The sequence below is a fragment of the Sarcophilus harrisii genome, chromosome 3 (genome assembly GCF_902635505.1).
Source record: "Sarcophilus harrisii chromosome 3, mSarHar1.11, whole genome shotgun sequence".
In the NCBI taxonomy this organism is placed as follows: Eukaryota; Metazoa; Chordata; class Mammalia; order Dasyuromorphia; family Dasyuridae; genus Sarcophilus; species Sarcophilus harrisii.
In genome coordinates this window covers 62,825,061-62,887,360 of record NC_045428.1, presented here as the reverse complement: position 1 = coordinate 62,887,360, position 62,300 = coordinate 62,825,061, and the positions used below count along the sequence as shown (strand labels likewise).

At 45.4% G+C, this 62,300-nt stretch overlaps 3 protein-coding genes across 10 annotated transcripts; 1 reads left to right on the top strand and 2 right to left on the bottom strand.

Annotated features, from left to right (window-relative positions):
* Positions 1-5,494: 5,494 nt before the first annotated feature.
* DNAJB2 (DnaJ heat shock protein family (Hsp40) member B2) lies at positions 5,495-15,954 on the top strand. Of its 7 annotated transcripts, XM_031958003.1 has the most exons (11): positions 8,356-8,472; positions 8,866-8,963; positions 10,007-10,116; positions 10,573-10,626; positions 10,808-10,921; positions 11,183-11,260; positions 11,559-11,658; positions 11,920-11,990; positions 12,262-13,029; positions 13,904-13,952; positions 14,282-15,954. In XM_031958003.1, exons 2-10 carry the CDS (start codon positions 8,899-8,901, stop codon positions 13,918-13,920), a joined length of 1,377 nt encoding a protein of 458 aa, XP_031813863.1. In that variant the 5' UTR covers positions 8,356-8,472; positions 8,866-8,898; the 3' UTR covers positions 13,921-13,952; positions 14,282-15,954. The 7 variants fall into 7 exon arrangements, 6 of the variants coding, with proteins under 6 accessions (XP_031813859.1, XP_031813860.1, XP_023356400.2 ...); XR_004232783.1 differs by having other exon boundaries at positions 8,354-8,472; positions 12,262-13,952; XM_031958004.1 differs by lacking the exon at positions 13,904-13,952 and having other exon boundaries at positions 8,357-8,472.
* Positions 15,955-16,373: 419 nt separating this feature from the next.
* On the bottom strand, positions 16,374-33,888 carry PTPRN (protein tyrosine phosphatase receptor type N). 2 transcript variants are annotated; one of them, XM_031957998.1, is made up of 24 exons: positions 33,584-33,619; positions 32,316-32,838; positions 32,009-32,059; positions 31,684-31,797; positions 30,400-30,496; positions 29,371-29,632; positions 28,895-29,273; positions 28,412-28,543; positions 28,067-28,101; positions 27,429-27,694; positions 27,062-27,148; positions 26,657-26,736; positions 26,442-26,506; positions 24,928-25,146; positions 24,151-24,351; positions 23,920-24,067; positions 23,672-23,745; positions 23,147-23,224; positions 22,892-23,011; positions 21,512-21,678; positions 18,345-18,398; positions 17,824-17,888; positions 17,497-17,570; positions 16,374-17,162 (listed from the first exon to the last, which is right to left on the bottom strand). In XM_031957998.1, the coding sequence occupies exons 2-24, from the start codon at positions 32,350-32,352 to the stop codon at positions 17,091-17,093; spliced, it is 2,877 nt and encodes a 958-aa protein (XP_031813858.1). In that variant the 5' UTR covers positions 32,353-32,838; positions 33,584-33,619; the 3' UTR covers positions 16,374-17,090. The 2 variants fall into 2 exon arrangements, with proteins under 2 accessions (XP_031813858.1, XP_031813857.1); XM_031957997.1 differs by lacking the exon at positions 32,316-32,838 and having other exon boundaries at positions 33,584-33,888.
* A 4,105-nt stretch (positions 33,889-37,993) lies between these two features.
* On the bottom strand, positions 37,994-48,886 carry DNPEP (aspartyl aminopeptidase). Its single transcript, XM_031957996.1, has 15 exons — positions 48,749-48,886; positions 48,166-48,250; positions 47,998-48,086; positions 47,802-47,915; positions 47,283-47,408; positions 46,941-47,071; positions 45,934-46,009; positions 45,692-45,799; positions 45,473-45,550; positions 44,844-44,927; positions 39,648-39,808; positions 39,448-39,487; positions 38,949-39,050; positions 38,430-38,597; positions 37,994-38,142 (listed from the first exon to the last, which is right to left on the bottom strand). The coding sequence occupies exons 1-15, from the start codon at positions 48,752-48,754 to the stop codon at positions 38,092-38,094; spliced, it is 1,419 nt and encodes a 472-aa protein (XP_031813856.1). The 5' UTR covers positions 48,755-48,886; the 3' UTR covers positions 37,994-38,091.
* Positions 48,887-62,300: the final 13,414 nt, after the last annotated feature.

Genomic DNA, 62,300 nt, shown 5'->3' with positions numbered 1-62,300 from the left:
TATCCACTGTGCCAACTAGCCACCACTCCAGCAGAAATTTCTTAACAATTAGAATGGAACAATGGGAATACATAAATGTATGTATATATTCCTGTATTTTGTTAGTGTAGCCAATCAGAATATTTCTTTTGATTTTGTTGCTTTTCTATATAAAATAAGTCATTTTATAAAATCTAATTGTGTTTATACTGAAATATCTCTCTTTTTGGATCTCCATTGCATTGCAAGTAAGAAAAATATCTGTTGACTAGTGACTGCGTGTTGAAGTTTTTCTTTCAGCTGTCACAATATACTCTTTGATTGAAGCTTGGCTTTTTCAATAATTATTCTAAGGAACCATCTGAGCCTAATTTCCCAAGTGTCCTTGTGGCCTTAATTGTGGAGATAATTTTCCTTGGAGCCTGCCTTTATTGTACCAGTTTCCTTTTGTGTCTGAATCTCTGTATTTTTATTTTTGAAGCTACTGTTTTCTTTTGTGAAAATCCTTAGGTTCATGTTCAAAGAATGCCTTCTACCCTCACTCCCTTATGGCAGATGACAGCCATTTCCTGTTCAGTGATCATTCTCATCTAGTTCAGCTTACCCATTTGTCCTGAGTTCTCTTTAGTGACTCATTGCTTCCTTACAACATCAAAATTATTTTATATGTATATGAAATAGTCACAACAGGCTATTTTTACCATTACTCTTCAAAGAGCAGTGAAAGGAAGGTGGAAAATGATTCAGAATACTCTGCTCACTTCCAGAAGGAACAATGGGAATCAAATCACTAGAAAATGAATCAGGGCCTTCATTTCCTCTCTTTCTCCTAAGTCCTTTCTTTGTCATTTTGTTGTCTCTCTTTCTCTTAGAGATATTTTACACTCAATTCCCCTTGTCCCAAGGTAGGGAGGACCCCATCTTTCTTGATACTTTTTTTCCTGGATCTACCTGATACTTTTGTGTTCAGACTGTGACTCGGTCATTCTAGAGGAAGGGAAGGGTGTGTGTCTCTTCCTATTCAAGGCATTACAATTTTAGGCAACTAGGGACACCCTGATCTGGCTGTCCTGGAATAAGATCCTGGGCTTTCAGCTTTAATTAAAAAGAGCTTCCCTGGCACCTGAGGTGAGTTTGAAGTTGGGACCATATTGAAGCAGGCAACAAAAGATGAAACTGAGAAAAGGGGAAAGGAAGCACAGAAGTAGGGAAGGGAGAGAGAAAAATGGTTGTTTGATTGAGGGGGGCCTAGCAATTGGGAGGAAAGTCACCTAAGATCTCCTTATACTTTTAAGAGGTTTGGGAATATTCTAAGATTCAAAAATTTTACAGCAGTACTGAGTATTGACTTTTTATGTTGGAAAAGAGTTTGTCTTTCTTCTAAAAATGCTTTCTAATTACCCAGATGTAATTTAGTCTACTATCTTCCCCTTGTTCAATTATGAGCCCGATTCATCCTGTACTCAAAGTGCCTTTCTTTGATATATGTCCTCTCTTACTGGGCTGGCTATCCAATTGTATGTTCCAATTTACAGAGTAGTAAGGCAGCATGGCTATACCACTAGGTAGATACAAAAAAAAAAAAAAATTGTATTAGAAGGTGATACAACATTAAAAATATTCAAAAAGTTTCCTCAAGAGGGCAGCTATCAAAAGAATTGGGAAGGTAAGGGGAATCACATATGCTTTTATTACCTAAAAAAAAAAAAAAAAGAAAAAAAAAGAAAAACAAAATGAAGAAAGGACAATAACTATTAAATCCTAGTCTATTTTTTAATACAATTTATGTGTAACTGGAAAAAATACTATTTTAAAAAGAAATATAGATTGAATAGTGATTTTTAATGTACTGAAAGATTAATATGTTAGAAGTGTTATGTGTGAATCAAAAAGCAAATGTGATGTTGGGCTATTTTAAGACACGTAGCTTCCAGGAATAAGGAGGAGATAAATTCTTAACCATGGATTTCAATGGCTCCATTTACTTGGATGGGGAAAAATTACATCTTAATTTCTTTAATTTTTAACTAAAGTTTAGCTTTTCCTTTAATTACAAATGTAGGACAGAAATGTTATTTGAGAAGGGGTATGCAGGTTTCACCAGATGACCAAAGAGGTCCATGAAACAAAATAAGTTTAATGACCCTTGACTCATACTCTGTCTCAACTAACCATATCTGGATATGTTGTTCCATCACGGATACCAGAGCTTACAGAGGACATTGTAAGCAGGATAGCATCTAGAGGGAGACAACCAAGACAAGGGAATGCCTTGAACCCTTGTTATATGATGGATGTTTGAAAGAACTAGGAATGTTTAATCTGAAGAAGAAAAGACTTGGGAGGACATAATAGCAATCTTCTTCGAGCTTCAGTTTTTTCATCTATAAAATAAGGGTAATATAATCTACATCACAGATTTTTTGCATACATTAAATTAAATAAGATATTATATAGGATATAAAACACCTTGAAAACTCTAAAAATTTATGTAACATCAGTTATATAAAGAATATTTGGCTGTCCCATGTAAGAAGAATTAAATTTATTTTGTTTGGACCATAGAAGGCATAATTGGAAGTTATGAGTAGAAGTTGCAAAGAGGCAATTTAATGTCAGAGGGGAAAAACAACAAAACAACTCTACAATTACAGCTGTGCAAAAGTGGAATAAATTGCTCCAGGATGTGGTTGAGTCTACATTATTAAATGTCTTCAAGTATAGGCTGCATGATCACTTACCTACTATATTATTGTATTGGATGTTCATGCATGGTATGGGTCAGAGTCAATGACAGCTGAGATCCCATTCAATTTTAAAATCCTGTAGTTCTGTGATTTTCTCATTTCTTTTCTTTGGTAAAACTTGGTTATGATAATTACAAAACATTCAGTTTCATTGTATATATATATATTTTTTTAACTTACATTGTTGTCACCTTTGTGCATATTGTCTTCCTGGTTCTGCTTGTTTTACTGTGCATTGGTTCATGTAAGTCTTCCCTTATTTTTCTTAATTCTTTGCTTATTGTTTTGTATTACTCAAGCAGCTAGATGGTGCAATGATTAGAGTGTGGAACCTGAAATCAGGAAGATCTGAGTTCAAATTATGCTCCAGACACTTATTAGGAGTATAACTCTGAGCAATTCACTTAACCCAGTTAGCCTCAGTTTCCTCATCTGTAAAATGAGCTGGAGGAAAAAAAAGACAAACCCCTGCTAATATCTTTGCCAAGAAAACCCCAATTGGGGTCACAAAGAGTTGGAACTCTTTGTTCCAACAACATGGAACAACAAAATTTCTCAATTAATGGATTCACTTGGTTTCCAGTTCTTTATGTAACAAGGGCCATCTTATGGATAGCATGCATTCACAGGTTTTGTTTCCCTTGCAGCTTCTGTCTCAACACTAAAGAATTTGTGCTTTGAAATGAAGAAGCAGTTTTTTTACTGGTTCCTTCATCCCCTGATGGGAGTAAGGGGAGTGGAGTTTATTTTTAAACTATTAGCCACTGTTCCAGAATGAATCATTCATTCAGAAGATTGTAAAGGAAGACTACTTTTAGTTTTTTTTTTCCTGACTCTAGAAAGTTAATATGGAATTGTCTTTGTTATTCTCTGTGAAGGTAGGAGAAGGCCTCCTCTTAACCCTCAGCACTGATGTTTTCACATGAGTGAACTTGAATCTGAACTTCAGGCCCCTGGCTACCTCTTCTATCTAGTGTTTTTTTCTTGAGCACATGTACCTGACATGGATGTTTGTGACCTGCAGCCCTCATGTGAAACTGAGTAGCAGCAAAAGGAGCTTTCTGCAGCAATACTTCTTTTTTGGAGGGTTAAGTGACATGCTCAGGGTCACACAAATAAACAGCACTCTTCTTGAAGAAGATGATCACTGGTAGGAAGAGGAATAAAGCCATAGTCTCACTTGTCAGGAAATGTAGGCTCAGAAATTGATTCTTAGAACCTAATTTCTGCTCATTCTCCATTGCCTGAACAACTCTCAAGCTTCACATCTTCTGGTAAGCCAGATGAGGGATTGGGGTCATCTAATTCATGGTAATCTTCTATGTGAATGGTATAATTTCAGAAAAATTCCCGCTCTCAGTTCTAACCAAGAGACTCAGAATCTCATGGCTTTTTGAATTCACAAGGAAACCTTTGAAACTGAAAACATTCAGGATCGCTGTTTAATCATCTATATTCAAAGAGAGACACACAAAGTTGAAGGGGCAGCTAGGACCTCAAACTCACTTAGAAAAATATATACCTTGGCTTTCTAGCATTTGAGCATTCAAAAAATAGGTGGGGGATCAGAAAGAGAAGTACCCCTCACAAGAAGTCAAAGAGAGAGCCTCCCAGAGTCCTTACATACTCAGTAGATGGAAGAGAGATCAATAGCATTGAGGTGACTCTATTTTGCTCAATGATTTCCCCTCCTTCTGCCATCACAGGGACCAACAAGATATTGCTGAATCATTCCAAAACACAAAGTCCTTCAGTGCCAAGCCAGAGCACAAGTGGGCTGCCAGAAGCAGCCGGGGAAACTCAGCTCAGCTTCATATATGCTCTGTGACTCATGCTCATGGATCATGTCAGAGCATGTGAGAGTGGGTCAGACTTCGTAATGACCTATATCATATTGTTTATTATCTAGATAGTTTATTTTGACATCTATTGATTATTTGTATAGTATTCCTATTTAACCATTCATGAGAATTTCCTGTTTCCCAAATTAGATCTTACAAGGTCTCGATAGAGATACTGTACCAAACCTCATTTTATATCAATATTTAGCCAGTAATCTGCATATAGTGGGTGTTTGATAAATATTTGTTAATGTGGTCAATGATGGTGGTAGTGAATGAGAGGAAGAGAGACAATTGATTTTAGATTATTTACCATAGCCTTCGCTATGCAGAAACAGTGAGGAGTCACTGAAAGGCTTTTTTAGGGAGGTGGAGTGGAGTTTAGATAGGAGAGTAACATGGTTAGATCTGTGCATAACCATGGTTTTATTTGCAGTCTCTGAAAAAAGCATTAGAGTGGTGACAGGCAGAAGGCTTTTCAAATAGACTGAGAAGTGATGAGGGCCCAGACTAGAATGGTAGCAGTGGAGGGTGGAGAGAGAAGAATGCATGTGAAAAATCTTGTGTTGATAGAATTGATAGGGCTTGGCAACTGATTGGCTGTGGCTTGGGAGGATGAAGGGAAAGTGTATGATGAAGCCAAAATTTTGGCCCTGAGATGAGAAAGATGCTTCTGCATGCCACAATAGAAAGGGAGAAGGTGAGAGGCTTAAGAAATTGTTTGGTCTGGGATCTGTTGAGCTGGAGGTGACAGTATGATATGAGGGCAGATATGTACTTCAAGCAGCTGGAGGTTTTAGGATTAGCATGTTCAGAGAAGTGCTTAGGGCTGGGCTGGATGCATAGATTTTTAGAGTCATGTGCACAGAGGTGACAATTGAATCCATGGAAACAGGATGAGATCACCAAGAAAAAGAGTGGAGCAAGAGCAAATCTAGTACAGAGCTTTGGGGGACACCCACACTTAAGGGGAAGGAAGAAGATGGTAAACCAATAAAGGAAATTGAAAGGAGCAGAGAAAGGAGGTAGGAGAAAAATTGAGAGAGAAGAAGCCCAAGGAGTATAGAAAGTTCAGGAGGAGAGGGTGGGTAAGATTAAATGTTCCAGAAAAGTGGAGGAGCCGAGACAGCCAAAATCTAACCATTCTTTCTCAATTACTTTTTTTAAAGCTATAGCTTTATGTGCTTATCTCCTTACCTTGACAGTTGGAGTGTAAACTTCAATTTAATAAGTGCCTACAGAGTGCTAAGTGCTGTGCCAAACATGGGGATAAAAAGCCAAAATAAAAATCATTCCTGCCCTCAAAGAGCTTACATTCTATTGGAGAGATACATTTAAGTCCAAACAAGATTATCTGAGGAGAGTGAGCACAAATTATTCAGCTGTAGGTGTAGCTTGAGTTGAGTCTTGAAGAAAGGCAAAGATTGAAAGAACTGGGAAATACAGGTGAATTATTCAGAGAGATAGGTTCTGCTTGTAAAAGGACAGAATGAAATTCTGAGTTTGAGGAAAACCACATCGGCTGGTTTAACTGAAACATTGAGCTCATGAAAAGGAGGAATTGGAAATGAGTTGGAAAGGTTGGCTGGAGTCAGACTATGAAGGGCCTTCCCTACTAAGCATAAGTGCTTATAATTTATTCTAGAGGCACTAGGGAGCCACGGAAGATTCTCACAAGGGAATGGCCTGGTCAATCCCACATTTTGGAAAGATAATTTTGGCAGATGTGTGGAGGATAGATTGTTGAGATCAGGGATCCGAATCAGGGAATATAAGTAGGAGGTTATTTATAACAGTATGGCATGCTTTACCAGTATTATTTCTATTTTCCTCACTTCAACTCTGGAAGGGTATGTGCTGTTACATCCCCATTTTATAGATGAGGAAACTAAGACAGAAGTTAAGTGCTCAGGATCACGCAGCTAGTGAATGTCTTGGTGTGGATTTGAACTTGGATTTCTTGATTTCAAGATCAATGCTCTATTCATGGTGTAGTCTAGCTTTCTCTGCACTATTGCACTAATCTAGCCAAAAGACCAGACTAAGGTGATGGCGAATATAAAGAAGGAAAGAGATATTTAAAAAATGGGGTGGGGGAGTTTGGAACTGCTGACCTTCCCAGCTCATTGAGCATAGAGAGATTAGGATAGGAAAGAGTATGATACAGGTGACTGAAAGGGATAGATGTCCTAAGCAAAGGCAAGGGAGGCTGTTGGGGATGGGGATAGATAATGAGTTCCATTTAGGTTATGTTGACTTTGAGATGACTGTAGGATATCTACGGGGAGATGTCCAATAGATAATTTATGATGCCTAACTAGAGTCCAGGGAGAGATTACTGCTGGATATATAGGTCTGAAAGTCATTTGCCTAGAGATGCTAATTGAACCCAAGGGATCTGATGACATCAGTAAAAGAAAGTGAAGAGAGTGGAAAAGAGATCAAACCTTCAGAGACATTTAAGCTTAGGGGACAGGACCTTGAGGATCCAGACCATATCTAACATTCTTCTGTGTTCCTCAGTTTCCAGTGTAGTGTAGGCACAGGGCAGATGCAGAAATATTTGACTGAGGACATCTATAGATGAAAGTAAGCAGAGGGTGAAATCAAATTCTCTGCACTTGCATTCAAAAGTGAAACCTGGTGATTCTGAGTTGGGAGTATAAATTTGAGGGGAAAACAAGGAATTTAGTAAAGGTCTCTTCTAATCTCCCTTGGGAAGCTCTCCTCCCTGTATCTGCTATTGCCAGGATAAATTAAGCTACTTGAGAGGAGGTTATTTAGCTGTTGTTTTAAATCTGGGTATTCCCCACACTCAGCACAGTGCTTGGCACTCCATAAATGCTTCTAAAATCCATTTGAATGTTTTGTATGTTTGAAAATGTATAACTTATATCAAATTATTTACTGTCTTAGAGAGAGGGAAGGTGAAGGAAGGAGGGAGAGGGAAAATTTGGAATTCAAATTAAAAAATGAATGTTAGAAATTATCTTTACATGCAACTAGGGGAAAATAAAATATTTTTTAAATATCAGTTTGAATTGAAGGAACTGCTATAGTGGAAAGAAACCAATGGACCATGGCTGATGCAGAAATTTGTTTTGTTTGACTGTACATCTTTGTAATGGATTTTATTTTTCTTGCCTTCTCAATGAGTGGGGGAGGGCGGGAGAGGGAGATAATTTGGAACTGCAAATAAGATAAAATCTAGAGGTGGGGGAAGGGACTGCTGGCTTTGGAAACAGGAGATCTGGGTCAAAATTTCATTTTTTCTGAGCTGTGAGACTTAGCAATGGTAAATTTTTAATTAATGTTTATTGCCCGAATCGGCATCTGGATTCAAATCCCAGCTTTGCAGGTTGCAAGTCACTGAGGGTCCTCTCCTCATGTTTCCGGAGGTTGAATTAGATGGCCTGCGGGGTCCTTTTTCCAGCTCTAGAGCTCGGGTGCCTAGGTTTTATGTTTGTGGGGGTCCTCGGGTTGTACGCCCACCGACATGTGAGCGGCAGGCGTCTGGGGAGGGCTCTTGCTCCATGGCACGCAATGAATACCAGAGGGAGATTGGCACCTTGTTTGTGCCAGCCTGTTTGCCTGGCTGGGCTTCTGTTTTAGAGAGTGCGTCATCCCTGGAGCGTGTCTGTCTCTGCCTAGGCCTGTCGGTCCCGTTGCCGGTGTCGTCATGGTACGAGCCCAAAATAGCTTTGGGCTCCGCCTCCACCTCGGAGAGGCCGCGGCCGCCCGCCCTTCTTCCCTCGGACCCCACCTCCCTTCTCCGAGCCGGGCCCGGAGCCAGCGGTTCTCAGTCTAGTATATTCCCTGACTCGGGCGCATGCTCGGGCCGCTTCACTCAACAAACGCCGAGCTACGCAGTTCGGGAGCCAGAGCCGGGAGCGAAGGCAGCCAGTGTTAGCAGTTCCCCAGACAGGGGGCGGGGGGCGGGGCTCCGCCGGACTGGAGGGCTGGCCTGGGCGGGGGGCTGGAGCGGCTTGGGCTGGGGAGGAGAGACCGTTCTGTGTTTCCAAGGGGAGGGGGCTGCTGGGAGTGAGCGCACGGAGCTGTTGTAGGGCTAGCCGGGCCTGAGCCGGGTTTGTTACATGGGCAGCAGCCAGGGCGGGCTCGTATCGGGGCTGGCTATTAAAGCTCCTTGGAGAGGAAGGCTGGTGTGAATGCCTTGCCCTGAAATCCAGCGGGGGAGGCTGGAGCTGCCCGCCTGCTTAGGAGTTTTCCCTGGAGGAGGATGTTCCTCTCCATCACTTGGGGAAGTTCTAGTCTCTTACTGACAAATTCCTCTTCTGCAGCCTCATTAGGGACAGATAGACAGACGGGCTGCTATGGCATCCTACTACGAGATCCTGGGTGTGCCTTCAAATGCGTCTCCTGATGACATCAAGAAGGCGTAAGTGCCCCCATCCCTGGGCAACTGTGAAGCTTCTCCTATTCCCAGGAAACTTCCTCCTGGCAAGCCAGCACCAGTGGGTGTGCCTACTAGCAGCAAGGAGAGAACAAAGCCTATGAAAGACTTTTACAAGTCCCATGGGTTGAGGAAGCAACGTTAGGAAGCTAGAGCAAAATGAAGATGTTGTCATATAGTGAAAAAAGTACTGGATTTGGAGGCAGAGGTCCTGGCTTTGAATTTAAACTCTATTAATTACTAATAGCGGTATGATCTTAGACAAGTGAGTTCAATCTTTCTGACCTTCTCCCTCATCTGGAAAGTGAGGGGATGGACAAGATGATCTAAATGTCTTCCCATTTGAAGACTCTGATCCTATGAAAATGCTTGTACAGCTTGCACTGCAGGTTCCCTTCCTGAACCCAGTCCCATTAGGTTTTAGTTTTCTCCCTTTGTTGGAGATGTCCCTGGGCAGCCTGCTTTCCGACTTAGGGACCCTGATTATCATGGATTGGCGTAAAACTAGAGCTGAGGTTGAAGGGGCAACACTTAGGGGAAATGGAGAAAACTCTTGTCTCTGTCCCCTCAGTGGCCATTGCAGGTTTGCATAAGGATTCCTGGTACTTCTGGGGAGATTCCTTGGAGGGATCAGAGCTGGGACTGCTCTTCCCTTGATCCTTTTTAATTTAATATAATCAAAGTTGTCCATTTTACCTTTCATAATGTTCTCTAGTTCTTCTTTGGTCATAAATTCCTCCCTTCTCCAAAGATCTGATAGATAAACTATCCCTTGCACTCTAATTTGCTTATGTTTTCACTCTTTACCCTCAAATCATGTACCCATTTTGATCTTATTTTAGTATGGGGTGGGAGATGTAGGTCTGTGTCAAGTTTCTGACATTATTTTCTAATTTCCCAACGATTTTTGTGAAAGTGAGTTCTTATGGGAGGCAATCTTGGGCAAATACTAGAGAGAAGGAGGGGATGGGAAGAGAGACTTGAGTCTCAGGGGGCCCCTCTCACACTGCCCTCCACTCCCCTTGTAGTTATAGAAAGAAGGCGCTCCAGTGGCATCCAGACAAGAATCCTGACAACAAGGAATTTGCAGAGCAGAAGTTTAAGGAAGTGGCAGAAGCCTATGAAGTGCTGTCTGATGGTGAGGGGCCTGAAGCCTGGTTCACTTCAGAGTAAATTTTCATCTATTCCCGTAACCATTACCCCTTCCAATATAGACCTTCCCCCCTCCCCCTTTCCTGTTTTCTTTCAACTTGCAGTTCTTCCTAGGATAATGTATGTTCTGCTTCCCCTCTGAAGAGAACTTCTGGAATTTTCTTTTAATTTTGATTTTTATCCACTTATTCATTTTTGCATTTATCTCTCCTACCCACTAAGGGGACCTTCAGGGATTTTCTTTTGGCTTTAATCTTTATTCATTTATTCATTTTTGCAGTTATCTCTCTTACCCACTGATTCTCTATCCGAGGCAACCCCGGAAGGGACAACCTCAACCAGCTGGCCCCAGGACTGTGGCAGCCAGGGGAGGGGATGGAAAGACGTGGCTGTGTTGTTGGCCCAGCCAGTGGGAAGAGCTGACATTCACATTTCTTTTTAGAGCATAAACGGAACCTCTATGACCGCTATGGCAAAGATGGACTGTCTGGGGCTGGTAGGTAGAGTTGGGATAGAGGAAGATGCATATATGACATGGTGAATTTCCGGTGGGCTGGGGAGGGGATATAGTGCTTACCTTGGGAACAAGTATATATACATCCTCCATACAACACTCTACCTGGAGCAGAGGGCCATATATTTGTCTTGTCCTGTCCTATCCCCATTCCCACCCCCAGCAGGTTCAGAATCTCCATGGGCTGGATCTGGTGGATTCACCTTCACTTTTCGAAACCCTGAAGAAGTCTTCAGGGAATTTTTTGGGGGCCAAGATCCATTTGCTGACTTTTTTGGTGAGTAGGTGATGGGATATCCCTCTTCCATTCTGGTGAGGTTTAAAACTAGAAGTGGGAGTGAGAAATCTTGAGTCCTTGAGGCAAAAACAATTTTCAGGCATGAGCTCCAAAGCAGTACTATAGGGAAAGAGGAGCATAGCTTTGAAATGTCTGGGGCAAGAATCCTCAGAAAAGAAAGGAAAGGGAGGAGTGACCTTGGTAAGTCTCTTTCCTTCCTTCTGTCCAATCGATGCTGATGGAGTTGTTTGCTGTTTGCAGATGACCTAGGCCCTGGTCAGGGCATGCTGCATGCCAGAGCCTTTTTTGGTTTTGGGTCCCCCTTCTCTGCCCACCCAGGTAAATATCGCTATTTTCTTACATTCCAGTCCCTAAATTCCATGATCCTTCAACTCTTAATCTTTGATCCATCCTTTGCTTGCTTTCCAATATTTGCTCAATTGATCTGTACTGCCCCAGCCTACTACTCCACTCTAGTTCCTGAAGCCTTCTCTCAGTCAGGAGGTCTCAGGAGGCATCCTTATTTGGTACAATGCAATACAATACAAATTGGCTCCTAAACCCAGTCTTGTCTTTGCTGATTCCTCCAACCATTGGGTGAGTCTATTTTTCTCCTCCTTTCCCCTCATCTCTATAGCCTTTGCTTCAGCCTTTTCCTTCAGTCCTGGGGCCCATTCCCTACGTTCTGTGACCACCTCTACAGCCTTTGTTGATGGCCATCGAGTTACAACTCGAAGGTAGGTATGATGTGGACAAAGTATATGGACATGGATTGAGAGATTCTATATTCAGCTTTTCATTTTGAACCTGCCATATATAGTCCTTGTGTGACTTGGGGATCGTTTCATCTTAATGAAAGGGTTGGACCAGAGGATCTTTGAAGTCCCTTCTGGGGCCTGATTCTAAGTCTGGGGAGAGGGAGATGTGGGCAGAGGACTTTGGATTTTGTTGGTGAGCAGGATACAAGCCAGCGAAACTAACTCTGTCATCTGTTACAGAATCAGGGAGAATGGAGAGGAACGGGTGGAGGTTGAGGAGGATGGGCAGCTGAAATCAATCCTTGTCAATGGTAAGAGGTAGCATGATCATCAGCTCCTAGACAGGAATTCCTAGTTTCCATCCCTCTTTCTGGGCTCCTGGGTGGGAGAAATTGTCCTTTGGCTTATTCATAGGGCAGGAGTTAAAGGGGTGGGCATGGGAAGGATTCTAAAAAGGTACCATCTACTTGTGGGAGTTCTCTGGTGATAGGGCACAGAGGGGGAAAAGCATAAATGGACACGTGGGAAAATAGGTGAGGATCTATGGCAAGCACCGGCCAGATCTTTGATTATCTCCCACAGGAATCCCTGATGACCTGGCTCTGGGGCTGGAACTGAGTCGCCGAGAGCAGCTGCAGTTGACCAGACAATTTCCTGGGCCTCTGCTCAAGCCATTCCATGCCGCGACCCTCTCAGACAGTGAGCCTTCCGATGAAGATGAGGACATGCAGCTGGCCATGGCCTATAGCCTATCTGAGAAGGAGGCAGCGGAGAAGAAGAAGGAGGCAGCAGTAGAGAAGAAGAAGGAGGCAGCAGTGGAGAAGAAGAAGGAGGCAGCAGTGGAGAAGAAGGAGGCAGCAGCCTCGGAGAAGAAGGAGGCAGCAGCCTCGGAGAAGAAGGAGGCGGTAGCCATGGAGAAGAAGGAGGCGGCAGCCATGGAGAAGAAGGAGGCAGCATCATTGGAGAAGAAGGAGGCAGCAGTGGAGAGGAAGAAGGAGGCTCCACCTGTAGCTGCACGGGTGGGCATTCAGCATCAGCACCCGAATCCTGGGAACCGGACCCAGATACCTACAGCTCCAGCTGAGAAGAAGGCCACGGGTGGGCGGTTGGCCGGCCAACAACAGAAGAGTCCGGACAACCGGGCGGCCCATGGAGCTGGGACCCGGGCCTCGATACCTTCAGCTGCAACTGAGAAGAAGGCCACAGGAGGCTGGCGGGCCGGCCAGTGGCAGAAAAATCCGGAGCCCCGGGCCCAGGAGGAGAAAAAGTCTCCAGGTGGCCGGCGGGGCCGTCCACAGCAGAAGAGCCCTGAGACCCGGTCTCATGAGTCCACTGAGAAAAAGTCTCCAGGTGGGCAGCGGGACCACCAGTGGTGGGGACACCCTGAGACCTGGGCCCAGCATCCAGGGGTGGGGGTGGCTCAAGAAGGGGCCCAGAGAGTGGCCAGCGAGTCCAGCCTGGCTTCTGAGGATAAGGCATCTCGCTGTACCATCCTCTGAAGACCAGGACCCACTCACCTTAAGCCTGCTTCCTGGGAGGGTCTCCTCTTCAGCCGGAGCTTGGTCCATAGCCCTAACACTGTCCAAGCTTCACCTCAGCTCCATGACCCCTTGGGCGATGCTTCTTAACCATTAGCCCCAACTTGGGCTTGAGTCTGCTATGGCCATGGGGTTTGCTACTGCTGCTGCTACAAGATGTGGTTCTTTGGCTTACATCCAGCCCAGAGCAGTCAGGCTTGGTCAGGTGGGACCTGGGCCTAGTGACTGGACAGGGAAAGGTTCATCAGGAAGGACGTTACCCTTGAGCAGGGGTCAGTGGGTGCCTTGGGGAACAGAAGCTGAGGGCAGTGGAATGGGATGGTTTTATAGAGATGGAATTCTGTCCCTGGGACTCATTCCATCATATGATGGGGTCTGTAGGGAAGGGCTCTGCCTGGAGTTACTCTGGATCCTGTCTTGGGTGGTCTGGGAGAGTTTATCCTGGAGTGGTGGTGAGGGGTGACACGGGTATCAACCTTTGTTCCTCTTACACCGTTTTAGAGCGTCTGCCTTTGCCACATGGGTGAGGGGCAGTGATGAGATCTGACTATCTCTGTTGCTTCCCTCCTACAATTCCTCGAAGCTGTCCCTGCTGCTTTTCCTTCCTCAGCCACCTCTCTCTTTCCCCCCCTTTCCTGCTGGCTGGCTGGCTAAGATACCCTTCCCTTTCCCTCTTCCCCAACAAGGCTTTGGTGCTAAATGAGGAAGAAGCTGGAAGGGCCGAGGGTCTCCAGGGTAGGTAGGCTAAGATGGCTAAGGAGTTCCTTCAGTAGCCCCGACACTTTGACCCAGCCCCCCCCCTCCCACTTTCCTTCTTTTTTGAGCTGTTCCTATCCCTTGTTGGGCTTTTGGACTGGTTGGAAAATGGGGTACCCAGGAGAGAGGGGGATGGTACGGGGTAAGGGATGACCCCCAAGACTTGGCCCATATGGGGACTGTGAATTCCCTCCCCTCATCCGAACCCCAAGGTTCTAGGGGAGCCCCCGCTTGACTGCTGTGCTCTGCCCCGGGCTGCTTGGTGCTGACCCTTCTTTCCTGTCACCTCTGCCCTGCTCTCTCCCCAGATGTATTCTGAACTGGATGTCCAGGACCCAGAGCCGCCACAAAACTCCTTCAGGATGTCACCCTTCCCTGGGTGCAGGGTGGGGGGATTCCCCTCCATTCCTCTCCCCCATCCATGCTGAGCTCTGAGCCGTGGCCTGGATGGTGTGCTTCAGGGGCAGGTGGGCGGTGGGTTAGTAGTAGTACACTTCCCAAGAGGCCGTGTTCGGGAGCCCTTGGAAACTACATGTCCCACAATGCTATGTACCCCTTCATAGATTGCCTGGGTGAAACTGTAAGTGGTGTGGGAGCAATGCATCTTAGGACATGCAGTTTCCACCAGTACCAGCCACAGGCGGCCTCTCTCCCGTCCTGTGACCACTCAGAGGGATCCTATCCGGCGTCGTGGAGGTGGAGAGGGTGTGGGGGCCGGGGAGGAGGGGGAGAGCCGGGGGGCTGAGCTGCTCCAGCTCTGTCTCCCCTTCGGACTCCACTGGTTGGGGGGAGGAGGAGTGGGGTCCCTCTGCCGTGGGGTGGGGGAGCAGTAACGGGAGGGGGGGGGGGGCTCCAGTCGTCTGTGCTGCGAAGGGGCCCGGAGAACAAAGCGGCTCGCACCCCAGCGCGCTGCCCGGAGGCGGCAGGACCGGCTGACGGAGGAGGCACCGGCGGCGGCGGCGGTTGGGGAGGGCCCGGGTGGGGCAGCGGGGTATTTGCTGGGCGCGGTGCGGAGTTAGGAATGGGGCGCGGAATGGGAAACCGGAGCTGGCTCCAAGAGGCCGCGAGTGTGAGATGTGTAGGGACAACTGGATGGGGCCGGCAGGAGGGGCCGAAGGGCACGGGGCCGCTTGCGCGGACTCCCCCGGCCTCCGACCCTCTTCCCTCCGCGAGGACGCAGCTGGCCGCCCTCTTCTCCCTAGAGGACCCCCGAGCAGGGGAGGAGGTAGGGGTGCAGAAAGCACGAGCGCTCCATCCTGTCGGCTTGGGAGGGCCCGCTGGGCCAGTAGGTGTTTAGCGCATTCATGAGTGAAACAGAGGAAATCAATAAACTGATGAGATTTGGAGACCCTTTTGGCTGTCCTCGGAGCCTCCTTTCATTGACCAGCCCGGGTGAAGACGGAAGGGGGAGGTTCAAAGTAGATCCTCCCCTGTTCGGTCTGATGAACAAATTGTGGAATCTCCATGAAAACTGGGTTCTGGTACCTCCTGGGTACCGCCCGCATCTGTGACTTGGGTCTGGAAAATCTACACTGGCTGATAATACCAGCTCACTGAACACGGAGTGAGGAAGCATGGTGTGATGAATAGGCTACAGGACTTCTGACATCAGGTTCAAATCTTGGGCTCAAATTCCCCTTCACTAGATGTGTGACACTGGACAGGGCATCTAACCTGAGTTAGGATTTCTCCATCTGTAAAATGGGGATAATAGCATTTAACTGGGTGGAAATCTAATGAGATTTGTAATGTGAGCCATTGCAGATGTAGGGAGATGGATTGTTAGGGGATTCCCTCCAGGAACCCTAAGTGCTTTCTAGTCGGTGCTTCCTTCAGCACCATCTGCTTAGGCAGAGGAAGGGTGAGTTGCAATGTTTGCTCCTGTCTGAAGCTGCTCAAAACCAGCACCTGCATGCATAGCTGCAGGACTACAAGTGAAGCAACAAGTGAATCTGTCCAGTAAGCTGTGGCTTGCTATGTGTGTTATAGAGGAAAACTGGCAGCTTCTGGTTTTAAACCCAGCTCTGGTGCTGTCTGGAACCCTGGGAAAATTTCCCCTTTCTGTGCCTCAGTTTCTGTATAAAATGAAAACATCCCAAGCTTCAAGGTCTCTTCCTGCTAAGAAGTATATGGAACTTTGATTTAGGGTGGGGGTTCATGGATGGAGGACTTCCTGTGATGAAGAGATGGGGGGATATTTGGAACCACAAGACACTTAGGTGGTCCAGAAGGTAGAGGGGAGATTGATCCACTGGCACCCCAAGAAAGAACTATTAATTTCTCTTCACAAGAGGAAGATACACCTGGCAGCTAACCAAGACCCAGAACTGGGAGAAACAGACAAGACACTAGAGGTGGGGCCTTGGAAGGCAGGCAGATAGAGATAAGCAGGAGTCAAAATTGCAGTTGCACAGACAAAACATGGACTTTATTCACATTGATACAAAATTAGATCTTTCTAGAAAGGTTGATGAACACAGGAGGGAAAAGGAGTTGAGAGACAGTCATTTGGTGGGGTAGTGGGTTGAGGAGATGGGGGAGAAATGGTCCAGAAAGGGCAGGATGCCAGATGTCTGGATTTCCTCCTCCCCAGGGGGAGTTTGGGCTTGAGATAAGGTTTTTATAAGGTGGGAAATGAGGGTAGGGCTGGGAGAATGGTTAGATAGGAGGAGTGGAGTTCAAAGCTGGAAGCTCCCCTGACCCCCAATATTTTTACTCATACTGAAGGTGTACAATAAGAGGCAATCCCTCCTGGCCCTGGGGTCCTTGGGGAGACAGGAACTGGAAGGCCAGGTGGAAGAAGAAAGGAAGAAGCTTGTAGGTATAAATTTATGCTCTCCCTTCCCCCCCACCTTCTCTTATCTTGCAGACAACTGCCCGTTAGTGGAACCTGGGGTTCCTGAAGGTGAAAATCCCCGAGATCGGGGTGTGTAGGAGAAGGGTCTGACTCCCACTCCATTTTGTGGAGAGGGCTCAGATTCAGCTCTGGGAAGCGGAGCAGGAGATACAGAGCAGGGGATGCCGGCATAGGACAGAGATGTTTGTACAGACCATTAAAGAGCACAGAGATTGAACCATGCCCACAGGAGGGGCAGGAAGCAGAAACAGTAGGTTTGTTTACTGAGGCAGAGCCTTCAGGATGGCATTTACTTCCTCTGCTACTGCTGTCAGTGCAAATTCAAACTGGTCCTGGTGAGAGGGACAGAGAATTGTGTTAAATGGATCAGGATCAGGAGAGAGAAAGGGAGGGAGATAGAGAGGGAGAGAGAATTGTGTTAGAGAAGTAGGATCAGGAGATAGAAACCCCAGAAAACCAGGAAGAACGGCTTGCATGATTTGGGGAATAGCTGGAATGAAAGGATAGAAACATGCAGGAGAAAGGCAGGGCAAATTGCTTCATGAATGTCTGCTATACCAGCTGTTACTGGGGCCAAGTGGGCATGTGGTTAAAAAAAGATCCAAGGAGAGAGGAGGGGAAGTTGAGAGATGGGACGAGCCTAGGGACGAAGGGGAGGAGAGCTACCTTGGTGCGGACAAGTCCGGGCCGTTGATCTCGAACATGCTCCAGGGTAGCAGCAATATCAATTTCCTTCACTCCTGGTAGAGGGGGAGACATAGGGAATTAGGAGAGATGGGAGGAGATGCCAGAAGAGGAAGGGTCTCTGGCAATGACAGGCCTTCCAAGAGGGAGACTGGGAAAGAATATCCGGGTATGGCAACTTGTCCCTCCCCAATCTCTTGAGGCAGCCGTAGAACTGAATTTTGCAGAAAGGAAAGTCAGGGAGGCTTGGGGCTCAGATGAGCAACTGAAGACAAGCCAGAGGTAAGGGAAAGGGCAGGGAATCCTCACCTTTTGCCATCCGGTTCAGCACCATGTCAATGAGGATGTAAGTACCAGTCCTCCCTGCTCCATCACTGAAATAAAATGTTTGGGAGATTGAGTTGGGAGGGCTCAGGTCCAGTTTGAAAGGGAAAGGGATACACAAAATCAGATTGGGTTTGGAAATGTGTGTTCATGACAGAGATTTGAGGATTGAGGAGACCAAAGTTTGAAGGAAAGAACAAAAAAAAAAAATGAAGTATGGAAATTAGGGATTAAATTGTGGGGGTTTCCTCTAAGGCTGGAGAGATTCTGGGAACACCGACATTCATAATTCTATTTTTAGAGAAAGATTTCTCTCATTTTCTATTATCTCTATTGTTCACTTTTCCCACCCCAATGTGAAGGGACAAGGGCAGGTCAATGGGGTAGAGATGGGGGCTATAACAAGGAGCAGCCCTGGGAATATAACCTGAACACCCACTCCCACTCTTGTCCTGATTGTACTTAATCACACACACACACACACACACACACACACAGCTCATTACCTGCAGTGCACAATGATAGGGCAGGATCGTCCACGGTAGCACTTGTTCACCTTCCTACAACAAAATTAGATGTGAGCAGCGGCACAAGACTTCAATTCAACAACATTTATTAAGCGCTGACTATACATGGGACACTATGACCAGGCTTGGGAGAGCAAAAGGGGAAAATATGGTTCCCTGCCCTCAAAGAGCTTACATTCTGCTGAGGGGGAACAACACGTACACACAGGTAAGCAGAATGTGAGGTAATGAGTGGTGAGAGGGGCAAAGGAGAGATTTCCCATTAAGAATGCTAGACATATTTAAAAAAACAACAGAGTGCTTATATCTGGTGGTGAGTTCTGGTAAATCAGGGAGGGTTTCACAAGGAAGGAGCACCCAACCTGAACCTTGAAGGAAGACAGGGAATCTCAAAGATGGAGAAGAGGAGGAAATACATTCTAGGCTTGGGGGGGGTGGCTCGAATAAATGTATAGAAGTGGGGGATAAAAGGTATAATTTGGGGATTAACTAAGTAATCCGGTTTGGCCAAAACATGGGCTGTATGAAGAAGAAGAATAGCTGAAGACATGGGTTGAAACCAGATTGTGAACAAAATGCCAAACAAAGACATAGATCATTTGGGAAGGGAGACATAGTTTATTTGCTGTCATTAGGGACTAACATGGTACCATCCTGGGAGGGGCTGGCCCTGCCATGAACAGAGAAGGGTAAGGTGCCTCTTTGCCCTTAAGCTCTTCCCATTGCTACCCTGTTTAGTCATGTTTGGGGGTGTGGTTTCAACTGTCTAGTGACCTGATAAGCCCTCTGTGGAATCACTGGGGTAGTTTGAAAGGGAACAGCCCAAAACAGCTTGGGAGCAGGGCAAGAACTAGTTACAACTGATATTGGAGAAAGCTGTACTTATCTTTGGCAATTAAAAGTGGGAGGATGGAGTGTAAGCCTCTAGAATCCCTATATTGGGAGGATTACTTCCATGTCCCCCAGGGAATCTTCCCTCTACCTTATTCCTGGTCACAAGGGACGTCTTGCTACAGAGAATAGTCCTCAGTCTCGTGGGATCACTTGGTGCTTCCTTCCCCCCATCAGCTCCTTCTTATAATTCTATAGACTATTTTCACTTTTACCCAAGCTTTAGTTATTCTTTGAATTAGCTAAGAAGGACAGACCGTGGGATGGACACTTGTTAGAACCCAATGGGGGATGAGTATAATGGGAAGACATTAGAGTCCAGCACGCTGTGTTGCTATGTATAAAGTGTCCTCTTGTAAACAGATCCTGAATTTAGTAACACTTGGATTTTTAAATTTTGGACTTAAAAAGAATATAAAATTTTAAATAATTCTATTCCTATGGGACTGCATAGTTGAATCATGTGTCCATAAATCATTTGGTCCATTTAGAACCCAGATTCTTTTCTGACACTCTAATCATAGCTCATTCTTCCTTTATCTCTCAGTGATTTGTCTCTTATCACTCATTATCTCTGCCCCCCACCCCTCATACTGGAAATGCTAAACTCAAATCCTGATCTTTTTTTCAGGTTAGGGAGGAAAGATCTACAAGATCTACTAGCTTAGTTTCTGAACCTCGTCCCAGCTCCCCGGGGAAAATGGATGGAGCTTGGAGCCAGGTTTGAGCAGGTGACACCTGGGGGACCAGCCTCCTTCTGAGAATGGTTATCCACCTGATTGGGGGGAGAGTAAGTAGGGTCATATAGCTTTTCCAGGACAAAAGTCAGATAGTACGGGGATGACACTGAACGCACGCCTTGCCAAATGTTCAGAATTTGAATCCAAGTCTCCCATATTAACCTCAGCTTCCCTTATCTCTTCCTTCATTCCCTTTTTTCAGGGTGGGTGCAATATGGGATACAGATCAGTGTGTGCATGGTGTGTGTGTGTGTGTGTGTGTGTGTGTGTGTGTGTGTGTGTAGAAAAGTACAAATAAGAACCTTAGCATTCTACCTATCTATCCAAAGGGAAGGGTCCCACGGGGGTGGGGGTGGGTGGGGAGGGGGTTAGAAACCATTGCCAAAGGCAGCTCCATAGATTTTATGGTTTTGTGGCCAAACAGGATTCCTTCCCAGCAAATATCCCCAAAGCAAATCCACCAAAGCCCCGAGAAACGATAACAATGTCTTTCCTCCCTCTCTTCCCTGCCCTCTGTCAGGGTCCCCCAGGGCCTTGTCCTCTCGGGCGGCCTGCTGGGGGGGGGGGGCTTTCCTGGGGCCCCATCCATCCTGTCCGTGCGGCAGCCACACCTGCCAATGATCACTTTTGTGACTATGCAACTGAAGCCATAATACTAGCTGCAGATCACAAAAATGACACTGGCAGCTGTGAGGGAGAGAGACAGAGAGAAGGACAGAGACAGAGAGAGAGACTGAGGGACAGAGAGAAAAGGAAGAGCAACTGAGGAGACAGAACAAGCAGGGATAAGGGGGAGATGGAAATGGTAGAGAATCAAAAGAATCAGGACGGACCCAGAAAGAAGATGGACATAGAAAAGACAGTCCTGGATTGAAGGATGCGGAGAGGGGAGAGCAGCTCAGGGTGAGAGGTCAGAGTGAGCCCTCAAGGCAGGGGAAAGAGCTATGGGATTTGCAATCAGGGGTCCTGGGTTCAAATCCCAGCTCAAACATTTTACTCTCTGTGTCACCCTGAGCCAATCACTCCTCTGGACCTTAGTTTCTTCATCTGAAAAATGGGAAGGGGTGGACTAGATGGCCTTAGGTTCCCTTTCAACTGTGAAGCTCTGATTTTGTGACTCAGTTTTGCTGGGTCCACAGATTTTGCTCTTCACTCTCCACCCCCCATTATTGGGCTGAAAGGAGATGAGCCTAGGTAGTATGAGCTACTGCATGGAGGAAAGGGGTAAGCTGAGAGATAATGGGGAACTGCACCCCGAACCTCATGGTGAGCTCTCCCCCAATTCTCCTCAGCTTTTACCGTGTCCAAGTAGCCGTTTCCAAGGGTCTGGGACACAAAGGAGTTTCTGCCCTAAACCTGGTCCCCCTGACCAGGAACACATGTGCTACTGTTTATCCTGAATTACAAAAGCTCTCTTCTCCTTGCTTCCCTCAAGCCCGACCAAAGCTGTTTCTCCCTCAGTCCCATCCCTATCCTCCAGATGCTTTATCCCACATCCCAGAACTTGGTGCTCACCTGCGGAAGTCCAGCAGGGGCCGAGTCGAGGTTGGAGTGCCCTCAGCTGGCCAGCTGAGGAAATGGAACTGGGTGAGGGTCCGAGTCTCTTGGGATTGCACATTTTTCAGGTAGAAGCTTCGCACCAGGAAATCCTCACACCAGATGTGCTCTGAAACCAGGTTCACCTGCATGGAGAAGGGGGCTAAGTCTCCAGGTGATCCCCTTTGTTAATGGGGAGAGTTCCTCCCTGTCCCCTGCATATATTTTGGGCTTTCCAACCTTTGACTCCTCACCCCCCCATTTGAAGACCCATCACCTTACCTTTCCCCTTCCACCTACTGGAATCTTTCAAGCTCAGCCTCCTTCTTGAAGTCTTTCTTAATCACCCTAGTTAACTGGAACCTCTCCCCCTCTTCTGAACTCCTCTAAGGCAGTTGCTGTCTTGAACTATCCATCTGGCTTCATGATAGCATTTGCTGCTAGAACACCTTTGTTTTACCTTGAATCTATCTTGCACAAACATGGCTTTCTGTATATTTTTCCTCTCCTAGAATGTGAGATCCATCGGGGCTGGAACCATTTCTTTTTTTTTTTCCCCTGAGGCAATTGGGGTTAAGTGACTTGCCCAAGGTCACACAGCTAGGAAGTGTTAAGTATCTGAGGCCACATTTGAACTCAGGTTGCTGCCTTTCTTTGTATCCTTTAAGCCTGGCTTATAATACTCAATTAATAAAATGGTCATTGACTTGACTAAAATGGACCTTAGAGATTAATCATCCAACCCTCTCATTTTACATGTGAAGAAGCTAAGATCTCAAAAGGGAAAACTAGCAAGAGTCAGGATCAGGATAAGAATATAGGTCTCTGACTTCATCTAGTGCTGACTCCAAACCACTGTGTAGTTTTTGGAAAGTCCCCTAAAATAACTCTGCTCTTTTATTTATAAAATGGGAATAACATCTGTATTCCTTAGCTCTCAGATTGGCCATGAGGATCAAAGTGCTGTTATAACCATAAATCCTTCTCTAAACCATCACTGCTGCCTTGTATTGCTGGTTAATTTTTCATGTGTCCGTGCCTTTGGTCGCCCAAGCTAAACAATAAATTGCTGGAGGGCATGAATTATATCTTAAACTTCTTTTATCTCCATAGGGTATCCAGCACAGTGCTGAGCAAAGGGCATATGCTTAAGAAATACTGATTGAGAGACAAGTCAAGGACTGCTGGTGGGAGGCATTAGATCTCTTAATCCCAGACTCCTTCTCTTCTTTCTTTAAAGGGAGGAAAGTTTGTGCCAGGTTCTGTCTCTTCCTTTTCTGCATGAATGTTCTCCTCCCTCTCTGTTTCCTTCCTTTCACCCTCCCTTTCCTCCCATGGTCTCTTGGGGTCCTGCCCAACCTCATAGACATGATAGAGGGAGGAGCCCTCATCCGGCCAGTAGCGGTCACATTGCTTGACTCCATCCTCCACCAAGGGGGCCAGCATCACGATGACCGTGCAGCCATTTTCCCACACCATCTGAGGGAGGAAAGATCTCAGTGTCAGAAGGGTCAGGGGTTTGGGATGGGAGGACATTGGTTCTATTATATCCCCAGGTGGTGTCCCCTGGGATAGCTCTCCTCACTCGCCCCCCCCTTTCCTCTGGGAGCTCACCTGCCAGAAGTCCGAAATAGTGTGGGAGAGCGGGCCCTGAGTAGCGATGTAGGCTGGCATCCGAGGATCGTGCTCAATCTGGGTCCATCATGTTGGGGTGGAGGAGAATCGCAGTTAGAACTGGGAAACACTGCCAGGGGCAGGAGGAGTGGGGGTGGGTTTGAACCTTAGTTTAGATGCTAAAGGATATTGTAGGAGAGCAGAAAAAAGTTAAATTTGGACAAACCTAGGTGTCTGTTGTGATGTTGGGTCTCCGCTTTGTTCATCCTTAACATGGAGATGATAGGATTTACAATACTTTCTTTCACTGGGATATGGTGAGGAAAGCATTTTGCAGACTAAAACCTTCTATAAATGTCACTTATTAGAATAATAATAGGTACTGCTTTTTAGGGGCTGAGACCAGGGTGGATACCAAGACAATTCAGGCAGAAATGATGACCAAGGGAAAGGTAAGAAAGTTCGGTTAGGGGGGATGGGAGTTGGGTTTGGGTTTTTGCTGGTGATGGGGAAGTCAGTACTCACAATGGGGCTGGCGTTGATATAATCGCTCCGAGAAGGACTGCTTTCCACCTTCAGTTTGATTCGAGCATGGTCGTCTGCACAGAACCCCAACCACACCCCATACCCCATCTTTGGGTTATCAGGGCACTAGCAACTCCCTTGCCAGCCAGCCCCTCTACCTAGAAAGGATTCCCCACCGGGGATACCCAGGCTGCTCACTCAAGCCAACCATTCCTTGGCCCAATAACCTGGAACAAAAAGGGACTTACAGGGCACAAAGTCAGGGTTTCTGTTCTTCTTGAGGTTAGCGTCATCCTGGGCCAGGCTACAGGCATTGGGCTCTGCCTGGTAGGCACACAGGGCTTGCCACTCCTTGGCCAGGCGGTCCCGGTTTCGCAGGTGGTCCTCCATGTAGGCCTGGAAAGCAGAAGGATAGCTGGGGACCTTCCTTCCCCTAAGTACCCCTGCCCAGCCCACTGATCCTCAGCTGCCACCCTCACCAGGATCATGTGTCCCGTGGAGATGTCCATGTTGGCTTGGGCGGGCTCCTCGCACCACGACGGGGTGCTGCTGTGGGAGCTGGGGCTGGCTTGGGCAGCATCGCTGAACTGAGAGGAGATGCTGCTCACCCTCGAAGGCTCCGGAGGTCCCTCGGACCGGCTGAACAGAGACTTGCTGGCCATGTGCTGGCGGCACAGCTCCTGGGGACCCGAGGAAGTAAGACTACGTTCATGAGCCATCAGGTGGGACCCAGAGCTACCTGAGTTTTACATATTGGGACCTTTTGTTCAATGTTTTATTTATTTGATCATTCAAGAAATAATTACGACCCTATCCCTAACCTCCAGAATATAGAGACTGGTGAGATGCTGGAGGAGATACCAGATTAGATGAGGAGGTATTTTATCTGTTCTCCCAGAATCTACTGGGTTTGGTTGATTTAAAAATGAATACAGTTCCGGTGGGAAGGACTCTTTTTTCTAAGTTTCTTCTTACAGCTGAAGGTCTATTTGAATGGGATTTGTGACTCATAAGCCTTGGAGTAGAAAGAAATCTTAGAGATTATTCAATACAGCCTCTTCCCCAGGCAGGTGCTCACTTCCTCGTATCCCAGAGGGCTGCTCCCCATCCAGCCTCTGCTAGCACATATTCACAGGCACAGAATTCACTACTTTAATTCGGCTGCATCCTCATTGCCTTGTTCATCCACCCAATCAGGCCCAAGTCTTTTCCTGGCCTGTTCTAAACTGTAAGCAGCCCCCCCGGGTCCCCCAGACCTGGTACTCCAAGGTGGTGTCTGCATGGGCTCCCTCGGGCCCCAGGGCTGCCAAGCGTTCCTTTTCCCGAAGTCGCCCATGCTGCCGCAGACAGACGGCCAAGGCCGCAGCCACGAGCAGCCCTGCCACACCTGCCAGGGCCACCAGGGTCAGCAGCACCGAGCGAAGCGGAGGGGTCCCTCGGGCCGGCCGGGGCAGCACAGCAGCTGCTTCTTCACGCTGTTGACAGTATTTTGTAGGGAAATGAGTTTACTGAGTTTAAGGGAGATGGAAATGAAACCATATCACTTTCCCCATCCTCATTCACTTTTCATTTTGGTCAGAAAAGGTAAAGAACCTCTAATCTAACTTGATACTTTCATTTTAAATAGACATAAATAAGTGTCAAAGCCTGCATTCAGTCTCAGGGACTACCATGGCACGTTTTCATCACTAATATGGTCAACTCAAGTCATGTTAATGTATAAAAACACATCTATTATTCTTCCAAGATTATCTACATTTTAAAAGAGGGGAAAAGATGATGTTTAATTCAAAGAAACAAAACGGTAGAATTTCAGGCATGGTAGTAACTTACTTCTAGGGGGACCATGTGTTCTGGATATTTTCATTTTAGTCCAAGTAGTTACAAAAGAACTGTGAAAACAAAACCCTATCTAAATCTGACCTAAGTTTCCCCTCTCCCCATTTTTATCCAAACCTTTTCTCATTATTTTGCATAATTTCACATGTGGTTTCTTAATTGTGGATGGGGATAAGGAAGAAAACAACTCAAACATTTTGAAAACAAATGTAAAATTTGTTGTTTTGAATGTAACTGAGGAAAAAATAAAATAAATAAAATTTTTCTCATAGAAACTCAAAAGACACTCTCATTTGGCAAATCCAGCAGTACCCCCTGCTGGTGGTAAAGAGAACAGCGTGAAAAGGGGATCTTTGGTTCTGGACACTTGGGGCCATCACCATCTCAAGGGAACCAAAGAATATCAGAACTGGCAGTGAAGTCCAGACTCCTCACTTACACATGCAGTGCCCAAGTGCTAGAGAATGCTAAGCAGCCTGCCAAAGTCACACGCCCCTTATCTTCAAAAGACTCATCTGGGGCTCATCTTCTGTGAAACATTCCTTAATTCCTCCTAATAATGCTTTCCCTTCTTCAAATTACCTTGAATTTATTACTAGCACAATATGTGAGAGTATAAATATATGTGTGTATATACATGTGTGTATAATATATATGTGTGTGTGTGTGCGTGTATAAAATTAGTGTACACATTCTATTCTGTTTGTCTAGACAGAATGTAAGCTGGAGAGCAGAGATCTTATTCTTCTTTGCATACAAATGTTTGTTTATTTACTGCCTGATGGACACCGGACCCTCCTGAAGTCCCTTCCCAGGTATCAAGCCTTTGATCTGCAAGTTGTAGCTCAGTTTTCCCGGGGACCACTAACACCTCTTTCCACATCCCCAAACACAACAGCCTCAGGTTTAATAGAAAGATTTCCTGGCGTACCTGGCCCACCCCTGTCTGTAGGATTTGGAACCCTGTCTCTGCTTCCAGCTCTGACTTCACCAGTCCTACAAGAAGGAGACATTTTAGGCTTTTTCAGCTTGTAAGAACCCTCACACTGCCCCCGTTACGCCATACCGCAGGTAAGCCGAGTTAATCAAGATGATGGTGAACAGACCTGAGGCAGAGGTCAAGATGGGACTGGGGGTGACATTTACCAGCTTGCTGCATCACATCAGCCAAAGACACGTTCTGCTCATTGTTCCGGATTCGAAAGGTGAGGGCTGATCCCACCACGCTGAAAGGCAGGAGTCAAGTTATGGTGTCGATCTGCAAGACTCAATCGCTGATGGTAAAACTGTATTTGGTAGGACTGAGGAAAGGATAAGTTAGGGGAAACAGTGAAGATCTGGGGTCAATTCTGGATCAGACAATGGGCACACGCCCCTAAGAAGTGTGCCCTCAAGTCCAGACATGGCTCCATCTCCAAGAGGACACGGTGCCATTCTGGCTGCTGCTGCTCCCCGACCTCTCCAGTCCCCAACATCTCCAGGGAGAGGAAGTGGACTCTGGCCTCTCACCCTACTCTCCGTCCATTCCCTCACCCCAAAGTTCGGTACCACCTGATATTGATGAAGTTCTCAGAAGACATGTGGATGTGTTCTGCCAGGGTCTCCAACAGTTTGACTCCAGCAGTCAGTCCCAGGGGCCTGAGGTGAGAGCGGGCAGAGGAAGAGGAAGGAAGAACTTCTCAGCTACATCGTCCTGGGAGAGACATGCACTGCACAGCATGGAGGGCCCGGGAAGCAGCCTCCTTACCTCCCTCTCCCACCGTATTATCATTAATCAGTTCCCCTCTTCTTTCAGATTGGATATTCCCTTTTCTAACCAGGAGGGTTTGTTGCCCATATTTTATGCAAGGCAGTTAGCCTACTATCCCCCTTCCTCTTGCCCTCTCGCCTGCCTCTGGATTCTCCTCAAGAACCTTACTTCTGGTCAGTCACTATGTAGCCATACTCCTCTGCAGAGTGAGCTGGGGGCTGATCTCCCCCAGACAGTCCTTTCGGACTCAATGGACTTTTCTTCTCCATCAGGACAGGCATGCCAAGGGAAGGGGGCGGCTCTGAGGGACCTGCCACGTCGGCCCCCTGGACACGAACTGGGATGCCGCCACCAGCAGGGAGTTCAGACAAGGAGGCCGTGGCAGAGGGGGATTCTCCACTGTCTCCCGTGTGCTGCATGTCTCCTTCCATTATCTGTCCGAAATAGGAAAAGAGAGATCTGAAGGTAGAAACATTGCAAACCAAAACCTGACCCCTTGTGTCTGGGGCTCTAGGGCACAGAGAGTGCTGTCACATGGGTGCCTCCAATGATGAGGCTGGGGTGGCGGGGTGTGACAAAGCCATGTGAAGTGATGGAGAGACCCTGGACTAGTAGCTGGAAGTTATTGGCGCTGCCTCTGATGAGTGATGTGACTGTCTCTCTAAGTGCACTTTCCCCATCTGTACATAAGGGATGTTGGATTAGAGGCAATTGCTCCAATTCTTTCCCAGTTATAACATTCCATGGGTCTATGAGAAGGAGGGGTTGATGCTGGGATAAATTCAGCAGTTTGGATCCTATCTTACTTTCTTGGTCACAGCATCAGAATTTCCAGCTTCACCTGTGGGAAGGATAGAAAAGACTCATCAAGCAGGATGAAGAGAACCCAGCACAAAGAGGGAACTTCTGATCAAGGTGGCTGTCCCGTTGCCATTTCTGACATTAATTAGGATCCATTAGCCCTCCAGATTGTTGTATGAGCTCCTCCCTTTCATCCTCCTTCTTCCTTTTCATCCTTTCCATGAGAAAAGCTTTCCTTCTCTTTGCCTTATTTCTAATTCCTGGTCACACATAGTATCCGTGGAACACTGATCACCTCCCCCAAATCCAAGGCTCCTGGAGGCCTTGGATCTCTCCTGCTGGACACTCACCCTGGTTCTTCCCCGCACCCTTGGGCAGCAGCTGCATTAGAGCGTAGAGGCTGGTGAGTTGCTCCCGACTCAGTTGCTTTAACTCTACCCCATAGTTAGCCAGCACTGCTGCCAGTCTCTGCAGAACCACATCTGCCAAGGAGTCAGAGAGAGAGGGCTTGGAGCTAGGGATGGGAGGGGAGGGGAGGAAGCGATGTGGTGCCCGGGGTACAAGCGATGCAGAAGAGGGAATGAGGAGGACCTATCGACTGCATATCTACTGAGGAAATCAGCCCACTCCTCAGTCCGTCTGCCAGTGTTTTGAGAAAACTACTCATGTAAAAGGGATAAAGGCATTCTGGATTTCATCTAAGGAGCCATAGCCTGGATGGGCTGAACTCCCCATAAGAACAGGACAAGTGGCTGAAAGAAGAGAGATGAATGGAGAAAAAAGGAAGCTGGAGAGGGAGGATGGAATGGTAGGTAGGCAGAAGACTCAGTTACCTGGTTGGGGGCCTGGTGATAGAGACGCTAAAGCAGGAGGCTCTGGTTCTTGCTCCCCAGTGCCCCCTATCCCTTCCTCCCCATAGGTCTGTGGAGAGTCTCCTCCCTGGCTGTTGCCTGCCTGTTCTTGTAGCCTTTGACCCTTGAGCCTGCCTGAAGCGGGGGGCTCCTGGGCCAGGTAGAGGAGTCCAGGGTCTTGGAACAGCTGAGTAGATACAGGCCCTGGAGGGTTCCTGTAGGAAAGGCTGGGGTGGGCACCAAACGCATTCTTAGAAGCAGCTCTGCTGAAGAGGGCTGGGGCCTCGGCCTTTGGCTGAGGGACTACTGTGACCAGCCCCGGGGGGTTCTCCAGGGCTCGGGAACTTTCCTGGGAGGCAAACTGTATGGGAAAGCAGAGTTTGTGGTCAGAAGAAAGTTGGGGGTGGGGTGGGAGTAGGGGCGGCTGCAGCCAAGGAACGGGTGCTCTTAGGTCTCACCTGGTGGAATAGGTAGGGCTGGAGCAGCGTGGGCTCATAGCTCAGGGCAGGGAGTGGGGGCTGCGGGGGCAGCAGCAGATGCTCCAGGAGTGGAGGCAGCAGGTCAGCTGGGAGGGAAGGCAGCAGAGCCCCAGCCCCACCCCCACCCCCGCCCAGCAGAGGCCTCGGAAGTCGATGTTGGGTTGCAGGGCTGGAGCCCGTGGGGGGGCCGGCGGGAAGCAGCTCCCCAGGGAGAGCCAGTCTCCTGGATGCCAGGCCGGATCTGGGGAGGAAAGCAATGTGTGTGGTGGGGAAGGGCAGACAGGTAGCAGGGGGAAGAGCCGTGGAACACCAGGTCCTATAATCAACTGAAGGATGATTTTGGGCCTTGAGTGGGTGTGACTTCTACATCAGGGGCAGCTGAAGCGTGGAGCAAGGCTGAGACAACTCCCCCCCGAACTGGTCTTCCAGGCCCCCCAAAAGCAGTTGCTAGGAACAACGTGAGGAGTGGGGAAGGGAGGGCACATCTCTGTCCTTTCCAATCATGGCAGCAGGGCTGTATGCTGGGTTCCAGAGCTCTAGGTCACTCAGATGCCCATCATCCCCCGTGGCTTGTCTACAATATACGTTTCAGTGTTCTTTGTCCCCTTTGTTTTTGCCTCTCACTTCCTCAGGAGACAAACAAGGAGAGCTGAGCACCAGGGGAACTGCCATCCATATGGTTCGTCCCTTCACGGTCCAGGAATGTCATATATGCATGTGAAATGAGGGATGAGCAGAAGGGCAGTTAATTACTTTGTTACCGATAGTCAATTCCTGGAGTGGAGGCAGGCTGGCTGGGACTGGCAAAATCATGCTACCACCTTGACTCAGCCCTACAATGCCGGTCTGCCATTCCTCGGTCCTTTCCTTCTCTCCTGTACCTTTTCAGTTCTTCTAATCTCTCCTTTTTCAGCACAAAACCCTTTCAGCTGCACTACAAAATCCATCGGCCTGTGCTGGGGGTGGTGGTGAGTGCTCTCCTTTGTCCCGCGCGTCCCCGGGCCCTACCTGTCCTTGGAACCAGGGTCTGGTGGTCGGAGCCGGGGGATCCGCTCCATCTCCTGGGATATCACATACTGAGTGAGGTCATCCTGCCAGGATAGTCCTTAGAGGAGAAACCCAAAGAGGATGGTACTTTGGGACAGGCTAGTTCATCCACAAAATCAGAACGAGCAAAAAATGATTCCCAATATGTATGTTGAAGGGAATGAGAATGAGCCAGGCAGGACAGGTATATTTTTGTGTATCTTTGAGTACCTCTTTCTAAATAATCTTTCTGTTGTTGTTGTTGTTGTTTTTTCAAATAGTTTATATAACATTGGAGTTAATTGTTCTTTAAATGTTTGGTAGAATTCACATGTAAATCCATCTGGTCCTGGGGATTTTTTCTTAGGGAGTTGGTTAATAGCTTGTTCCATTTCTTTTTCTAAGATGGGACTGTTTAGGATATTTACTTCTTCCTCTGTTAATCTGGGCAAGCTATATTTTTGAAGGTATTCTTCCATTTCATTTAAGTTGTCGAATTTATTGCCATAAAGTTGGGCAAAGTAATTCCTAATTATTGCTCTAATTTCCTCTTTGTTAGTGGCGAGTTCTCCCTTCTGTTGTTTTTTTAATTGAAATGAAATCTCCCTGTCTCATCCAGCTTGCTGTCTCTCATAGGCCCCCATTCCTGGGGACCCACCATATTGGTGCCAGATTTAGTAGCTCTACTGCAGTTCAGGATTTCTGGGTTCAAGAGATCCACTAGCCTCAGCCAACCCTTTCAGCAGGGATTACAGTACCACAATGCTGGGTTTCTCTGAAACTATCTTTGATGATTCTGAGGCAGCTCGTCCTTCCTAGGTAAGTAAGGGCACTTTAGTTTTAGCTCCTAGAGAAGGCAGCACACAAGGAATCATATATGTTCCATCTCTCTCCTTTCTTCCCCCAGTGTGGTCTGCCCTAACCTCACAATTCATGTTTTCTAAAGTTTTTCCAGTAACACAGTTCTTAGGTTCCTGGTCCTGATGCTTAGGCAGAATGAAAATGGGACTGGCCAAGAGCAGTCTAAATGGGACTGGTCTAAATGATCCTTTTGGAATCTTCTAATATTCATTAAAAGGCAATCTACCCAAATGATGACGTGGCTTCACTAAATAAATAAGAAAATGGATGATTGTAGATGTAAGGGTAGCTGTAGGACAGTAAAGAGACACCTTTTTCTATGGGAAAGCTTCAATTCTCATTTCTTCCACTTTTAGCTGGCAGATCCCTGCCCTTCTCCCCCCAACCTATTTATACCTCACTTACCTTGAGACATAAGCTGCCGAAGCACACTTTGCAGCCGTTGGAGGATGGGTGAGGTGACCTGCAGCAGGGGCCGGACTCTCCCCGCACCCGTCTGGCACTGTCCAAACAAACCATCTAGGGGTACAGGAGTGATGCTTTTAGGCCGCCAGGCACCCCATTTCACATATTCCATAGCCCTAGGACCCCCTCCCCCTTATCTCCTGAGGGACCGTGAAAACTATGCTCCCTGAAGACCAGGTGAGATACATTTCCTCCTCCCACCCCTCCCCTCCTTCCCATCCACAGTTCTCACTGCCACGTGGCTGACTTTCCTTTCTCCACTCACCCTGGATACAGACCTCCTGGTGAGAGCAGAGCCTACGGTCAAACAGGCAGCCTGTGGATGGACAGATGAGTCCATCAATTTGCCAGCCAAGCAAATTAAATAGTCATAGAGATGGGAAAAGGAGAGGGGGTTGGGAGAGGTCACTTGGAGCCGTCCTAGCGAGGGTCGTGCATATGCTAAGAGAAATGGTGCAGGAGGAGGTCTGGAATCCTTGGGAAAGAAAGTGTTAGGACCCGAACCCAAACTTGGCAACATGATTCCCGAAAGCCTCAGTTTCCCCATATGTGCCATGGAACTGTTTACACACACTCAGTATTCCACAGCTGCTCCCAGGGGCACAACATTCGGAGACCTATCGTGACCGGGGGCTAGTGGAACAGGATGGCCAGCCCCGCTACTTTGTAGGGTCCTTCAGGATGTAAGGCCTCGGGCCGTGAGACTTGGAAATGGGGAGGGCCTCCCCCTTAGTGAACAATGGGGGTGGGGATGGGGAAGGGGCGGAGACCACCACCCTCCTCCGGGGAAAGGGCCATGAGGGCAGGAGGGGCTTCTGAGGGTGGGAAGCGGGGACTGTGGGACTGAGGGGAGAGCGCAGCCTCCTCCGGGCGGCTCCGACTCCCCAGGCCGGCCTGCACAGGCCGCCACTGTCCAGGGTGCTGACGCTCAGGGCCGGGTGGGGCCGAGGATTTGGAATCGGGCGGCTCCGGGCGGGGATGGGAGGTGGGGAGGGGAATGGGCGAGGCATCCGCGAGGCCTGTCACCATCCCCGCTGTCAGAACCCGCACGGCCGCCGGATGCTCTCGCCTCGGCCCTCAAAGACAAGGACCGGCCTGGAAAGGGGGGGTGTCAGACTAGGAGTCAGCCTGCTCACTCCCCTTTCCCACGCGCCCCCCCACCCCCACCCCCGCCCCCAGTTCGTGAGTCAGCGACTGACTCTGTCTCCGGCCGCTCAGCCGTGAGTCAGCGCCGAGCCGGGGGGTGAGGGGAAGGGGGGGTTGGAGGGAAGAGAGACCCCCCTCTCCCCGCTGTCTCCTTTCCCCCCCCATCGCCCCTAGTTTCCCTTTACAACAGGACTGACCCGGCCTCCTTAGGAAATCTCCATCTTTCTTCCCACCCAACCTTCTCTTTCAGAGCCCCTGAACCCCGCCACCGGCTTCCTAGGCTGCTGCAGCCCGGGATGCCTAAACTCCTCTCTGGAACCTTTTTGCCATCCCCAAGAGACTCCCCTTCTCTTCTCCCCACTTTCCCGTCCCGCCTTCTCCCAGGACTCGCTTTGGCCCTTGTATTTACCTCGATCTTAAACCCTTCAAATCTGAAGCCCACCCCACCCCCCTTCTCTGAAGCGAAGGCCCCATCACCCCCAGCCCACTTCCCCAAGGTCCCGCCTCCGTATCTCGGGCCCCACCCCCAAGACTACGCCCCCTTGCTCCCTCCCCCTGATTCCTTCTCCCCCTTTCCCCCCCAGTTCCTTTCCGAATCCTGGTCCCCTTCCCTCCGGACTCGCGTACCCCTACATCCCCAATCCCGGGATTCGCCCCCTTCCCATTTCCCCCCACCCTTAGGCTTCCTCCTGACCGTGGGCGCTGGTGGCGCGGCTGCCCCCAAAGCGAGAGGTCAGTAGCAAGAGGCAGAGAAGCGGTCTGAACCCCCCGAACCCCGGGAGCCGCCGCATCCTCCTCCGCCGGGCGCGCGCAGGCTCCCCCGGCAGAACCGCAGCGACACTGGCGGGAGCCGGACGCAAGGGGGCTCGGGCGGGGCCACGGCATACCCCACCCCCTTCAGAGGTGGGTTTCACACGCCCCTCACTGGGCTGCTCGTCCAATCCTGGCCGGGCCTAGCGCCGACTCTCCCACCTCCCCATCCCTTATTTTCTCAGGCTGGCTTTTGCGTCATAAATGTCGTCATGCCCCGGGCCTCAAGGGGGTCTGCATCATGAAGACCCCTCCTTTGAATGTCCACCCCTTTGTACAAGCCACACCCCCGATTGCCATCTGTTCCACCTCTGCATCAGACTCTACCCCTAACTAGCAAAGGGGGGGGGACCCAAGGGGCGAGGGGCAACAGAATTAGGGTGAATTAGCTTTTGCATCATTCCCATTTCCTTTCCAGCCTAGTCTCCATAAAGATCTCCCTTTAACTCCTTGGAGTGTGGAAGGGAAAAGAAGGCAATTTCTTTAGCCTATCCTATAGGGCCCTCGGGGTAGAATCTGGGAGTCCTGACGGTGAAAGTGTCATAGTGAGAAATAAGGGGCGCCGAACAGTAAAAGCTCCAGAGTGTCCAAGGAGTGGGCCAAAGTGCCCCTCTACATAGACCCTAATTGAGGAGACTTCATGCACTTTGACCTGTCCACAATGAACGCCTGGACAAGGCAGCTCCACCGATCTGAAATTGTGCTCCTAACAACTCTATCTAGTCACTTGTATTGGAAATGAGCTCAGCCCTCCTCCATGCCAGATTCTTTCAGTCCAGCTGCTATCAATAAACTTGTAAAAATCAGTAGTACAGAAGCAGCTGACAGGGCAACAGATGAGTCTCTAGTGGTGTGACTTTAAGCAAATCACAACCTCAGTTTTCTCTGTTGTAAAATGGGGATGATAATAGCACCCACTTTGAAGCGTTGTAGTGAGACCCAAATGAGGTAATATTTGTAAATACACTTAGCACTGGGCCTGGCTACTATACACTATATAAATATATGAATGCATATTTCTGTACTATAACATATACTATATAAATGCATATTCTTACAGAGGAAGTTGATGCCCACAAAGTTTTAACTTTCCTAAATTGTCGGTTCTCTCAATTGTTGGTGAACTAATAACACTAATAGCTGACAAGTTATTTCTGAAGTATCTTAAGGTTTGCAAAGTGTTTTGATCCTCATAAGCTTGTGGCATTATCTCCATTTCCCAGGTGAGGAAACAGGCTCACGCTGGACTCGCCGCTTAGTCACACTGCTACAGTGTCAGAGATAAGGTGTAAATAAACTCAAATCCAGGACTTTTTCCACCAAACCAGATTGAACTAATCTGTCTTTGCTATCCAGGCTGAACAGGTAATTCTGGAGTCCATCATGTCAAGGGAATGATGGGAAGTGGTATAGAGTAAATCTTTTTAAAGGAACACTTCCTCTTTAAGGGAAAGTTGGGAATTGTGAAGAGAAAGATTACTGGCAAGGAGTGTAACCCAGGGATTGTCCCAATCATACACTTAATTCTGGAGATGAAAAATTAGAAGCGTTCAAGGGCAAAGGAACAGCAGCTCCAATTTAACCACAGCTTATCTAAAATCGAACCCATCATGTGTCTCCTCTCACTTTCTAATCTTTCTCCTTTTTCTTTCTTAATTTCTTATACTCAATGTCTTTGAAATTCTTCTAGTCACCCAGCTTCAAAACTGTCACCTTGGATTCCTCTCTCCCTCAACAACTACTTGGCAATTCAATCCATTTCTTTCTTTGCAATATTTTGCCTCTCCTCCCCCCTTTCTCCTATTCCTATCAACTCAGAGAAGCAAAGATTATAGAAGTTGGAGTCAGCAGAAACCTTTGCCCAGATAGTCCTGCCTTTGACATTTACTAGGTAGGCAAATAAATCTCTCTGACTCATCTTTAAAATGGAGATAAAATTGTACCACCTCCCTAAGGCAATTAGCAAACCTTATGGCTTTCCATAAATGTTAAGGTACCCTCAACTGGACCATGAGTCTCCATATCAAATCTCTCACTTCCAAGCCATTCTTCATACAACCACCAGACTTGTTTTCCTAAACTAAAGCTCTGATCCCATCCTACACACATCTTCTTAGCTTTAAAACCTCAAATGGCTACCCATTGCCCACCAATTCAATAAACATTTATTCTTAATACTTACAGTGTGCACAGTGCTGGAGTTTAGATGGGCTTGCAAGCTGTATTCCTACATTTCTCTATATTCTAGACTACTTGTCATTGCCTAAGAACATTTTTGGTTCGTTTGGCTTTAAGACTATCTATTTAATCCCCCAAACCCTCCTTATCCCTGTCCATAGAATTTCCCAGTTGAAAAGGACTTCAGCAGTCAGATGTGTACCTAAAAAGGAATCCCTGATACAATATACCAGACAAATGATCAGCCAGTCTTTGCCTGAAGACCTCCAGGAAAGGTGAACTCATTACCTTTCAGAGGCAGCCTATTTCATAGGGGGATAGATTCGATTGTTAGGACACTTTTTGGGGGATATCAAATCTAAATTGCCCTCTTTGATATTTCCACTTATTACCCCAAATTCTGCCTTCTGGGGTCAAACAAACCAAGCTTAACCTTAACAGATCACCTTCAAATATTGTACTTGAAGATAGCTATGAATTTCCACCAGTATTTTTTTCTTCATGCCAAATAGTCCTAGCTCCTTCCACTCACCCTTGGTGGCCCCAAGGTTCTTCCCCTCCCGGATGCCGTCTAGTCTATGGTGCCCCAAAATGAACACAATATTCCAAATGTGGTCCAACTAGAGTGCTGTGTACTGGCACAGTCATCTCCTTATGTCCGGAAGCTGTGCCTCTCCATGCAAATCAAGGCAGTATTAGCTTTCTTGGCAACAACCCATCCTTGTTGATTCATGGTGAGCTTGCAGTCCACTAACCCTCCCAGATCTTTTTCAGACAAAATGCTAAGTATGCTTCCCCTACTTTGTACTGGTAAAATTCATTGGAAAAAAAGGTGAAATATTACATTGTGTATTAGTGTTTGAAATATCTTGGCAGGATCATTGGGAAGACTTAGTCCACAAATCAAAGGTAGATTTCTGGATTCCAAGGACAGCCTTCAACCCATTGCAACTTGTACTGATTCCTTCTCAATTTCGTCTTGGCAGATTCAGCTCCATGTTCCAGCCTGTTGGACTCAGTCATCCAGATCTTTCTTAGCTTTGTTCCCTTCACAGTACTTTCTTTCAATAAAAGGAGACATGATGACAGAGAGGAGAGAATGATACTAGAAAGGGTGGAGGTTTGAGCTGAGGTAGAGCTAAGAGTTAACCCTTTTCTAATTAGCACTAAATGTAATGGAGCATGATGACTGGTAGTGTCCTGTGTTTAGCTGTGCCATCGATGGCAGGATCCCACACACGGGATCGAGTCAGAACACCCAGGGGGAGTGGGGGGGGCGACTAGACTTCTGAGAACTCCATCCTTGATTCATTACATTGCAACGGACAAGCCAATTAGTTGTTCTTCTGTGTCTCTACCTGCTAAGTGGGAACACTAATAACTGTGGCCTTATCCACCTCACAGAATTGTCATAAAGATACAAGAACCAATCTGATCAGGTGCTTTGCAAGCTATCACAAGTGCTATGTAAATGTTGACATTTCAATTATGTGACTCTGGAGAAAGATGCTTTCTCACTTTTTCCCCTTCCTGCTTTTATAATGGAGCATGAAGATCCTGGCTAATAAACCACAGGATGCTCAGAAAATTCTCACTGATAATGAATTAGAATTTGTTAGTTAATTAGAATTAGAAAAGAGTTGTTAATGCATTGATAATGTTGAAGTTATAGGAATAGCTGAGACTCCAAGGAGACTGCTCTGAGACTGCTCCAGCATGAACTCATTTCTTCTCTTAGCACTCCATGGACCAGCTCCTTCGCTGGAGAAGGGCACTAATGCTGGGAGAATACAGCAAGGTCCCTGCAGCCTCAGCTCCTTGTATGGAAGGAGAAAGGGAAGGGAAGGTTCTGCCTGGATGAGGTCTGGTGTGAAAGCAGCTTCTTTGCCCCACTACCACCAAGATGTGGAGTGGGCACTAACCCCACCTGCAGCCAGTCCCACCTCCTCATTCTTCCTGCCAGCTTATTTCTGAGGTAAAGACAAGGGATCAAAATCTTTTTTCCATCAACTCACCTTCCTTTCAGGTTCCACTAGAACCCAGGGACTTAATACCTTCCCTCCCTCCCCCCCCCACCCAGTGTTCCCCTCTCTCAAAAAACTCAGAAGGGCAAGAATGAGTGAAAAATTCATTTTAATATTTCAATTCTGAGTCAGGTGAGAACTGACATTCTGGGCTCAATGGACGAGGAAGGGAAGAAAAGCTCGAGACGTCTCATTCCACGGCAAAATTTTGGCTCACCACAGGAAACAGCTCGAAGAAGCCCTGGATGGGGCAAAGCAGGGTGGAGTAGCTAGGTATTAGGGTTGGTATGACAACTCTCCCTGGAAATCCTCCCTCTTAGTGTTCCATTTTCTTTCCCTTAATTCTGGGGCTTGGCCTGGGCCCCTCAGCCTTGGAAGGCTGAGCTGGTCTGCTGAATGCTTTCGTGGCATTACCATGGTGACCAGTCTTGTCACTTAGAGGGATGACGTTGCCCCAGCAACCAATCCCAGAGATTGGAGACACTGCTGCCAGGTGAAGCGGATAAGGGAGGGCAGACGCAGGATTACCTTAAAGAGGGTAAGGGTCTGCAGCACACTGGAGGTGCATGCCATCTCCCGGATGGAGTGCATGGCCAGCTGGGGGCTGCCCAAGTCGAGCACCCGCAGCCCCAAACGAGCAGCCAGGATGGGCCCAATGGTTGTGCCACAAGGGGAATCATTCCGAACCATGAACTCCTGCAGAGATAGGAAGGGGAGTCCTAGGTGAGGATGCTCACAGCCAGGCTGAGATGCAAGGTCCATCAGGACTTAAGACTTCTGAGTCATGGCCACATGTGAAGAACCGGGAGGGACTAAATCTCTGGTCTCTGGGGGAGTCCTGGCTTTTCCATCGTCATAATCTCCGGGGCAAAGGGGCTGGAGAACGCCTGATGCTTCTGTTTAATAAAGGCGGCAACCTCAACACTGGGACACCGAGCACTGGGGGTCCCGGCTTTCCATGCAGAGTTCTCTCCTGGGATGTTACCCTCCGAGGCAGCCATCAGTGGGGCTTCCCCCCAAACTACAGGCCTGGGCCTAAACGCTCACCTGAAGGGGCACCCCCACTCGGCCAGCCACCTCGCGGATCAGCGCCTCGGAAACGGCGTTGGAAGCATAGCGTTGCTTGTTGTTCACCTTAATCACAGGTCCCTGGGAGGAGAAAAGAGGGGAAAGGGGCTCCAATGCATCAGTCTTAATCAGCATTGGTTAAGTGCTCCTGGAGGGAAAGCTGGGGTTTATGGGGATGTTGAAGGAAGAAGGTGGGTATTGGGTGGGAGATATGGGCCTGAGGTGGAGAGGAAAGGGAAAGACCCAGGCTGAAAATAAGCAGGATCCAATGGGAAGGGAAAGAGGGATATAGGGAAGGGAAAATAGAGGGGAAAGAGCTAGAAGGAAAAAAGGCAGGGCCTGAAAGTAGGGGTTAAGAGTTTTGAAAGGAGAAATGGGGACAGGTGATGGGGGGAGAGAGATGAGGTACAGCAGGGAGAGGCGAAGGACAGGAGCTGGGACAGAGGAGACACGGGGCCTGAGAGGGAGGAGTGATTACCTTGTGGAAAAGGGGCCGGTGGGCTTCCTCATGCTTATCCCTAGAGGAGAAAGATGAAATAGCTCTATAATCAGCTTAAGTTTGGGTTTGCTCTTAGGAAACTTTTCAGCACAGGACTGATGTGGGAGCAGCAGAGACCACTCGTGGGCTGGTCCCCAACACCCCCACTGTCGGTGAAGAAGAGGGCCCCGGGGACTCACAGGTAGTTGGGGTGCACGGCGTGGGCCATGTCGGCACTGATCATGTAGGACTTGGGCATGGCCTCCTCAAAGGCTGTCAGATTCTTGGGGGAGGCGGAGATACGCCGGAGCACCAGCTCCGTCAGCAATGACTCTGCTCCCTGGGCACTCTGTGATCCAACCTGGAGGGTCAGGGGGGAGGGGGCGGTGTCAGCTTAGGAATACTGGGCCAGTCTGAGGCAGGAGTTTGGGGGGCCCTTGTCCAAGCAAGGCTCCCCAGTGACAGATTAAGGGACCAAACCCCACCCCCTTCTCCTCCTGAGCAGCGGTCTTGGGGGCAGGGAAGTCCAACTGCCCAATGTTCCCACCCTAAGGAATGGTTTTATTCCCCTCTTCATGAAAACTGGGAGGCAGGGTAATTCCTAGTCATTTCCAAGACTGATGTAGCATTTTTGTTTATACTGTTCACTGGACATTCACCTCCTGTTGATAGTGGTTTAAAAAACATTATTAAAAATAATTCAATCTCCACTTCCATCCCCATCTTAGCCCCTAGAACAGGGTCCTGCATATAATACTCATTCAATAAATTTAGTTTATACTGTTCATTAGACATTTACTTATTGTTGGCAGTGCTTTAAATTATTATAATTATTAAAAATGATTCAATCTCCACTTTCACCATCTTAGCCCCTAGAACAGTGCTATGCATGTAATACTCATTCAATAAGTTGCTTATACTGTTCACTGGACATTCACCTACTGTTGGTAATGATTTAAAAAACATTATCAAAAATAATTCAATCTCTACCTCCACCATCTTAGCCCCTAAAATAGTGCCATGCATGTAATATTCATTCGATTAATTATTTGCTGAATGAAACACTGCTCTGCTTTCAAAGGGCCCGCCACTGGAGATAGAATCTTCCCTTCCAGCAATTAAGAGGCACCTACTAGGGCTATGGAGCTGTAACTGATCCTGAGATGCAAAGAACCTTAAAGACACAGATTCAACCTCTGAAGGGGTTACAGTCCAACTGGGGAGAGCCATGGCGTAAAGGACATGGTCCTGGGAGTCAGAAGACCTGGATTTAAATCCCAACGGAGGGGGCCCTTGTTTGCCAACACATGGCCCCATCTCTCTTCTCCACCAACTTGATCCTTTGATCATCATAATTTTCAACCTCCTCTTCTCCAAGGGGGTCTTCCCTTGAGGCCTAAAAAAATACCCAGCTTTTTTGAAGCTTCACTTAAGACTCTCACGCCCATCAAATATTGGTTATTTCCTCTTTTCAGAGCCAAACTCCTAGGAAAAAGGTGGTCCACATTTACACACTTGTCCCCATTTCTTCCCCTTTGTAGCCTGGCTCAACTCTCTGCAGAGACCCAAGGTCTCTGTGCCGTTAAGTTCTTCACCTTTATCCTTCCTTCTTGTCCTCTCTTTGATGTTGACAACGCTGACCACCCTTTCTGGGATACCCTCTTCTTCCTCTGGCTTGGCTGGGGGTGTCTTCCTCTCTGACTTATCCTTCTGAGCCCCCTCTGCAGGACCCTCATCCATCTTCCAGCCTTTGTTCCTGTCTGTATCCCAGACTGAGGAGCCTAGATGTGGTAAATGGACCCCAGGACTTGAGTTTGAAGGCTGCCTCAGGAACTTACTAGCAATTCCAGGCAAGTAACTCAATCTCCTGTGCCTGTTTCTTCCTGTGAAATGAAGGAGTTGGACATTATGGTCTCTTCTGGCCTTCAGCCTGTAATCCCACGCCTTTGTCTTGAGCCATTTTCTCTTCTATCTAAACTCTCTCATTAACTCCTCCCAAAGATTCCACTATCATTTCCACGATGAATGACTCCCAGACACACATTTGGAGCTCTCACCTCTCTTCTGAGCCACAGTCCCATAGATTTCTCCAGTCTGGATGTCCCTGGGCATCTCCAACTCATCAGGTCCAAAACAGAACACATTCTCTTCGCCCAGGCTCCCTCCTGCTCTTAACTTCCCAATTTCTGTTGAAATTCTTCCAGTGCCTCAAGTTTGAAACCCTGGAGACATCCCTGCCCCCATAATCAATCTCTAAGCCTTGTTGGTTCTACCTCGTCAGCACCTTTCAAATCCATCCGATTCTCTCCCTTACGTAGGCCTTCAAAAAATCAGCTCTTGTCTGGACTCCTGCAAGGGTCTCCTAATTGGCCTCCCCTTGCCCATCCAGTCTCCATGCAGCTGCCAAATGGATATTCCTGAAGCACAGCTCTCACCACTTGACTTTCCTAAATAAAAAACTTTAGAGATTCACATGTGCAAAAATGTCTGCAGCAACCCCTTTTGTAGTGTCAAGGAAGTGGAAACTGAGTGGATGCCTATCAGTTGGAATGGCTGAGTAAGTTATGGTACATGAATGCTGGAATATTATTGTTCTGTAAGAAATGGTCAGCAGGATGATTTCAGAAAGGCCTGGAGAGATTTACATGAACTGATCCTGAGTGAAGTGAGCAGAACCAGGAAATCACTGTACACGGCAACAAGATTATGTGATGATCAATTGTGATGGACTGGCTCTTTTCAACAAGGAGATGATTCAAGGCAATTCTAATAGACTTGTGATGGAGAGAACCATTTGCATCCAGAAAGAGAACTAAGGAGACTGAATATGGATCAAAACATAGTATTTTTCACCTTTTTGTTGTTATTTGTTGGCTTGGGTTTTTCTTTCTTATGGTTTTTTCTCCCTTTAATCTGATTTTTCTTGCACAGCATGACAAATATGGAAATATCTAAAAGAATTGCACATGTTTAATCTATATCACATCACTTGATGTCTTGGGGAGGAAAAAAAATTTCGAACACAAGGTTTTACAGAGGTGAAAACTGAAAACTATTTTTGCATAATATCTGGAAATATATGGAAAATATTTGCATAATATTGGAAAACCAGAAAAATAAATATTTTTAAAATAAAAAAAAACTCACAAAAAAAGAAATTTTAGGGGGTTCTCATTTCTTGACTCTAAACTTTTGCACAAACTTTCCCTTATGAAAATAATGCTCATCCATTTTCACCTCCCACCTTACCTCTTTAAACTTCTAGCCTAAGATTTAGCTTCACTCCTGCTTCCTTCAAGAGGCCTTTCCTGATTTCCTAAGTTGAGGGTCCTACCTCAACTCACTATTATTTATTATTTTAAAGAAATATTATTTGACTTTTTCTAATTACATGTAAAGACAATTTTCAGCATTCATTTTTTGAAAGATTTTGAGTCCCAAATTTTTCTCTTTCCTCCTCCCCAATCTGATACAGATTATACAAACTATTTACTTATACTGAGTATGCCACACCCAGAGACTGACTCACATTTGTACTTATTATATTTGTGTCTGATATATAACAAGTGCTTGATAAATGCTTGTTGGTTGAATGAACTTCTTCACCTCAGTTCATTCATCTATGCAAGAGAGAATAACAACCTGCATTACTCATTTTATAAAAAAAGGTAACAGGCATTTATTAAACACCTACTATATGCCAGGTGCTTTATAATTATTTGACTTAATTCTAACGACATCCCTGGAGAGGGTGTGGTAGATGCTATTTATCAATCCCATTTTATGGAGAAGAATTTATAAAACTTTAGAGGGAGAGGAGATCCTAGGATGCTACATCCAAAGAAACTGAAGCAGAAGTTAAACTACTTTCAGGGGGTAGGGGAGGGGGAGGTAGATAAATACTATTATCACTCCCATTCTAGAGATGAGGAAACTGAAATTGGGGTTTAATGACTTGCCCAGGATGTTAGTAAGCCTCTGAGGCACATCTGAACTCTGGTTTTCTTAACTGTAGATCTGCTGCTCTAGCTACTGCATTACTTCCTTATCACTGAACTAGGAAGATCAAACAAGACATGATATGTAAACTTTTTAAAACTGTTAACTGCCCCTTCTCTACTTATCCTATTTATACAGGGTATCCCCTAAAGTCTAGGTACAGTTTTAAGTTTTAAAACTTCCCCAAGTTCTTTGGGTCAAGCTGGTAGTGTCTGTACTATGCCAAATCTAGCTTCTTTTTTTTTATTAAGCTAAAATTCTCTTCCCCCACCTGTCATGTAAAATTTTCAGAGGCTGGGATCTAAACTTAGATGCCTGATCAATGCTGCGGCTGAGGGAGGGAGGAGTCTGCCTTTACTTTGGCACCAGGTTGTGTCACAAGTGGTCTGATGCTGGGAAGAGGACCTTTCTTTTTCTTTATTATATCTTTTTACTGACAGAACATATGCAAGGGTAATTTTTCAACATTGACCCTTGCAATCACTTCTGTTCCAACTTCTTCCTTCCACCCCCTCTCCTAGATGGCAGGTAGTCCCAAACATGTTAAATATGTTAAAGTTCTCTTAAATACAACATATGTATACATATTTATACAGTTATCTTGTTGCACAAGAAAAATCGGATTTAGAAAGAAGGTAAAAATAACCTGGGAAGAAAAACAAAAATTCAAGCAGTCCACACTCGTTTCCTAGTGGAACCAGACCTTTCATACACTCAGAAACTATCCGGATGAAAACTATGTACAAGGCACTCTCCCAGGTACAACGAGGGGGGTAGGGGAGGTGGTGGAAAGAGCCCTTACCCACAGGAGCTGATAACCTAGTCTGGGAGTGGCTGGGAGAGATGGAGACCAAAAAAAAAAGGAGAAATGAAAAATAAGGCAGCGGAGGCCAGTAGGGAAAAGAAGTGCATCCAGTGAACTTCAACACAAAGAAAGCTTGATTTTGGATTTCATCAGTGCAGGGGGATCCCCCCAGATCAACATCTTGCCTGTAGCTTGTCTTAAAAAGTCTCCTAGGAGCAACCAGTTACAACCAAGATCCTGAATGATCTGCCCATAGATTTAAACAGCCAGGTGTCATGGGAGAGACTTGAATTCAGATCTTCCTGGCTAAATCCCATTGCTTTCCCCAGAGGTAAAATGAGATGGATGAGGATATCAAGGAAGGCTTCCTGGAGGCATCATTTGAGTTAGGCCTTGATGGATGGATAGGAGAATTTTAGGCAAAAATGGGAGAGAAATGCATCCTAAGCTGAGCCAATAATGTGACTGACTTCTTACCACCTCCAGCCCTTTCCATGGGCCTTAGAAAAGGTTTGTTCACAGGAATGGACAGAAATTCCCCAGCTCCCTGGCCTATTGCCCCCTTTCTTCCCCATCAGGTTCATGTTCTCACCTCTTCGTGGTCATAAAGCGCAACCATTCGGACATTAGGCTCTGAAGCAAGGGATGCTGGGGCAGCACAAGAGTCAATTAAGGCCTGAGAGAGAGACACAAGCATTTTTTAGTTGGCTACTATATCCCCAAGTGCTGTGTATTTTTTTTTTTAAGGAAAGACTGCTTTGGGGGCCCACAAGACTCTCCCCCTCTTCCCCATCCTCTGTCACCAAGGCTAGAACAATGGGGGTTCCTCTCTCTTTTCCTTCCCCACCTTCTGTCACCAAGGCCAGAACAATGGGGGGGTTCCTCTCCCCCTTCCTTCCCCACCCTCTGTCACCAAGGCCAGAACAATGGGGGGTTCCTCTCCCCCTCCCTTCCCCACCCTCTGTCAGCAAGGCTGGAACAATGGGGGTTCCCGAGGCATTTCCAGCACTCTCTAACCTACTCCCCCCTCCAGTCTCACCAAAGGAAGTGCTATGAGGAAAGGGAGGAGACAGCTCCCTAGTTCCCTCCCACATATCCTCAGAGGCCCGAGACCTTCCAAAACCCTATATGTCTGTACTATTGACCCCCTGCGATGTGTCCAAGGCTTTGTGCCATGGGGATGGAGCAGGGCATCTATTTGCCAAGCCCCTGGCTCCACACCTGGAGGGCACAGAAGCAGCTGTGCAAGTTGTCCAGTCGGGGGGAGAAGATGAACTCCTCATAGGCGCCTCCCAGGATCTGGAGAGAAGGGACAGTTAGCCTGGCCAGCTCCACTCCCCACAATCCCACGCTTTTGGCTCTTTTCCCCCCTGTGGTTTGCTCTCTCCATTTTGCAGAGCTAAGCCAGGCTGTGGGTCAGGAGGTCCCCCCTCTCCTTACCGCAGGCTGAGTATCTGTGAGACACAATTCCATTTCCAGGATGTCCTCAGGTTTCTGCCCCAACTGGGCAGAGAGCAGAGACATGAGCACTGACTGGTGTCTGTTCGTCTACAGGGACGGGTATGAATTGGAGAGCGGTCACTTGGGGATCCTTTATTCCCACGCCTCTCTGTGCTCCGTCCCACCCCACCCCCAACATCTTCCTATCCCTTCCCTTCCCCCACCTGAGTCTCCCTTCTCACCTTGGCAGCAGGAGACCCTGAATCAGACACGCCCTTCTCCAGCTCCTCCTGCACCGCAGTGGCCAGGATGGGTATTCTGCAAGGAGGTGGGGGACAGCAGAATGAGGGGGGCTGGGACAGGGGAAGGTCTGCATTTATGCTGGTCCTGCCCATGCCTCTGTTACAAACGGCCACCTAATCCCTAAACAGCCCTTCATCCTTCATCTAACTTCTCTTTGAGAATACAGTGGTTCCCAACCTATGGAAGGACTTTTCAGAGTTACTGCAAGAGGGTCTGCTTTAGCAAATGACTTAGTATAAATATAATAAAAATTGTGGAAATACATATAGAAGAATTGTACATATTCAACATATGTTGGATCACTTGCCGTTTAGGGGAGGAGAGAGGGAGAAGAAGGAAAAAAATTGGAACACAAAGTTTTGCGAGGGCTAATGCTGAAGAATTATCCATGCATATGTTTTAAAAATAAAAAGCTTTAATTAAAAAAAAACCATATGCATGGATAGTTTTCAGTATTCACCCTTGCAAAACCTTGTGTTCCAGTTTTTCCCCCCTTCTCATAGATGGCAAGCAGTCCAACATGTCTATGTTAAACATAGTATAAATATGCGTTAAATCCAACATCATGCATATGTTTTGAAAATAAAAAGCTTTAATAAAAAAATAATCAAACGTATTTGGTGTAGGATAAATAATATGGCCTACACATATATATCACTTAATTATTGTGATGAGTGACGTGGTTGACTTAGAGCATTCAGCATTCAGAATGGTGAGTGAGGTAGTTGACTTAGGGCATTCAGAACGGTCATTATGGATTTTCGGAGACAGCACCCTGTGGAAGTCCTCATGCTCCAAAAGGTCAGGAGCCGCTGCAGAGCCGGTACCAGGGCCCTCCCCCAGCTCCGTCCCCATCTCTGACCTCCCCATCTCTGACCTCCCCATCTCTGACCTCCCCATCTCTGACCTCCCCTGCCTCGCCCCCGTCCCTGATCCCGGTTCTCACAAGTGGGTCTCGGGGTTGGGACCGAAGTTTTCATTGACGGTCCGATGCAGGTGGATCGCCAAGTGGGGGATGCGCAGTATCGGTCTCTCCACATGCACCAACTGTTGTTCAATGTGCCCGGAGGAAGGATTCTGTAACGGCGGGGGAGCAGGTCAGCCGGGGCCCGGGCCTTCCTCCTGCTGCTGCGGCCTCGGTGGCCAGTCCCCGATTAGCAGAGGCCCCACCGGTCTCTGGGGAGCCCTTGCGGGGTCTCCCCGCACCTTTCCCCAGCAGCTCTGCCAGGGGAACCGCGGGCACCAGGCCGCTGTCCCTGCCCAAACCCAGGACCCGGGCGCCCCTTACCTTGATAATGACTCGCCCAGCCAAGGAGAGGTCGCGGTCAAACCAGGTGCTCCAGATCCCGCCCCCGTAGGTCTCTACGCCCACCTGCAGGAAGCCCCCCTGGCTGCGCCGGGACCTGCGCTTCACCTGCGGGGACACACACCGTCCGGGAATGGCAGCCTGCCGGGGGGCAGCCTCTGCAGCTCACCAGAGGACCAAGCATCCCGCCGGCCCAGGGCCTCTCTCCGGGCCTTATCTCGCCCCCTGCGTTCCCTGGGTGGGCGGCCCAGCAAGGACCCCGAGCCCCCATTTCCGGACTGAGCCCCCCTTCCGGACCCCGAACCCCCTTTTCTGTACCCCTACCCCCACTTCCGGACCCCGAGCCCCCCATTTCCGGACCGAGCCCCCCATTTCCGGACCGAGCCCCCCCTTCCGGACCCCGAGCCCCCCATTTCCGGACCGAGCCCCCCCTCCCGCACCCCGAGCCCCCCATTTCCGGACCGAGCCCCCCCTCCCGCACCCCGAGCCCCCCTTCCGTACCCTGAGGCAAGGGCTGTCGGTGTGGGCGCCGATGACGCTGAAGCCGTTGCCGGGGGAGTACCGGCCCCCCACCGCGAAGGCGATGATGGTGGAGGAGTTCCTGGTCACGAAGTACTGGGGGAGCAGGGGGAGAGCGCTCGGCGCGGGCCTCGGAGCCGGGCCCCCGGCGCTGCCCCCGCCGCCCCGCCCTCCCTACCTTGCGCTCGGGCTGCAGCTCCCATTTCTCCGCCTCTTTGAGCTCCTGGAAGCCGGCCTGCAGGAGGCGGCTGCGGCACTCGGCCACCACTGCGGGGGGAGGGGACCGCGGTCAGGGGGAGGGGCGGGGGGGGGCTCCGCTTCTCCTCTCCCGGGGGGCGGCGCTTACCGTGGAAGGGGGAGGGCCCGCGGTTCACAAACTTGAGCAGCTCCCGGGCTGCCGCCTGAACCGCCTCCTTTCCCGCCGCTGAAGCCTGGGAAGGCAGAGATTCGGGCTGCAGCCCCCGCTCCCGGGGCCGCAGGTGGGGGTCTCCCCGGGAGGCGGCCCCGTCCCGTCCCCGACCTGGGAAACTTCCCCGTCCGGGTCTAGCCGCGAGCGCCCCGGCCCCCCCCACCCCCCGGCTCCAAGCGGGGAGACTCTGCAGGAGGAGACTCGGCCGGCCTCCGCGATCCGAGCCCCCTCCCCTCCCCCCGGGCCCGAGCTTCCCCCTCCCCCATCCGTGCTCTGCAGTCCGTGCACACAAAAGCCCTTCCTGCAGGCAAGGCCCCCTTCCTCCTCCCCCCCCCCCCCCGGACCCCTCCCCTCCCCCTCCCCTCGCCGGGCCCGGAAGGCCAGGACCCCCTCCCCGCCCTGCGGCTGCAGCTTTCTCTTTCGCTTTAGCCTGCAGCCCCGCGCTTAGGGTGGCTGCAGCGGGACGCCCAGGACCCCGCTGCGGCGCGCGCCGGGGGGGGGGCGGGGGCTCCCGCCTCACCTGCATGACTCTGCCTGCCTTTCGCGCTCGCGGACCCAACTCGACTCCCGCCCCTCGCCGGCTCCGAGTACTATGCGGCTCCAATCCCGGCCCCGCCCTCCCGCTCTGGGGCCCGGCGGCCCGGAGCCCTCTGCTGACTGGGAGGAGCTAGGGCAGCCCGGCGCGCGGCCCCCTCCGCCGCCCGGGGCCGAGCTCCGGGACACCCGCGCCGCGGCGCAGCGCGCGGGCGGGGCCGCCAGGGGGCGGGGCGGCTCCCGGCGCCGGCAGGCGCCTACGGCTCATGGGGTCCTGGAAGGGGGCGCCGGGCTCTTACTTACTCTAGATGGTTCGCACTCAGCTTTTTTTTTTTTTTTTTAATAGTTTTTTTTTTTTTTTTTTTTTTGCTTAGCTGCTCACCATTTATTTCTTAAATACTTTTTTTATTTCTTAAATTTCTCACCATTTAAAAAATAGCCTTTATGGTTTTTTTTGCTCCCCTGCTCACCATTTATTTTTTAAATGCTTTTTTATTAAGTTTCTCACCATTTAAAAAGTAGCTTTTATGGTTTTTTGCTCAGCTACTCACCATTTATTGTTTAAATGCTTTTTTATTTCTTACGATTCTCACCATTTAACAAGTAACTTTTGGGTTTTTGTTGTCGTTTAGCTGCTCACCATTTATTTTTGCCATACTTTTTTTTTTTTTATTTTTTAGGTTTCTCACCATTTAAAAAAAACTTTCAAAAAACTTGTTTTTGTTTGGTTAGCTGCTCGTTTAGTTTCGAAATACTTTATTTCTTAAATTTCTCATCATCTTAAAAAACAGCCTTTTTTCTTTGTTTAGCTGCTCACCATTTATTTTTTTTAAAACTTTATTTACTAAGTTTCTCACCGTTTAAAATTCTTTTTTTTTTTTTTTTTTTTTTTTTTTGCTGAGACAATTGAGGTTTAAGTGACGTGCCCAGAGTCACACAAGTAGGTAGTGTTAAATGTTTGAGCCCAAATTTGTATTCAGGTCCTCCTAATTTCAGGGCTGGTGTGCATTTCGACCCCTAACTGCCCCTCATTTATTTATTTTTAAATAAATTTCTTGATATTTTTGATTTCTCACCATTTAAAAAATAGATTATTTATGCATTAGTTCCTCACTTTGTTTTTAAAATAGATTTGTAATTTAAAAAAATTTTTTATCATGTATTCATTTTAAAACTAATGTTTTGATATTTCCCAATTTCTCATAATTAAAATATATATATATATATAATTTCTCACACGTATTTTTAAAGGTTTTAAATTTATTTTTAAATAAATTTTTTAGCTTCTCACCATTTATTTTTTATTTTTTCTCCACATTTAAAAAATATAGTTTGTGCAGTAATGAACTGAACCAGCTATGCCCAGAGAAAGAACTTTGGGAGATAACTAAAAACCATTACATTGAATTCCCAATCCCTATATTTATGCCCACCTGCATTTTTGATTTCCTTCACAAGCTAGTTGTACAATATTTCAGATTCTGATTCTTTTTATACAGCAAAATAATGTTTTGGTCATGTATACTTATTGTGTATCTAATTTATATTTTAATGTATTTAACATCTACTGGTCATCCTGCCATCTGGGGGAGGGGGTGGGGGGTAAGAGGTGAAAAATTGGAACAAGAGGTTTGGCAATTGTTAACGCTGTAAAGTTATCCATGCATCATATAACCTGTAAATAAAAGGCTATTAAATAAAAAAAAAATAGTTTGTGATATAATGTTAATTTCTTTCCATTTATTTTTAAAATAGATTTTTAAATAATTTAGTTTTCACTGTTTATCTTTAAAAATAATCTTGATTTTTAAAAAATCTCATTGTCTTAATAGGTTCTTGATTTTTTTAGTTTCTTACCAACTACTTAAAAATAGATTTTGATGTCTTAAAAATCTTTTCTCACTCATGTATTTCTTTCTAAAAAATAAATACTTATGGATATCTTCTGTTTTGACACCACCTATATTTCCTTTTGGATCTCTCCATTTTCTATTCCCAAAAAAAATTTTTTAAGAGGAAAAAAAGAAAAAAAAATCTGTGAAATGGTAAATAAATTTACTTTTTTCTCTAATACCTTGTTTTCCACTATAAGGGAAGATGGAGGAGTAAGAAAACTCTCATTAGCTTGGTGGATGGAGTGTGGGACTTGGAGTTAGGAAGATATATGATCAAATTGTGACTAATCTTTGCCTCATTTTCCCCATCTGTAAAATATCAGTCAATAAATTTATCTATTAAGCACCTACTGTGTGTAGCAAATAATACTAAACTTGAGATAAGAAGAAAGGTAAAAACAAAACAGACCCTACCCTTCCTGAGTTGGCAATTTATTAATAGAGGAGATGATAAGCCAACAATTATGTGCAAATAAGGCAAAGGTACAGATAATGTTAGAGGAAAGACTAGCATTAAGTGGATTGGAAAAGACTTTGTGAAGAAGGTGGGATTGAAGCTTTGACTTGAAGAAAGCCAGAAGACAGATGAAGGAATCAATTCCAAGTATAGAAGACAGCCAGGATCCTTTCCTTGGACTCATTTCTCAGATACTCCCCACCCCATCCTATTCTTACTCCTCCCTGTGATTCCGAGCCCCTGATGTCATTGTACAGACTTCTTTCCCCATCTCTTATTGCCTTACTCTCCTTTCCCTCAACCCTTATCCTCTTTCCCCCCCATAGCAGATCCTCTTATCCCTTTCATTGTGCTCTCTGGAATAGTTAACACACCTGCTTTCACCTTCAGCCTTTTCCTTTCCCACCCCCTTCATCTTCTGACCTGGTATCCCTAGATAGTAGTTTTTTTAGTGTTTTAGTATTTTTAGTATTGATTGCATGTTTACTCATTTGCCTCTTTTTGTATCCTCAGTGTTTGCTAGCATGCAGTAGGCACTTAATACATGCTTACTGACTGATTGGTCATTCCCTTTGACTCCATTTTTGTGGTGGAAAACTCCTTGTTTCTCATTGCCACTTCAAAGCTTTCCCTTTATCACTCACTGTCACTCAGTACTTTCTCCTTTGAGGCTCATTCATTCAATATTATCTATTTTCACCCACAAAACACTATCCTCCCTTCTTCGAGGAGTTCTGTCCTGACTCAGAGTCATTTTCACCTTCCCTACTCTTGCTATTAGACTGGAGGTCTTCAGCACATATATTGATTATCTTTTAAATGCCCAATTTTTCACTTCCTTAATTTTCCCATTTCCCCATGTCTTACCTTGACTCTGCGTTAGCTATGAACTCTGAAATTGATTTGTCTGCTCATAATCTTTTCTTCTGCCTTATGATTCTGAACCCTGTTTTTCACTTTGCTGTTTCACCACTCAGTTCTTTCCCAGGCTGTCATCCCTAACTTTCCTTCCTTAGCTTGATCTCTTGATGAACCACTTCATCTTTATACTCTATTCTCCAATTTAATCCTTTGTTCCATATCATATCACCGTTCATTCTCCAACCTTGGATTTATTTCTATAATCCACTGCCTTCAGTCTTACTTGTGTGCTGCTGAACCGAATTGGAGAAAATCCTAAAACCATACTGTGACTGAAGTCCCCGAACAATTTATGTGACATAATCTCAAATGGGCTCTCATTGCAGCAAGGTCATACTTTCACACCTCTGTAATTGACTCACTATCTTCCTCAGCACAGCTGGTAGCAATTCCAAACCTTTCATCCCTCCTCATACTTCCCGTGCAATCTTTCTTCCATCTTTTCAACTGAGGACCTCACTTCATACTTTAGTGCAAAAAAGGAGCCCACTTGAGAGTTCACTGTTTTATCCCCCCCTTTCCCATCTTGGTCTCAGATCACTCAGATGTAGTTTTTTCTTCTTTCCTATTTCTCATGAAGAAAAAAGTGATCTTTCTCATCAAGGCAAACCTTTCTACATGAATCTTGATTCTCTGTTTTCCACTCTTCTCCAATAAATTGCCTCCCACTCCCATTCTAATCTTCAGTCTTTATCCATTGGTTGCTTCCTTGCTGTTTACAAACACACTTATGTGTCCCTCCTCCTTAAAAAAGCTCTCACTATTGATCCAGCCATTCTGGAGAGCAATTTGGAACTATGCCCAAAGGGCTATCAAATTGTGCACACCCTTTGATCCAGTGCTGGGTCTGTATCCCAAAGAGATTTTTGTAGTGGCAGGGAACTGGAAGCTGAGTCGATGCCCATCAGTTGGAGAATGGCTGAATAAGTTGTGGTATGTGAATATAATATAATTCTTGTTCCATAATAAATAATCAGCAGGATGATTTCATAAAGCCTTGGAGAGACTTACATGAACTGATGTTAAATGAAGAACCATGAGAATATTGTACACAGCAAAACCAGATTATGTGATGATCAGTTGTGATGGAAATGTCTCTTTTCAACAGTGAGGTAATTTATGATGGAGAAAGCCATCTACATCCAAGAGAGAGAACTATGGGGACTGAATGTGGATCACAACATAGTATTTTCACCTTTTTTGTTGTTTATTTGCTTTTTTCCTTTTCTCATTTTTTTTCTTTTTGATCTGATTTTTCTTGTACAGTATGATAAATGTAGAGATATGTTGAGAAGAATTGTACGTTTAACCTATATTGGATTATTTGATGTCTAGGGGAAGGGATGGGAGAAGGGAGAGAGAAAAATTTGGAACAAGATTTTTCAAGGTGAATATTGAAAACTATCTTTGCATATATTTTGAAAATAAAAAGCCATTATTAAAAATAAAAGCTCTCAATTCTACCATTCCTGCTATCAACATTATCTTTCATTCCTTTTTTGGGCTAAATTTCTTGAGAAAGCCATTTGCAATTTGTGTCTCCACTTCTCTCACTTAATTCTAAACCCTTTGCAATTTGATTTCTGACCTCATTATTTGATTCAAACATCTCTCCAAAGTCATGAGTGATCTCTTGTCAAATCTAATGGCTTTTAAAAAAAATTCAGTTTTCATCCTTTTTGACCTCTCTATAGTTTTTTACAATGTTGATCATCTTCTTCTCCCCGATACTCTCTCTTTACTAAATTTTTGTGACCCTGCTCTGTCTGGGTTCTTTTCCTGCCTGACCACTACTCATCTCCTTTGCTGGATCTTCATCCAGATCACTTCTGTTCAGCATCAGTGCCCCTAAGACTCTGTCCTGAACCTCCTTTTTTTTTTTTTTTTTTTTTTTTTTTTTTTTTTTTTTTTTTACTATTTTTAGTGATCTCATAAACTCCCATGGAGTCAGTTATCATCTTTCTACAGAAATGACTCTCAGATTTATTTATCCAACCATAATCTTTCTCCTGACTTCTAGTATTATATCATGAGCTGGCTGTTGGACATCTTGAACTAAATGTCCCATATGTTTCAGTCATGTTTGACTCTGTGAATCCATTTGAGGTTTTCTTAGCAAAGATACTGGAGTGGTTTGTCATTTCTATCTACAGCTTATTTTTTTTACAGATGAGGAAACTGAGGCAAACAGGATGAAGTTTCTTTTTTTTTAATTATAGCTTTTTATTGACAAAATATATGCATGGGTAATTTTTCAACATTGATCCTTGCAAAACCTTCTGTTCCAAATTTTCCCCTCCTTTCCCCCACCCCTTCCCCTAGATGGCAGGTAGTCCCAATACATGTTAAGTATGTTAAAGTATATGTTAAATACTATATATATATATATATATATATATATATATATATATATATATATATACATATTTATAGTTATCTTGTTGCACAAGAAAAATCGGATTTAGAAAGAAGGTAAAAATAACCTGAGAAGGAAAACAAAAATGCAAGCAAACAACAACAAAGAGTGTAAATGCTATGTTGTGGTCCACACTCATTTCCCAGTGTTCTTTCACTGGTTGTAGCTGGTTCTGTTCATCACTGATCAATTGGAAGTGATTTGAATCCTCTCATTGCCGAATATAGCCATTTCCATCAGAATTGATCCTGATACAACATTGTTGTTGCTGTGTATAATGGTCTTCTGGTTCTGCTCATTTCACTCAGCATCAGTTCATGTAAGTCTCTCCAGGCCTTTCTGAAATCATCCTGTTGGTTGTTTCTTATAGAACAATAATATTCCATATTATTCATATACCACAACTTATTCAGCCATTCTCCAACTGATGGGCATCCACTCAATTTCCAGGTTCTTGCCACTACAAACAGGGCTGCCACAAACATTCATGCACATACAGGTCCCTTTCCCTTCTTTAATGTCTCCTTGGGGTATAAGCCCAGAAGTAACTCTGCTGGATCAAAGGGTATGTACAGTTTGATTACTTTTTGAGCATAGTTCCAGATTGCTCTCCAGAATGGGTGGATTCCTTCACAATTCCACCAACAATGTATCAGTGTCACAGTTTTCCCACATCCCCTCCAACATTCTGCAATGTCTTTCCCTGTCATTCTAACCAGTCTGACAGGTGTGTAGTGGTATCTCATAGTTGTCTTAATTTGCATTTCTCTGATCAATAATGATTTGGAACATCTTTTCATATGAGTAGGAATAGTTTCAATTTCATTCTCTGAAAATTGTTTGTTCATATCCTTTGACCATTTATCAATTGGAGAATGGCTTGATTTCTTATAAATTAGAGTCAATTCTCTATATATTTTGGAAATGAGGCCTTTCTCAGAACCTTTAACTGTAAAAATGCTTTCCCAGTTTATTACTTCCCTTCTAATCTTGTCTGCATTAGTTTTGTTTGTACAAAAGCTTTTTAACTTGATATAATCAAAAATTTTCTATTTTGTGATCAATAATGATCTCTAGTTCTTCTTTGCTCACAAATCAGGCAAGAAACTTCTTGCCCAAAGTCACACAGCTAGCTAGTAAGATCAAAACACAAATTCAAAGAAAACAACAAAGTCAAAACTTCTACAATCCAAAACCTCAAAGAAAAATATGAATTGGTCTCAGGCAAAATAATTCCTGGAAGAACTCAAAAAGGATTTAAAAAGTAAAAGAGAGAGATAGAGAAAAACCTGGGTAAAGAAATGAGAGTGATGCAAGAAAATCATGAAAAAAGAGTCAATTACTTTGTAAAGGAAACACAAAAATACTGAAGAAACTAACCCCTTAATGGAAAATTCCCTCAGCATCCAGAGGAAAAACTATGGAGACTGAGTGCAGATCAATGCATACCGTTTTTACTTTTTATTTTTCTGTTTTTTTCTTTCTCATGGTTTTTCTATTTTGTTCTGATTTTTTTCCTTCCTAATAAGGAAATATGTAAAAAAATGAATTTACATGTATAATCTAAAAAAATTTAAATATAAATTGTCCTCTTAAAAAAAGAACCTTAAAAATAGAATTGGCCAAATAGTAAAAGAGACACTAAAATCTCCTGAAGACAGGAGTTCCTTAAAAAGCAGAATTGGTCAAATGGAAAAGGATGTCAAAAGATCACTAAAGAAAAGAGTTCCTTAAATATGAGAATTGGGGAAATGGAACTAATGATCCTATGAAACATTAAGAAACAAGCAAAGAAAATCAAAAGAATGAAAAAAAGAAGAAAATTTGAAATATTTCATTGGAAAAACAATTAACTTGTAAAACAGATATGGGAGAGATAATGTAAGAATTATTGGACTACCTCAAAGCCATGTTCAAAAAAAGAGATTAGTTATGAGAAAATTTTGAGAAATTTTCAAAGAAATCTCCCCTGATATTCTAGAGCCAGATTTAAAAAAATATATCAATTATCTCCTGAAAAAATCCCCAAATGAAAACTCTCAGGAGTGTGATAGGTAAATTCCAGAGCTCCCAGGTCAAGGAGAAAATATTACAAGCAGCCAGAAAGAAACAATTCAAATATCATGGAGCCACACTTATGATAACAGAAGTTTCTACAATAAAAGATTGGAAAGTTTAGAGTATGATATTCTGAAGCACAAAAAGCTAGAATTTCAACCAAAAACTGCTTACCTAGCAAAACTGAGTATAGTAAAAAAAGACAAGAGAAAAAATGGATATTAAATGAACTAGAAGACTTTTGAACTTTCCTGGTGAAAAGATCAGAGCTGAATAAAATTTTTGACTTCTAAATATAAGACTCAAGAGAAACAAAAAGACAAACAGGTTTCCAGGGCTAGTCGCCAGTCTGTCTGCATCGGCTCCATGAGGCTGCTGACAATCTCTCCTTTCATTATGGGTGGGTGGAGGGTAGTTGGAATGGACGCAATCTGACAAAAGCAACATGACAAAAAATTCTTAGCCTGTATCCCAGGAATTTAAAGCTTGCAAGTTGGTGCATGCAGCATTAGGGCAGACAGAGGACACATCAGAAGAAGGCAATACTTAGAAGCCAGAATGTTGTTCTAGAAAAATAAAAATCTCATGGATTCAGAACTAACTAAACAATGCATAGATGAATGCAATGAAAGAAAGAAAGAAAGAAAGAAGAAGAAAGAAAAAGAAAGAAAAAAGAGGAAAGAAAAAGGAAAGAAAGCATGTATTATCAAATTTTAAAAAAAGAAAAAGAAAAAAAGGAAGAAAGAAGGAAAGAAGGAAGGTCAAGAAATAGCATGCATTATCAGATCCCATATCTAATCACCTGCCTCCAATGTTCCTCACTCCCATACAAAGGTTCTAGATAATTCCAGTGAGCTTATGCTGAAAAATGCAATAAACCTTCAGAGAAAGAACTGATGGAACCTGAATGCAGATTAAAACATGCTTTATTTATGTTTTCTTTTAGTCTGTGTTTTGTTTTACAAGATGACTAATGTGGAAATATGTTTTGCATGACTATACATGTATATTAAATTGCTTGTCTTAATGAGAGCAAAGGGGGAGAGGGAGAATTTCAAATTCAAAATTTACCCCAAAATGCTAAAAAAAATTAAAGTAAAAAGTTAAAAAAAAGTACAAGAATCACAATCTGCAGAAGGTTGGTTAATCAAATTCTGTAGTACTAATTTAATCAGTATAAGATTGAAGGAGCTTTAGTTTTCAAAAAATATTCAAATTTGGGATAGGATAGTAGCCAATAAAGAAAAGAAGGGAAAGGCAATGAGTTAGGTGAACAAGTACATTGAAACTGTGGGGACATAAAATTGATCACTGTCAAACCAGTGTTAAGTTTCTTGGTTTCCTTTGGAAAAAATATTTTCTCCATCTACACTTTCCTTCCAAACTTAAGTCCATCAAAATCCAATACATTCTTTTGTGTGTGTGTGTGTGTGTGTGTGTGTGTGTGTGTGTGTGTTGGGGAGGAGGGGTGACTTGGTTTTCTTGGTGAATAGTTACTTTACTACTTTTCTAGTACCCTGTGGAAAAATTAGATGATTTCAAATACAATTTTTTTCAACAAGTTGCCATTCTTGTGTATTTTATTTCTGAATCAATCCTTTAATGCATCAGTGAATTTTCAATCGATCTTATTAACTAGAATGTCTGTAGCTTCAAATACCTTTCATTAATTTTGGGAGATTCTCCAGGAACATGTTCTATTTTGACACAGTTTTCTTTCTTTTCTTTTCTTTCTTTCTTTCTTTCTTTCTTTCTTTCTTTCTTTCTTTCTTTCTTTCTTTCTTTCTTTCTTTCTTCTTTCTATATTCTTTCTTTCTTTTTCTTTTTTTTTTGGTAATATCCACTTGCTTATGTTTACTTTAATACTTGTAACTATTCCAATCTCAATAAAAGTTTTACTAATTATACACAAGAGTGTGCTTTGTTTCACTTGACCTGCTTCAACAATCACACCCATCACTTTTGGATCTCATGAATTGAAAATAAACTGGAGGAGTATTTTCATTTTATGGGGAAATGTTGATATGTGTTTGGATTCTTCTTGCTTCTGTTTCTTTTAATCTTGCCTATATTTCACAGACACATGAAACAAATGGTAAATAATTTCTACGCCAAAAATTCAGACTCTTAAACTATCAACCATTTCCTAAGCATTACCTTTAATCCTCATATTAAAGGTAAAAATTATTGTATTGTATAGCAATATACAATATTATTGTATATATTACAATATACAAAGAGTCAGGAGAATGAGGTTCAAATGTTTTCACTTATTTGCTGTTTGATTTTGAATTAGACATTTTTGCTTCCTGTGCTTTAGTTGCTTCATAGGGTCTCTTCCTAGCTGTGGTTATAGCTATGTTCCTATGAATACTTCTATCTCAGGCTGCCTATTTGTAAAATGTGGATAATAAATTCTTTTTGGGGAGTATATAATTTCTTTATACATATATTTACATTTTTAAAAATATATTTATATATATTTTTTCAAAATACCTACAAAGATAGTTTTCAACATTTACCCTTGCAAAACCTTGTGTGGGGATAATAATTCTTAACCAATATACCTCAGAGAGCTCTTTATTACCCTATACTTTGATTCTCTGAACTTTCTCTGCCATGCCTAGAAGCCTCCTCACACTGGAAGTTCACCCACTCCTGGATTTCTCACCCTGAAAGTAGTGGGCTGTCCCTATGCCTTCTTTCTCTGGATTGGCTGCTTCCTCCCAGATTGCCATTTTAAGCAAAATTCCCAGGCCAGTATTAGCTTCATGTCTCTATAGTTCCACTCTGGTATCTCTGGACTCTCTTTATCACACCCCCTACCTGGTACCTTTTCCTCCTTTCCTTTCAGCTTCCTTTTATTTATAATCTCCCCCAAGGAATTGGAATTATCTTTCTTCTTGGATTTGTTTTCTCAGTGCTTAGCGCAGTACTTGGCACAAAGCAAATGCTCAACAAATGCTTGTTTGACTTGTAATAAAGTACATTATAAAGTAAAAGTTTTATTACTGATGGTCTTGGAAGCTTTGCCAGTACTATGGTTAGATTAGAATCAACTTCAGATAAGATATTCATATTGGTAAACGTAGCAGATGTTTTTGCATTATCTTATTTTTTAAAATTCTCTTATCCACCTAGAAAAGTTCTTTGTGGAAACTAAGCCCTTTTCCTAATTAGAAGGGAGAGTGGACATTGGTCTGTATCTAATCCAAGAGAGTCTTAGGGACAATGAGCATCTCAGAGGTCAGACTCTACATCTTAAAAGTCTTGACCATTACAGATTTAGAAAAACCTTAAGTAAAATGATTTGAGATTCAACTCCAAATGGTATCCCATTTTTGCCTGGGGTACTTCTTTACAATGTTATTCTAGGCCCTCCTTTCTTTCAATACTTTCAGAGGCCTTATATATTCCAAATGGATTCAACTATAGCCATTATGTGAATGAGTGTCAAGTCTGTATCTCTAGCCCTGACCTCTCTCTAAATTCCTCTTCTATATATACATATGCCTGCTAGATCCTAATTGTCCCACTAGCATGTCAAAAGCAACATGTCCAAAACTAAATGCACAATTTTCCCAAAACTTGCTTTCCTTTCTGATGTCACAATCTCTATGAGTAACAATATTTTCTTCCTTGACTCATCTTTTACTTCATACCCACTGCCATTGCCCCACAACACAATGATCCAATCAATCTTGTTAAGACCACCTCTATTTTTTATTAACTTTTATTTTTTCAGATTATACATGCATATAAGCTTTTTAAATACACATTTCTTTTTTTAAGGTTTTTATTTTCAAAACATGCACGGATAATTTTTCAATATTGACCATTGCATAACCTTGTGTTTCAGATTTTCTCCTCCTTCCCCTCCCACTCCCTCCCCTAGGTGTCAAGCAATCCAATATGTTATACATGTTAAAATATATGTTAAATCTAATATGTGTAAACATATTTATACAATTATCATGCTTCACAAGAAAATCAGATCAAAAGAGAAAGAAATTGAGTAAGAAAACAAAATGCAAGTGAACAGCAACAAAAAGAGTGAGAATGTTCTGTTGTAATCCACATTCAGTTCCCACAGCCCTGTCTCTGGGTGTAGATGGCTCTTTTCATCACAAGATCTAAATACACATTTCTTTATGAATCATGTTGGGAGAGAAAAATCAGAACAAAAGGGAAAAGCCACAAGAGAAAAAAAACAGAAAAAAAGTGAACATAGAATATGTAAGACTATTTCTAAAAAGCCTCTTGCATCCATCTCCTTTCTATGCCTATTCTTCCACCCCAATCCATATATATATATCATATACACACACACAAACATATATTCCCTAGATTGTAATAGTTTCCTAATTGGTTATGTTGCTTTCAGCTTTATCTCCATTCTGAATACCAGTGCTAGAGTAAATTTAAAATAGAGCTATGGTCATATTATTTCCCTGCTTGAAAATCTTCAGTGTTTCTCTAATAAATAAATGAATAAATTTGAATAAAATCTGAATGATTACTTAACCTTGACAAACAGGATGAAGTGATTTGCTCAGGGTCATACAGTAAGCATCTGAGATCACACTTGAATTCAAAAAAATCAGTCTTCCTGACTCCAGGTTTGACACTCCAGCCACTTGACCACCTAACTACACTATCTCTCGTGGTCTTGAACATAATAGCCGCCTAACAGAAGTTTGTTCCATTAAGTTGATTAACCTCCTATCGGAAGCCTTTTTTTTGGCCCCCATATGTGCCTTTCTCAAATGACTTTTTTACATGTTATATCACAGTGTCATTCCCACCTGCCCAAATAAATGGCTCATGTCTTGCATACTGTTGGTGCCTAATAAAGGTTTGGGGAATGCTGCAGTCCTCCGAACTCCCTTGTACCACTCCTGTGGCCCTTGCTACATTGTGCCTTATAACCTTCGCCCAAGACTGTAGCATCCTTTAGGACCAAGGTCTGTGCTGTATTATCCCACAGACAAGTGACTGATTGTGGCTGCCTGATGGAGAAGCTATTGGGGATCAGACGGATGTTCTGGTATGGCTCTAATCAGATCATGTAGGTGGTTGCCTATCCTGCCTACACATAAGGCCGGCCCTGCATCTGGAAACTGCTCTTAGAGTATCCCTCTTCGGAGATATCTGCTCATCTTAAGATAGCAAGGGCAGCATATTGAGTGCTCTGCTGATCTTCCCGGGAGCCATTTATTTTTAACTTGGCTTATCTTATTGATTTTCGTGAAGAAGTTTGTTTACTGTGAGTTTATGATTCGGAGTGTTTGCTTGTTTTGCTTCCTCATTATTTACTGTTCACAAATACTTTGAGTTGAGTAAATACTTTTAAGTCCTATGTGATAGGGGATTTTTGTCTGGTACATCAGTGGCCTCTGCATGCTTTTTGCTTACAGAAGCATTTCCCAGTTTGGCCAAAGAGAAAGTCAGGGGCCTCTGACTCATTTTAGATGGTGGGTTACGTATGTAATAGGGCCAATCTGTCACTGAGACATGGTGTAATTTAAAGTGTTGAATTTAATGTCAGAGGATCCTCGTCCTGGTTTTGCCTCTTGCTAAGTCTGTGACCTTGCATAGGACAAAAGATCTTTTTAGTCCTCGTCTCCAAAATAAAGGGATCGGACAAGATGGTTGCTGAAATACCTTCCAGAGCTAATATTCTGGGATTTAGGGCAGTAGATGTAAGGAAAGGCCCCAGGTAGAAGAGGGGAGAGCATGAAAAGTCAAATTCTGCTCAATCTAGTGGAGGTTTAGCTTTTTCATTATTAAG

Coding starts and splice junctions, on each gene's coding strand:
- DNAJB2 (XM_031957999.1), top strand. CDS start 8,899: ATGGCATCCTACTACGAGATCCTGGGTGTGCCTTCAAATGCGTCTCCT. Junction 10,922..11,182: donor TCCATTTGCTGACTTTTTTG/GTGAGTAGGTGA, acceptor TGCTGTTTGCAG/ATGACCTAGGCCCTGGTCAG. Junction 11,261..11,558: donor CCCCTTCTCTGCCCACCCAG/GTAAATATCGCT, acceptor TCATCTCTATAG/CCTTTGCTTCAGCCTTTTCC.
- PTPRN (XM_031957997.1), bottom strand. CDS start 33,680: ATGCGGCGGCTCCCGGGGTTCGGGGGGTTCAGACCGCTTCTCTGCCTC. Junction 18,399..21,511: donor CCCCTGCTGGACTTCCGCAG/GTGAGCACCAAG, acceptor ATTTTGTTGTAG/GAAGGTGAACAAGTGCTACC. Junction 17,163..17,496: donor CCGGACTTGTCCGCACCAAG/GTAGCTCTCCTC, acceptor CCCTCTCACCAG/GACCAGTTTGAATTTGCACT.
- DNPEP (XM_031957996.1), bottom strand. Junction 47,409..47,801: donor CCGACAGCCCTTGCCTCAGG/GTACGGAAGGGG, acceptor GTGTCCCCGCAG/GTGAAGCGCAGGTCCCGGCG. Junction 38,598..38,948: donor GAGTGGGGGTGCCCCTTCAG/GTGAGCGTTTAG, acceptor CTATCTCTGCAG/GAGTTCATGGTTCGGAATGA.